This window comes from Mya arenaria, chromosome 9, assembly GCF_026914265.1.
Source record: "Mya arenaria isolate MELC-2E11 chromosome 9, ASM2691426v1".
NCBI classification, from domain to species: domain Eukaryota; kingdom Metazoa; phylum Mollusca; class Bivalvia; order Myida; family Myidae; genus Mya; species Mya arenaria.
In genome coordinates, this window is record NC_069130.1 from 54991563 (window position 1) to 55063651 (window position 72089).

The 72089-nt window shown below is 34.5% G+C and overlaps 3 protein-coding genes across 3 annotated transcripts; 1 reads left to right on the top strand and 2 right to left on the bottom strand.

Annotated features, from left to right (window-relative positions):
* Positions 1-21305: 21305 nt before the first annotated feature.
* LOC128202767 (endoglucanase E-4-like) lies at positions 21306-33970 on the bottom strand. The gene is made up of 13 exons (XM_052903903.1): positions 33864-33970; positions 33361-33546; positions 32568-32633; positions 31888-32035; positions 31128-31301; positions 29884-30068; positions 28878-29037; positions 25048-25159; positions 24670-24820; positions 24272-24416; positions 23493-23664; positions 22131-22321; positions 21306-21445 (listed from the first exon to the last, which is right to left on the bottom strand). The coding sequence occupies exons 1-13, from the start codon at positions 33864-33866 to the stop codon at positions 21396-21398; spliced, it is 1743 nt and encodes a 580-aa protein (XP_052759863.1). The 5' UTR covers positions 33867-33970; the 3' UTR covers positions 21306-21395.
* Positions 33971-35292: 1322 nt separating this feature from the next.
* On the top strand, positions 35293-48396 carry LOC128202759 (cytochrome P450 4F2-like). Its single transcript, XM_052903890.1, has 12 exons — positions 35293-35453; positions 36236-36334; positions 36844-36991; positions 37748-37929; positions 38688-38812; positions 39659-39721; positions 43097-43220; positions 44541-44673; positions 45216-45345; positions 45733-46011; positions 46650-46715; positions 47044-48396. The coding sequence occupies exons 1-12, from the start codon at positions 35343-35345 to the stop codon at positions 47147-47149; spliced, it is 1566 nt and encodes a 521-aa protein (XP_052759850.1). The 5' UTR covers positions 35293-35342; the 3' UTR covers positions 47150-48396.
* Positions 48397-65553: 17157 nt separating this feature from the next.
* LOC128203406 (coagulation factor XI-like) lies at positions 65554-71339 on the bottom strand. Its single transcript, XM_052904812.1, has 7 exons — positions 71279-71339; positions 71073-71129; positions 70194-70380; positions 69219-69505; positions 67666-67802; positions 66999-67056; positions 65554-65720 (listed from the first exon to the last, which is right to left on the bottom strand). Exons 2-7 carry the CDS (start codon positions 71122-71124, stop codon positions 65596-65598), a joined length of 846 nt encoding a protein of 281 aa, XP_052760772.1. The 5' UTR covers positions 71125-71129; positions 71279-71339; the 3' UTR covers positions 65554-65595.
* Positions 71340-72089: the final 750 nt, after the last annotated feature.

Here is a 72089-nt window from a genome sequence, read left to right on the forward strand (position 1 = left end):
AGATGGCAATTATTTCGACAAATATGAAGGAGATTACATACTCATTTCACTCTGCTGACGAACAGAAAACGTCAATAAGTACAAAAGGAAATAGGCACAACATGGACATATGAAACTCCTGTAATAAAATAGAAACAATCGGATTCATGGTAGAATATAACTATATTTTTTTAAGATTAAATGCAATTTGGAAAAAAAGGTTCTGTGAAATCACATAAACTATGGGTAAAGTCTGGGAACAACGAATGTGCACAAATACATCGATATGATGACATGATTTTGTGTTTTACGACTGCGTGTTTAGATCACATCCCGTCTCCAGCAAATACCATTTCCTCTTGCTCAGAATTGCATGAGCGCAAACCATTCGGTAGAGTGTTAAATACCATTTTTAATTACGTATGAAGGTATTTATTTGTTTATTGTTTTTGAATTATGCTGGGGGTTTTCTGTCACAGTGCTGGATATTTTAGTACTAGCATGGTAGGGAAGGTAGCGCATGTTGAGATGAGATGAAAAGTAATAAAGTTTATGTTTTATTAAGAGAATCCATGGTTTAAATGTAGTTTTGAAAATACATGTTTATTTTTTTTGGAAAATAGATTTTGTCTGGATTTGATTTTTCTATTCAGCATACACAAAACAATAAAAACACGAAATACTTGACAGTGATAGGGCCTCGGTCATTATCGCCTACAATGATGAATTGATATCACTTAATCTTTGAAAATACAAAACCTATAATTGTGTTATGTTCACCAAACTGAACAAAAGTGCTATGTATGTGTGATTAAAATATAATTAACTGGATTGAATTAAATATCATTTGCTTTTTAATGTATATTTATATTATAATGAGACAGTCAATTCTAAGCACACGGATCTACCTGTCCATTTCAAAAATGATAATCTATTATTAGCTTATTCACAGGTTCGTCCATTTCGCAACAGGGGTAAATGTTTGTTAAGAGTGCTTTTCAATTTTGATAGTTTATCATTTGATTTAGTTGAGAGACTTAGATACACGTTCACGCTATTTCGATAACAATATATATTTCTAAATACGCGTATGCAGTAAATCAATATCATATACATTTTCAGGAGCTTACTCCCCTCCGGGATTATCCCATTTTGGGGCTTTGTTTACCTTTTACATTAAGGAGAGTCCTTTGCTGTTATTTGAAGTGATAACTTTTATAAGTTATTCTTATTTTAAAGTGATAATTAAGATTTACTGCTGTGCTGAGTAAGGGTCTCTTAAGCACTGATTTGTTTATGGACATATCTTTAACGAATATTACTTAAAATACCATAACGTTTGATGTATATAGTTTGGTTAATATTTGATGCATCATGCAAAGTAATGAATATTATTTAGATACATATATTCAAAGCCAATTAGGCCATTAACTGTATTCACTGCTGTCCTATGCATTTGTAAGTAAATGATATTTTACAGCACTTTGTAACTTTCTAGAAACTCAAAAGAATAACAAGAACATCAACCTGACCAGAAGATCAGAATAAGTTGACAACTTTGCAAGGAACGGATAAACTAACCAAGGGACCAAAGGTTCAGAAGAGGATACCTTTACAAAAAGTAAAATACATCTATATCTGCAACAGCTTCCTGCTAAACAGTAATGATCTTCAAGATTTTCTACCTGAGTGTCTTATTGGAGATCATACGAGAAAGTCCTGTTGACACATTTGGTTATTTGTAGTATGTTCATATACGATAGCCTCAACATCCACACTTTCAAGGAGGTCAAAATATGTATGATCATGCGGAAATGCCCTGCTATTTAATCATGAAATGCACTCCATTGAATTTAGTTAGATTATATTTGCATATCTCTGATTTATTATCTTAATCACATGACATATATGTGTCTAAGTTGCATTACCTGCTCTCATATTTGTGTGTGTATATATTAACTCTTTCGATAAACAATATTCTTAATGAAAGATACTGACTGTGCGGAACTTTTACTAAAGTGGTTGTGTTTTCCCGGATTTTCTGGCTGGTTACGTTCTAATTCACAACCGCAATTTTTAGCATATAGTAAAAAAAATGGTAACGGTATAGTTCAAAGACTTACTTCTTGCGCTTACAATGCTTAAGTTCGAAGTTGCATATCCATTGTTCTAACTATATGTAGAATCTCATTTTGGAATTAGTAAATAGTTATGTTTCTTAGTTACTCCGTCTCTGGCGTCTCAGTTTTAACGCTTACAACAAATGTGGTTTAAATGGGATAGTTGATCTTATTGTGATTTAAAGTCCGCGCTTTTTAATAAAAAAAGCATGGCTCATTACACATAAGATAAAAAAGGTGTTTGTAATGCATTTCCCTTGGCCAAAAAATATAATAATCAGATAATCTAACAATTGTGGTGAGAAAAGTAGGGTTATTATTACTGCGTTTTGACCCGGGGTGTTCTTTTCGACTCGAGTGGGACTTTGCAGATTCGGATTTCACCAAACGCAAGAAGAATTAAATAAAAATCAGCCAAAATCCATGAGAGTCGAATACCGCATTCCGAATCAAAACGCAGTATAAGCATCACTTAAAGTATATACACTACTGGTGACCTCAACAATAGAGCACATAATATTTTTTCAGTTTTGACGTCATTTGAGCATCACGCAATGAAACGTTAATGAGATGACGTCAGCAGATACGTCTGTATTGCACTGGAGTGGAATACGGACTACTGTGTTCTGCGATATGTGTATGGATTTATGATGGGCTTACAATAAGTTTTAGTAATTTATATGTGGGAATACGCACATACTACAGGTATAAAATTAAACCAAAGTTCTATATTTGTATATTCATTTAATATTTTTTTTAATAAATCATCATACAGATATTGTGAAAACTACTTCTGATTAATGATCAATCAACCAATCAAACATGACTGCAGTGTACATATTTCCCTTCGTGGATATAGTGTAGTAGGTATACAGCTTACTCCAAACATGTAGCCACAATAAGCAGACTTATGTGGATTTTTTTATACTTATCTTCAATATATATATCAGGCATGTAGGTATCAAATACTTACTTTATAAAGGTTATGACACCAACATCGTTTACGGCTGATCTCAGATGTCGCCAAGTGTTTTTAAGCTTATTTTTGTCATCTTCGGAAAGTTCCAGCTTCGTTTCCTCAGTTATACGTTCACAGTCGTCAACAACGTCTTCATTTTCTTCATTGTACTGTTTAGTAGTTCTACTAGGGTAACAGTTAAGTTTGCTAGATAATAATCCCATGTTACTGCAATTGAGTCAACAAATTAAGAGTTTTTTATTAATTATTCCACATTTCACTATATGTCACAGTTAAACTGGTCACCACATCCCTTTAGAAATTTTGTTCTCATCACAAGTATTCGCATGTTCTAGAGAAAATTATATTTTTCTTTTAAATCATGTGAAATACGTTATCATACAATTACTACAAATACGAGACTTATACATAACATATATATATAAGCTTGACTCAGATATCAAAGATGCAAATACCATGTTTGGAAAATGGTCTCATCTATGAGATTTATGTGCTCGCATTGGCTGGAAGAGATCTTAGGATTCGATAAAAATGATTACATATTACTAATGTCATAAAGTCGCCTGTATTCACGACATCAATGCGAAGCCATCGTTTAAGGCATATTCATTAATGAAGTATACATCAATCGTATAGCAATACTTAAAAAGAATGATTTTGTAATCAAAACCTTTTTCATGTCACTACTAGAAACCATTAAATCTTGGTTTCCGATGGAAACCTTACTCTAAATGAATCATTGTAATACCAAATAACCGTCTCGACTAATTGACTCCGAATATTTTATAGGAAAGTCTATATTTAATTCGACAGAAATAATTGCCACACAAAAATGACAGTAAATTCTATTTACATTCAGTAGCAAACAGAATTGACAGCACTAGTTACGTTGTATGTACGGAAACAGTGCTAGAAAATCAATTATATGACCATGTGTCAATACACGTACATATAGGATAGTTATTCCTACATTCAACTGGTCTATGAGAAAAGTGTGGTTGTTATCAACTCGATATTTTTTCAATTTCTATATGGATGCCCTTAATATTGTTTGTACTCAGTAGTATTTAGTCGAACGTTAACAATATATTTTTAATGCGACAGCTGTAGTCAGCTGTACAGAAATAGCGAACGGTTTACAATTGAAACTGTACGTACACAATTAAAAAAACCGCGTTCGCAGTTATGCACGGTCATTGGAAACGATATAATGCCACTTAGTGAACACATGATTTAAACTATGTCTTATTTTGTCTTTATGCTCTGTAACGTCAGATTAAATGCTCTTATAAACTGTTCCGAATAAACCAAAAACTGTTACAGTAAATATATGGTATTGTGAAATCTATACTAGGATACGATATTATCGGAGCGTTTGAAACTGATTTGATTTGGGCATAATAGGCAATTTTTATGTTGCGCACAACCACCGCATTCAACCGGCACTGCGGGACCACCTGGAAGGTAAAAACACGGCCCCTTTCCCCGGCTATCCCCGGTTTACCCCCGGACCTGGGGGGTGGGGGTGGGGGTGTGGGGCGTGGTTACAATTGACTGGTGCATAATGTCTACTCGTTTCTACTTCAAGAGTATGACTTTAAGTTCTGAAATTGGTATGGAATGTTTAAGCATAATATGCAAGTTTATGGAGAGGTTTCCTTCAGCGTTCAACATCAGATTTAAAATGTTCGTAATGAATAACTTACGGCGAGGTTTTTATACACCCTTAACTACGTTGCCATGTGCAGGCTTTAAACCTGGATTCAAATAACCTTAAAAACTGATTGATATCGCTGTCCTCTTGTGCTAACCATGCATGTCTGAAAGCATGCTCATACAACTTGTTCTTGATCTGTGTTGCCCATGTCACTCTCCCTCAATCATCAAGTGATTTAAGCATATAATATCACATTTTGAGGTATTTATTATGTTTAACATTTTAATTTGTATTCAATACTTATCTCATCTTAACATATAACGAACTCATGCGAAGGATGTCTGGCCTATTCATTATGTGCAAACAAGTTTCTGTTGAGGCATGATGTACGTTTGCTTAAGAGGTAATGGAAGTTCACTATAAGCTCGCAATATTTGAATCCCCAAATCTGAAAATTATTAACATGATATTGTCTATACACAAGCAACAAATAATTTAAAGTCAACTGATTGATTAAGGTAGCATAACCTTTATTATTACTAGTAATGGCGATGAAAACAATACTTGGTCATGAAACGTTATTGACCATATTAACTAGCATTTTTTAACGGCAATATATGCTTACGTTGGTATTTAAATAACGTAAACATATTATGGTAAATCGGAACAAGAGAACGGGATCAACGTTAGCTGTAATACTGCAGTAACTCTACCAGTACTCTCCTGAATTTGTCTGACCACCTCTGACTTAGAATAGAGTTGTGCAAATCTAGTGTAGGACAGTAATTGTTTGGACCTATATTCGATTCATATGTCTCTGTCTGTCGTTATTAATGTAGATAATGTAGATAATGTAGATAAATCGAACACTATCTACATATAAATCGACAATTTCGTACATATTTTATTAATATGTCTCTGTCTGTCGTTGTCAATCGTAGATAAATCTCGAAAGTGTTCGTGTTGGCTCGAACATGGACCTCGAACGTAGTACCTAGATCCTAATGTATTAAATATATATTGCGCTGATATGTGGTTTGCTCTAATATTTTTAACCAAGCTATTTTTTCTTCTCTTCAAGTTTGACTATATATCATAATACACATAGGTCTTTTCTTCGACAAATCCACTAATTAAACCATTAGCATCAATAAACTTGAAACATTATATACAATGCATATGCCATTGGGCTACTTACTAGAAAGTGAAGTCGATTTGTTCAAAATCGTTGAGCCTGCCTAGATCAAAAGGGAAAACTGTTGCATGCTGCCGCTGCTATAATTTGTGAAATTGTCTACATTCAAAATATAAACAATGCTTTATGTAATAAAAATAGTACTCCCAAAACCGTTTTGACGTAGAAAGCTATTGCTGATTCTAATCGTGTTTACATTGTATTTGTCTTCGCATAAAGTCTTATATTGAAACGGCTGCAGACGGAATATGCGTAGCTGTTCAATAATTATCATGCGGATAATTTACAGCGCTATCTAATTGGGCCGCTTGCTAGTTATTGAACGTTGTCCCTGACGTGATGGTTCAGAACGGTCACGCCACCTGCAACTGTCGTGGTTGATATTATACATTTTATACAAGTTCTCATGTATAATCTCATTAACTCTGATCATGGGTGCCGTAACTTTTGCTTATTGGATCATTTTGAACTTCAAAGACATCATAAAAGGCTTGTCCGCGTGCAAAAAGAATAATAAATTGAATCGATTGTCTAAAATCAAAACTATGGAAACCGTGTCGATGTCGTTTAAAACTGAACTTCATAAGCATATAAAGTATATTCTCTCGGAGCACTTTTATTTCACATCCGAGACATATGTCACAGTTGAATACATGGCTTGTACTGGAATCATATAACAGTTGATTTAACAAACCGCTTTGTACAAGGCCATGCGTGTCTGCAGCAGTTTTGTAAAATATGTTTGCTCTCAAAATAGCATGATTTGAGGAATTTTATCGAGCATTTTGTTTTCATTTGTATTATTTTCGAATTCAATTGGCAAAAACGAAAACATTATTCTAAGCTGGGTTTTTTTAAACTTTAATTATTTTAGGTTTAATTTAGATTTGAGGGACGATATATTTTAATTTATTGAATTGAAATTCATTTTTGTTCCATTGGGCAGAAACCAGTTCTGTGTATTTTTGGGAGGCAATGAAAAAGAACCCCTTGTCTAAAACAGGCTCTTCATTATTAAAAACCTTGGAACCAAATCATAACGGATCTAAGCATGTATGTACGTCTAGCTACGTTTGCAAAAAAAAAAATCAGAAAAGGCGAGATAAAAATACAATACGTGGACGTGATATGCTTTATGTAAAATTATGGTATTCAAGATTCCAATTTAAAAAAGCAGTATTCCGGATTCCTTTTCAAAGGTTTGTTATCTGTTTTCCAGATTTCAGAAAGGATGAGATGACATACAAATAAATTTCATGTTTTAAAAAAAAAAAGATCCATTGATTGAATTACCTGTGTAGAGTTTTAAAACATTATGAAACAGCGTACTGTTTGTTTAAAATATAGAAAAAATCGAGTATCTTTATTCACCCGCGTACATTTAGCATGTCCTCGGAGTATGTGAAACTATTCGGCGGGATTCATTAATTAAAGACACACGATCAATCAATGCATCTAATTTATTTATTTTATTTATTCCCGGTCAACATACTGTCAGAACAGTTTAATGTGTTCGATTTGTTTCGTAGCTTTAAGGCAAATATTTGTTTTTATATTTCCTATATTGCAATATTAACTACAAAAAACACATACATCCAATGTATTTTCAATTGTCCTTGAAAATCAAAATACGGAACATGATACTGGGCGGTTGTTCATTTTCCATGATTCCCCCTGCTTGTGACTAATGGGCGTACGAAGCAGACTGACGTACGTGTGTGTAGTCCGTAATTGTAGGTTGCTGCTCGCCATAAGCCGTGAATCCCCTTAATGAAGAGCGCAAACCAGCTATTAACCTCTTAACAGAACGGACATATTTTCATCCAGTCAATTGCGCGTTGGCAACGTTGACATACATATCGTTAATATTGAACAATATGAAGTAAATATAGGAGTATTCTGTTTATTGTATTTTGCAAATATATGAGAAATCTCAAAGAACGCGTAAATGTGATATTATTTGTGTAACTGCTTTGTTTCATGCTTGGTAAATGGTTTAGTACTTCAAGTTAAATCCACCGTTTAAAATATTGTCATGTCTGTTATCGAAAAGTTTTATTATATTAAGTCTATTATATCAAAAGTTTCCAAACATTAGGATGTTTGAGTAAGAGCTTCAAGAATATGTCATTACATTCTCAGCGCAGTTTATGATTATGATATACCATGCACATTATTGATAAGATGTTTCAGTATATCTTTGTAATAACTCTCTAAACATATATCCTTTCGTTACATGAAACATAATTCAACATCAATAGACAGGTAGAAACGAAAGCGCTGTCAGGTCATTTCTCTACTTAATAATGACTTCTTCAACATACAGCCTCAAAATGGACATAAATTTGACACCTAATGAGTGTTTCTTCATAAGGAAAATTAAATAAGTAAATAAGTTATCATTTTTTTCGGTAATCTTAAAAGAATAAATTAATAAGAAGGAAGCGTCCAGAAATACCCATTTATCATAGGTCAATGATGCCCAGACGGTAAAAGATTGTAAAACATGTTATTTAAGAACAGGTAATATCGATATCAAAAAAGTTCGGCCATTAAATAAAAATGACCATATTGATTGTCTTGCGTTTAAATTTGCACAATTGTATACGGAAAACATATTAGCACGTTAGCAGTAAAATATCAAATTCTCCTACAGTTATCGAATTAGAACTACGTGCGTTTACAAGTTAATTATTACAACAGATAGCATACGTTTCTCCAAAAACTCGGGGATATATACCGGAGATAACGGGGGTAATGAGCCGTGTTTTTACCTGCCAGTTGGCCCCGCAGTGCCGAGTGAATGCGATGGGTTTTTTGCGCCGAAAACAGCGGGGAATGGGGGCATTTGGTGGGGATTTTACCAGCAGTTGGTCCCCGCAGAGCAAGGATTGGCTGGACCGAATTGCAAGGTCCCCGCTATTCCCAGGACCTCGAGGCCGTAGTTACAATTGACTGATGCATTTCAAAGAGAATCGGCGTTAGTTTTCAGTAACCATCTCAACGATATAGGGTTATTGACTTAGACTTCACGCTTTTTCTTTAATGTTGTCATTGACACGATGTTACGAAACAGTTTCGTCACATGCAACTGTCTTGATTGAAAAGATAATGTCGAACTAGTGTATAATCTCTTAGCGTGGAAGCAGCTGCTTTTGCTTAAAGGGTCATTTTTATCTTGAAAGACAGAATCAAAAATTGTATCTTCTTACTTGTAAATATCAAAGCTGACGTGAACGCATATTAGCGTTGGCGTTCAGAGAAACCGCATAACGATGTCGTTTAAAACAGATATTCATAAATGAACGGTATTTTCTATCCGTGCACTTTTATCTTACCTAGACATATACCATCAAGTCATAAATGGCTTGAACTGGAATCATTTAACATGACTGTTTAGCTGATTGAACAACACTCTCTCGTATCAGACCATGCGTTTCTTCAGCACTATGGTAAACTATGTTTTAATCATTTCGAGCTGGAACCAATTTAAGAGCGTGTTCGTGGACATTTATTAACAGTTCACTGCCTGTATAAAGGTCATCGTATAGTTATGTTGATTTTTGCATTGTTCCAATAAATTTTAATGACGGAGGCCAAATAATAATATGCTTTTGAAAAACTTAAAGATTTAGAATGTTCTGGCATACAACCTGAGAAATATTATAAACTTCATATCGGATCTTTGAAATAAACTAATAAACCTTTGTCGTAAATAATTAAACTAACACTTTTTTAATTGGACTAGCTAACAAGATTGCACGTGGTCAGATGATTTGCATACTGCCTTTTGTTCTCGACTTTATCATGATCAACTTCACTGTACCAAGCGGTATTTCTGAACTAAAAAAAAGTTTTCTTTGTTCGAAACGCTTTGTTATAAAACATGGAATACCATACAACAACAAATAAATGCGCCAGCATTTTCGAACAATCCATGAATATGTTTTATTGTGATTGCCCGACAAACCGCAATCACATGCTAATGCATAATGTTCAGCTCATGAGAAGTTCTCCGACCAATCGACGACCAACGTCAACTCTACAAATGGCAACTTATCACGTTTTTTAAATATTAAAATAAAATCTGATAATATTGAAAAGAAATAGCTAATTCTAAACAGTGTACACATGTTAAGATTGACATTGTGGCCACATCTTGGCCAAATATGTAGGATTACTGACCGTTCCAAGGCGGTATCTAACACTCCTTGATAAACATACCTAGTTGTTTATATATAGTATGTATGCACTGTGCTGTTTGTGGAGTTTTGTGCTGTTCTTCCATGTTTCTTGTTTGTGGTTTTATGTTCTATGTCTTTGGCGTTTACCCATTGCCATTAAACCGGGATAAACATAAACCGGGATAATGTTTTTTTACCTTTTAACTTTTTGCTACTGAGCTTGTTTCTGTAGCTTTTCGCATAAATATTGCTTCATTGGCTATAATTGATTCTATTTCCCGTCTCTTTGTTGTTGCTCAATTTGTAGTTGGCCTTGTTGGTGCGAGAGTCCGCGCAATTCTGATACACGACTAGGCTGAGTCTGAAGTGCATATACACCATAAAATACAAAACAAATCGCTATATGTTATGGTGTGGTATGCATGGACTTTCGGCTGCCATTTATAGCATTTAATCTAAATTTACTTTTGCTTTTTTTACAAGAATCATAATGCAATAGAAATGGGGATTTTCTAGAAAAGGAATATTGCAACGTAAGAATACAATAGCAGAGAATATGGTACTATAATACTACAATACTATATACTGAAAACGCTCTTCCTTTCCTGACACCCGACCATAACGAACCCCCACAAAGATGTACGTGCAATCAAGCTGAGGGCGTTTTATGCTATAATATGTATACTATATTCTATAAGAAATGTAATTCCAAATTCCAGCTAAAAATTAATCAATTTTGACGGTTTTCCAGTCTCCAGAAAGGATGGGGTGATATATATATAACGATATAAAGATTCGTTATCTCATACATTTTCAACCCATATTTGTTTTTTTGAAATTTTATGAGACAACTGATCTTGTATTTTAGAAAGTTAGCAATTCCAAGTCGTGTATACACCCACGTACATTTAGCATGTCTTCCTGACTACGTGAGGGCATGCGGCAGCATTATCTTTTTATTTATTATAGAAGCACGATACATCAAAGCATTTAATTGATCGTATTCTCGTGGGAAAAATATTTACAAGACAGTTTGATTTAGTCCATGACTTTAAGCTGAATCGGATAGGTAATTAACTCATTTATTTCCTTTATTGCAATTTAAACTACGGGGACAAACACGCGTAATGCATTTTCTTTTTTTCGGAAAAGCAAAATTAGAATCAGGATAGAAAAATGTTGTTCATATTCCATGATTCTCCCTGCTTATAACTAGTAGGCGTACTTGGCAGATTCACTTACGTTTATAGACTCACTGCTGGCCCCTATGGGATTACACAACATGTATATCAAGATATCAAAGCCCATTATATGATAGTAAATCTTTGCATTGAGCTACACATGTCTATTTTATGAAGAATATTTCTTGACTATGGCTAATATATTCAGAGTGGTTGCAACAATAGGCATGTTTTCATAATGTTGGTGACAATTTTGCGCTTATAAAAAGGAAATTCATTTAGGTAAATTCTAACGAGTGTGACACCTAGACGAAGTGTAATAATAGTTCGATATACGCGAATTTATAATGTGTTTAATTTCTTTCTCATTTTTTGAAGAAAGCATATACTTAATTAACTTAAATGTTCTCAGTTGCTTTAAAAGTAAATGGTGAAACGGATAGTGCGAGCAAATAGTGAATACATGTGCATTATATACAAAAAGTATCGGTAAAATAAACTGTCGTTTTAAATTAGAAACTCTTTAACGAGTATTGTAAATACTCCAAAATACAACTGAAACTTCTGGACAAAAGCCAAGTACCTAATATTTAACGATAACCTTGTTAAATCGTTTACACAATAGTATGCTCATTGTGAAAGCATTATTTATCAAGTTTTCAAATACTTCTCCAGTAAATCAGCAGTCTGATAGTAGTTAGTGATTGCAAAAATAGGTGAAAAGGTAGCTACAAACAGTGCCTAGCCCAGTAAGTGGGTAGTTAACACAATTTTACGTATACTATTTACGTAAACCTTTAAACAAATTGTTAGTATCAGGGTTAAATCATATCAACATGCAGCGTAAATCATACTCGACAAAGCCACCATACTACCCTACAGCACAATGGCAAGAACAACAGAGTCACCACTTTTATAAAAGAGCAAACATCCTTTTTAAGAATAGCCTGTAAGTGTTTTTACGAATTTAATATACACAACAGTTCTATTTTTATGTCCCGGAAAGTTTTAATGTGTTTATTTGCACAAAAGTGTAGTTGGAAAGCTACTAAATATCAAAATATCAACAAGTCCTAACTTGGAGAAATACTCCTGGCACTACAGTTAGCATAATATGTAGCGAAATTGTTGTTACACGGTACCACGTTCTCTGATTTCAGAAATATATTTTTTTTGCATCGAAGTGTAGATGAAAAGCTAGCAAATATCAAACTATGGACATGTCCAAACTCTTAGAAATACTATTGGCACTACAGTTAACACAATATTGAGTCGACGTCGTAGTCAAATTGTAGCAAAATTGTTCTTACACAGTACCACGTTCTCTGATTTTAGAAATATGGCCATTCAATAAAAAATACCAGATAACACATTAGTCATACACACATATGTACAAATAAACAAGAAATACACATACCCCTAGGAAGTGTCGACAGTTTATTTACTTTGAACCACCGATAAGTGGTACAGTTAGAGTTAAGTAGCCCTGTTCTAAAAATATTTAACCTTTACTTAAGGACTCATGATTTAAGGCCACATACACTTAACGAAAAACAAACAACGTCATAATACAATGAAGATAACATTGCATTAATTCCATTTATTAGAAAAAAGGACATAATACATATGTCACATATGGCAATAACCTGAATCCTTTAACAAATTTAGACAATTGGAAAAGCGATTTCGTTTCTGGTATTTTATTTTATAATTATACAAACAAAGTAACCCTGACCTCACACCCAAATAAACATAGTTTGGACAAGCATTTCGGACACTTTCCAATCAAGCAATTACATAAATAACAATACGGTCAGTCTCATATCTTTGTTTTATATAAATACACGCAACGGCGTTTGTAAAAAGGCTGTATTTATTAACGTGATTAAGTTTGGCTAACATGTTCAATATACAACATCTTAGTTGGCAAGGCTCTCCAGAATTTAAAAATCAGCGAATAGACCATAAACGTTGGCTTCTTCAAATATTTACGTTTAACTGACATCACGGGATTTATTTTTCCTTTAGAGATTGGTTTTCACAGATATATTAGGAGCTATCATATTGATATTTTTGTATGATAGCATCGTAAACAATGACAGCGGTCATAAACTCGTTTCTGAACACTCAATGGAAAATGCCTTACCGGTTCAAAAGGTAAAACTAGTTTAAAATGATTATTTACGCCAGTTTGCCAGCAAATAGGATTGCATTCGTCCCTTCAGTTGTCATACAATACATTAAACGCAAAGTTTAAGCTAAAAAATATTGCGTGTTTTAAAGAAAACCTACACTGAATTTAGCAGGTTTTGTTTTAACATCTTCTTGCCTCGATGGGACTATTTTAATGGATCATTTTGGGCGGTCGGCATCCAGTAATTTGAACATTTCTTTCTTGCCAAATATTTTTTAGTTCATTATCATAATATTTGGAACGAATTCGATATTAATCGATAACATTATGTGCCTGCGATCAATTTTGTTAAGATAGATAGCTATCATGCCGAAAAGTATCTATAAAACATTTAAAAAAAATATATTGTTATAATGGACAGAAAAGCGAAAAATATAACTGCCATCGCCAAAAGGTAATTGTGTCCACCTTAACCTGATGTGGATTTAATCTTGGCTGACAAGATTCTGTAAGACCAAGACTGACTGATAGTATTCATTTAAGTCAGTCAATTAGTAGCTCTTAGCTGGTTTGCTTGATTTAGGCCAAATGGCTTACAATTCTAGCTATGAAACGGACCATTGAAATATGCGAACACATGTTCAACAGTTTATTTTAATAATACAAAGTCAAATGTCGCATCATTACTAAATCTAAACCATAGGACTAAAGACGTTTCACAGGATATGTTTTAACGTCATCATTGCGTATTTATTACGAAAATGTTAACATATCATATTCTCTGAAAGAAATTGATAAATAGCGCGTGCTTAATGATACTAAATTATCTGTGAAAATCTAATCACAGTTTTTGTAAATTTGTGTCTGCAAATATTAGTTTGCTTGCGAAAGACCTCAATGTCGGTCAGCCTTGAAGCAAAGAAATATTCATGTTTTGTATATATCTGTACTTTTAACTCAAACCCGTTTTTACAACATACTGCTATACCTAGTGGAGCAACCGTTTTTTTATAACATCTAATACATATTTTAAGTGGTTATGTTCATTAAAATATGTTATTGCTATAATTTGAAAAGTACATCATACAAAAAACTTTGTTTAATTTAAACATATTTAAAAAACGATAATGTGACATGTAGCGTTCTATTTGTAACTCTCGTTGATACATTTTTACGCGACAAAAGCTTCTAGCAATATGCTTGTCTACTATTATATTGGAAAAGGGAGACATCGTTTCCTTTTATACACGTCAGAAATAAATACTTATTTCAGATTCCGGGAGAAAAAAAAAATGTCTGACATCATAAACGATCATTGGAAGGGCAGTTTTGATATATGCGTTCTAGAAAACCCAACAAGAAAGTTGTTAGTATGTATATGTATATATTCACATCAAACAGTAAAATTCCCTTTCCAATGTCCCTGCATTAAATAAATTCTTGTAACAGCTTGATGTCATAAAATTAAACCTGTACGCAAAATGTTCCTGGTATGGGTCTCGAAACACTGGTGCGATAACAAAGTACTTCTATTGTCAACTTATAATCGTTATCGTGATTTGCAATCCTCTGAATATGCTACTTGCATGTTATAACTTCAATTAACACTCAACGTATATTGTGAACTTTACCTTGCAGTTCAGGCATCAATTCTTATTTTCTGTCCTTATATAGTATAAACGGAGGTTTCTTGAAGAGGCTTATTTTTCTCGAAAATAATATTCACCCTCTTTTGATAAAACAAATATATGGAGGAATTATTGTTTGATAGTTCTCTTCGGTATTGTATCAAGCTTGGTCATGATGTAGTTATGTGGTGCTTTTGGAAAGGTTAAAGATAATGTTGGATTTGTCAGGCGTGTTTCCCTTCAGTTTACACTCCACATGTTGGAATATGCTTACTTACAACAATTATAAAATTTTATATATTACTATGGAACTTTAAACACCTATGGTGTATTCTATAAAAAACACAAGAAAACTGTTAGAATATGTATATTTTCAAAAGATACAATATCATAACTTTTCCACTGCCTCTGCATTGGAACAAATTGTGCAATAGCTGATAAAAGTACAATTGAGTTTCATATCATGGTATTCAACCTGTTCAAGAAGCGCTCCCGATATGGGTCTACAACACAAGGTGCGATAACACATTAGCTATCTTGTCAACTTGTTAACATGATCGTGTACTGTTATCCTCAGAGTACCTTTGAAAGAAGAGCACTGAATGCTATGAAATTTTAAAATTAGAAATAAAAAACTTCGAATTTACAACCAGAGTATGTTGTAGAACTGTTTGATGCATTTAAGGCATCGACACTTAATTGCCCCTGTGAAATATAGGGAACTATTAAATTAAAATAATTAGCACACATGCACCTTAGGTTTTATAATCGTTTAGTAGGGTTTAACTTTTCATGAGGTTAGGCTGCAGGATAAAGAGAGTTGCATTAATACCCATTGTATGTAACAGCATGATTAAATAAATATTAGTTTCAAGTACTTAACTCTAATAATTTGCAACAAACTAATAATATATACCAGATTCAGCTGACAGACTGTGTTGACGACAATATTAATTGGATATTGATTGTGAAATCGATATTAAACAGACTGTCATTGACAAGAATTGACACATGATATATAATTTCCTACGTTTGAGTAAAAAGGAAATTATTTCCCCTTGTTTATAATGGAATAACCCCCAGGTGGCGTTTGATAAGCACGAGAGGTTATAGAATGGTACAGTATTCAGGGAAATAATTTTTCGAAAAAGCATATACGCTGATAAGGGTCTGTACGCATAAATTGAGAATCGAAAAGGCTAAACATGATGGGCAGGAATCAGCGAGTATGTTGAACCTGAACTTCTTAGCAGATAGAAGATAAGCTCAGTTGCAATTCCTTTTGAAATGAAACATCTACAATGAATTAAGGAATACCATAGTTAGAAACACTATTGGGTGAATCAAATGGCCTATTAACTGTTACAATTATTCAGCAGGCAAAAATGCTACTTAACTTTTTAATTTTGCACGATGTATAGAAGAAAACCCTCCTTCTATCGACATATTACGTCTTAAATAGGATTCGATGTAAAATGTATATTCCCATAACTATTTTAACTATTACCTGTTATGATAAATAAGTAAATGTATTATTATTATTTTATTCAACTTCATTGCTCTTACATTAAACACATAACAGTTATATTGAATATGTGTTTATATTTTATGTGGCCGTTAGACCGTTTGAATTCACTCTGACTTCCTGTTAAATTCACAGAAATGAACTGAATATTCTTTTAAGATTGTAAAGATTTCAATTGGTCATTATACACTTTTACAAGAAATCCCATCGCTCATTTAATAATAAGTCTAATAAAATAAGGAGTATCGGAAACGAGTTCTTTAGAGCTCTGATCGATTTAAAGTGAAATAGTTTTATTTCCCCGCGACGATTTTGGGTAAACTATTTGTGTTATTTGGCGCTGTTTTGTTTTCCGTCCTTGCATTGAGACCTACTTAACGCAAAAATAATGTCGGGTCGTGTTAAGGTGCATACCTATTAGCTGACATTGTAGAATTAGAGCGATAATGCTAACCAATTGCTAACCATATAGATAAGGAAGGACATTCTTACTTGTTGAATGAGAGTAGAATAAGGAGTTATTTTATTTTCCATTTCGTACTATTAGTTTGTTAAAAACTAATTTTATAAAAACATTTTATATCAGTTGATAGTTTCTTTAAATTTTATATGAGCGTTTAGTTGCAAACCACAAGCAAACTGGCTTACTACCTTCAAGGTCGATCATTGTAGAATAAAGGAATGTTCTCAAGAGCTCAGCTCCTTTGATCATATTTATAGTCGACCTACAAATACTCTGATATTACAGCACATGGCGTTTCGTTACCCTTTAAGTAGCAAAACCATTCCTGATTTTAAAAATAACAACTGTTTATTCAAACAGTGCAATGCTCTGCAATACTGTGCATGGTAATGATATTCCTTTCAAAAAGCTACATTAACTCAGGAATAATCTAACGATAGTTTATTTAAAAACAATCTATAACATGTCGAACATTTAAATCAGTATAACACTAATCATTCTGCTGGTTTGCCTCGACCGAGTATCTTTTTAAAGAATATTCTTGCATAGTATGTTAATATTGACGAACAAGTTTGTATAGTTTAAGTAAAATAATGCTCTTTCCTGTTTTGTTCTTAGTCAATAAATGAGTCGAGATCATAAATAACCTATATGTGTACGTTTTTAGAAACTAAGACAAAATGATGCATACCGTTTTACTTGAGATCATTAAAGTTCTAATAATGCTCATGTTAGCATAAACTATTTAAACCTACGGTAATTGACGAAGAGAGCGTGTTTAAAGATCGTAAATTGTCTGCGAACATCAAGTCAACGTTTATGTACATGGATGTCTCTTACATTTTACACCGTTGCTAACGAGATAAATGTGGGTCACAAGTTGTCATGGTTTGAAGATGTGTAAAATTGGTCATCGTTTTTTATCTTGCAATTTAATAAATCGAGATTATAAATAACCTATATGTGGTCGGAATTAGAACGACAACATGATGCAAAACTTTGCACTGAATATCATAAATTGATATAAAAGTGTTCATGTAAGCATAACCTATTTAAACCTATGGAAATTGATGAAGGGTGTGTCTTAAGATCGTATATTCTCTGCAAACATCAAGTCAACGTTTATTGAATTGGATGTCTCGTGAGTTTGTTGAGGGTTGCTCAAGAGATGAATACCGGTCGTGGATTGTCAAGGTTTGAAGATGTTTAAATCTAGATTAAATTCAACAAATTACTGAAATCACTGTGATTGGCATTAAAGGCCTTGGCATGCACATACTATTTTTGAAATAAAATAATAGTAGACGTATGTATACAGTCATGTGACCCTCAAGACATACCACATGTAGAAGGAACAACGAGTAACCAACGAGAATGCAGCCGGACACCACAGGACAAAACTACTTTGAGGGCTACCGTGCCTTCCAAATACACGTCAAGAAAGGTAACAATAAAATTCTTTTTTGGAATTGATCAGACTGACCGATGACCATATAGGCCAAGGTTACAATAACCCCGTATTGGACATACATGTAGTTTGGTCAAAGCGTCTCCATGTGAAAAAAGTTCGTTATCAGAAAAAGAGTGCGAGTTATCAAATTTATATTTTATTCTTCAAATACGGTATTGCATGGCTCCTCTTATCCCTTTTTAATAAGCCCTAAATATCAATTGCCGGTCAACAATTTAACAAAGAACAATCTCTAGCGTGGTCAAATAAGAAAACCACATTCAAACACGAGTGAACTGCTTGCTATTCAAGGCCGAGTTACTTTTTTAAAGACATAACTTGTTGCTATTAGTAAAATAGTGCATGCCTATTATGTTGAACAAAACAAGATCAATTTATACACTAAATCTAAATTGAAATATAGTCTCACGGCAAAACCTGTTGCGCATATAAAATTCTTATAAAACGATATTTATACATCGATATAATGGAAACAACTGTATGCAAAACTTCAACCCCGTTAACAGACACACGGTTAAAGCCAAACACAGAGTACGAGTAAAGTACAACGAACAAACGACATAGACAAACCACAAAAGCCCTCCCTCTCAGTCTTTCTCCCCCCCCCCCTCTCTCTCTCTCTCTCTCTCTCTCTCCCCCCCCCTCTCTCTCTCTCTCCCTCTCTTTCTCCCTCTCTCTCTCTCTCTCTCTCTCTCTCTCTCCCCCCCTCTCTCTCTCTTGTTCCCCCCCTCTCTCTCTCTCTCTCTTATATATATATAGGCGTTGAACCCAACATTTATATATATTGATGTATATATATATATATATATATATATATATATATATATATATATATATATACATAACGGGGGTGGTGTGAGGATGAGTGTAGTCTAATTCGCCAGTAATGTTTTGTTTTACTGACCAGTCCAACGCGTTGATCCCAAAATTTATTGATATCAATAAATTTTGGGATCAACGCCTTGGACTTCAAACTTAGACATAAGTCCGGCCGCGACTGGATATTGACCATATAATGTAAAACATGTGCTTTCTGCAATTAGATTTGTGGAAGCATTTCGCAGTCAGGCTCAATGTTTGTCCCTACGGGAATGACCCAGACTGCAAATGATACCAAATCCTATTATATAAGAATAATTCGATGACAAATGTACTCGGCCATAAAAAGAAAAAGACCGAATTGATATTCTTTGAACGTATAGTGTAATGGCTAATATGTCCTTTGAGGTTTTTAATAGAACCATATAATATAATGTTATGCTCAATGGCATCCTGGAGTCATAACATTCTTGTTCTAGGAAATAGTTTCCTTTTTTTACATCAACATAGATGAGGGTCAAGTTGGCGCATGCAAACATTTCTATATAATTGTATGGCCATCATTTTGTTCAGTCAATCTTTTGACCTAAATGAATAGTTACTAAAACATATTTCAAGAGATATACACGCGTGTTCTTAATAAGATGAATACTTTGACATACATACTAGCTCGACTGTAGACACTAATATTTAAGTATGCCCGGCAATGTCATTTCAATACAGGTATTTATTGAATCTAACAGTGAACTTCATGCCCTTAATATTACAATTGCCGCACCCAAAACCTGAACCATATAACATATTTCCGTGATTAGAGAAACGTATGTGTATCAGAACAATAAGACTTATTTGAAATACATATTGCGAAACTTTTTATTACCAACAACATTATAACAACTAGTGAAATGTTAAGACATGTCTTTATTACATGATATCGTTTAGGTTTTCATCGAAAGAAAATTAAACGGTACATGTATAAGCATTTAAATAAAATAATGCACGTATAAGCATTTAAATCAAATAATGCACGTATAAGCATTTAAATCAAATAATGCATGTATAAGCATTTAAATAATAGGATGGAAAGATGAGAGATGCAGTGGGAACTGACTCTTGTTACTTGATTTAAATTCAAATATCTTTTGTACACTGAAGTTTGACAAAAATGCTAACGTTTTCGTTAAAGATGATACACTCTTATTCCCAAATAAAATTTACCACACCTAATAATATCGTTTTAATATTCAAAAAGGATGAATCAATGTTGAAAACAATAGTTCTTATGAAGGATACCGAATTCAACTTTGAAAGAAATGAGCATAAAACACGTTATTTCTACCATATGAGACTATAGTAGACCACCATAAATCTCAATAAAAATTCAGCAATCATTTAATATGCTAGCGTTTCTGCTATTAAATACACGATTACAATTTTGTTATCAGTAATTAATATGTTCCATAAATGCATTATTTAGTAGTAGTTAAAGGTTTATGAGTCGAAATTGATGTTTGTTATAAATGTGTACTGTATTGATTTTGAATAAGAGTATCATTTAAATAAATGTGTACATTGAGAAAACATAGTTAGCCCAAATAAACTCCACACATATGGCCTTTTAGGAAAAAATATCCTTTGCTATAATATACAATTTAAAGTGTTGACTGCAAATCTTAAGACTCACTCAATGTTCTTATTTATCATAGGGTATTTTATACCGAGGTTCTCAAAAGAGAGTTTATTTTGTATCGAAATGTTATATAATGGCATAACTTTCTTAAAATGTTACATGTATATACGTCTGTAATTACTGCACCAGTACATGTGTACATAATGATTATGCCACAATCATATCATAATTTGAACGCTAAATTGTAACGTCAATGACGACATAGTTTTATGATGTTTTTGCTTTTACACCTAATTGCTTTAACTTGATGAAGACTGAATGAAGTCGAAACGCGTTGAAGTAGAGGGAGTTGGTGTTCGTTTTTATTATCATTTTTACAATCATCTATGTGTTAAACATAACATGACAGCAGGGGAAATGGACGATTTTCCTAATTGCAGCTATTTGGGAACTGGTGCTGAACGGCTAAGTGTATCAATCCTGAAAAAGAGAGAACTAAATTAGGATAGAAACTATCATTGCCATTGTATCGGACTCATTTATGGTATCCAATACTTTATGAGGTACGTATCATGGATGTCTGGTTCCTACTTATTATGTTACTATAATTTGAAAAAGGTGTCATGTGTTTTATCAAGAATATGTAAAATGCATAACTGTTCCAATGTGTTTTTTTGCAAACAAATATTTTTGTTTTTCAAAGATTGCAATTTGATTATTTGAGTACTCTGACACAACTGTATCTGTATTTATATTTTGGTCATTTATTTGCCAAATTGGTAACCAGTAGGCAAAACTATTTTAAATAATACCGTTATTCCACGATATTATTAATTTATCATTTATAATTGCAAGGCATGAGCGTTTAACAATATTGCCATGGCAACATGAAATGGTAAGCTTAGTTGTTCATCTGATACCTTAATTTTAGATATAAAAAAAGAAGTTGCCTTCACCTCGAACTTTAAAATGCAACAATTTGAAGTGCATTCTGAATTTAGCTGTTCTCATACCGGTTAAAACAATATTAATACATATAATTTAAGTGATAAAAGCTTTGATATAATTTAAGACTAATTCAGGATACTACCATGATGTTAAGATGTATCGTAATTAAATGTGTACACGTAAAAAACAGGTTACGGCTGCTACGAAATATACTAACCGGCAATGCCAGACTGCCAAGCAGCATTGTAATCACAGGCCACCTCATTCTTCACGTAGTCCATCCTGTCATCTTTGTAGCTGTCGTCTGCCCCTGGTCCACCAACAAGTGCGCCGTACAAAACGTGGGGATTTGGGCCTGGGTTCTTTTGCTCGTCCCATCCACAAGGGGCTGGCATGCTTGGGCAAGAGCTGGGTTGGTAACAAGAAATATTTAAAGGTATTTGAGCCATTTGTTTAGTCTAAATCAATTTTTAAGAATGATTGTGAAACGAATTAGTAAGAATTAAATGCGCTAACCCATGCGCTTACAACTTCGCTTTAAAGGTCAAACATTGCGCCATGCAATTAATGATGCTACGTTTGGTAACCTTGTGTATAATTTGCATCTTTTTATAGAGATAGCATGTACAAATGTATACATGTTTCCTGCGTTGTAACTCAAACTAATGTTTTATTTGAGTGACTTCTAAATTAATTGTAAAAACGCTTTTCATCGGGATCGTCCAACATGCCAGCTGATATGAGAGCTGAAACTACTAATTAGGTTGACACACATATATATTCACGACATGGTAATATAAAGTATGTCAATAATAGCGTAAAACACATATTGTGCGTTTTACACATATTTTCGCACAAGTAAAATATAAATTTCAAATGTAGTAGATTGTTTCTCATAGACATAACATTAAGCAGTTGTTACTATGGCAGGAAACCCGTTTAACTTGTGAAACACCCTGACAAAATACTGTGAACATCCAATTACTATCAATATCAAGATCGTCAAAACAATATCCATTATAATAGCATACAAGGTCAAGACATACTACTTGCCATGCCATATTCTGATGCAAATCAACGTGTGCATTTTTGTCATGCTAATTCCATATCTCATATTCTTGTAACACCACGTCAAACGTCAACGAGATAGTCTAAAGGTTTATTCCACACTAAGTATAATTTATTAGCTATGATGTTTTTGCAAAAGGAACGACAATTGCGTTCAAAAATGAAGACGAGGGTATTGAAATGTCCATACTTTTTTCAAAGGAAGGTTTTCATGTAAATGCAGTCTTTACTCGGAGTGTCTTCTTCGTGTTTTACGAACCTTTATTTTATAGTTAAAACATACATTTTGAGTACACAAAAGATTATTCACGTCAAACAAATAGCACTACCTAGATACATGAAGCGTTCGGCTGCACGAGAAATGGCACAACAGCGAAGTGCTTTGAAGTCATAAAATATAAGTCTACATATAACTATGGTCGGACATTTAAGCATCTCGGTTTTTTGTAGACGACATTATAAGGTCTCACATAGATGAGGAATAATTGTCTCATACATATTCGCAGTTTACCTTGATCTATGATGTGGACGTTTAGGCGCGTTGTTACCGAAGCCTACGACATAGCTGCGGTTTGTTGGATTATCCCCTAAGGCGTAGTTTATCTGGCTGAGGGCCCAACATCGGTACTGTTGAGGATGGAGACCCGTATCCGCTGCCATTAGTGCGGCGGTCGCCATGTTAACTGAAAATAAAACAAAAATAAAGGATAGCCGAAGACGGCGCCTGGATAAAATGACCATGTCCGTTATTAAATCTGACCAACGTTTCTATGATGTTTTTTAATATAACGGCTTCATGCAACACACAAAATTGTTTTGACTGTCGTTTCAAGATTTTACAACATAAAGACGGCTGTTGCCAGACCAGGTGAAATGTCAAATAAATCACCGATTCACAGTTATGCATGCGGACGAGCATTCATATGAGGACGTGTGTTTGTGCTGTACCTTTAAAGCTACAATCTATATGATGTTTTTATATGTAAACTGTTTAACTATTCACGGAAACAAGAAAGGGTTCCTTTACATAGATTACGGGACGTTGAAAACATATGTTATTGATAAGGTTTTTTCCCCAAAATTTTAAACATTTATCCAGGGACCATTGTTCTTTGAATATTGTAAACATGTGTCCCCAATGAATCTACTCAACCTCCAAATAAAATCGATTTTTCTACCTTTATATCTAAGGGTTTACAATATTCTCGAAGTTAACCAATGAGCATCAAAACAATGAACTTATACAGTATGAAATTCACAGCGAGGAAAACACCCGTATACAGTACATACCAGTATATCTGAGAGCTCCCCATTGTAGCCTATAAGCCATTCCACCGGGTGTATAAGGGAGAGTACCGCCTGGCATCCAGTCAGTGAACGTCGCCTCAATATCGGTCTTGTATTCGTCCTTGTGGGTGAACTTGTACAGCAATATCTATATTTAAAGAGAAATATTAAATAAGTTGACCTAACGTAATTACAGAAATCACGCATCTAGCTAATTACGAACATGTCTATGATAGTACATTTGACTACATAATAGCGTCTGGTTTTGGAGGAAAGTAGTTTAACACCTACAAATGAATCGCGACATTTGACATAAACTGTTTCCATTAAATACACGCACTCTTTTTAACATTCATTAAGATCATTCTTGAGACCTTTCAGAATTTATGAAATGTACCAACATCAGTGTATGTTGTTTTATCGTCCCAGGAGTCTCCCCATGCAGCACCGGTAACTCTGTCCTGCTCAGCGTTCGTCAAGTATTTTGCCTCACCTGTCGCTTGATACAGCCACATGGCTGCCCAGGCCAGCTCATCTTGGTAACTATCGGATCTGGGTGATATGATTTAATGATATTCAATAACTTATAGAGGACGTTTTAAATTAAGTTTGTTTGTAAAGAGCGGCTTTATCTTGTAAATTTGACATTCTTATATATTTATTTTGTCTTGTGCGCCTGTTGTGAAGAGTGAAGCCTTCTTCTTTAATCCTTCATTTTGATTCAAACAATTATCATAACGATTGTGCTCTACAATGAGTGTCTAATATCCAGCTTTTACCTGTAATAGGCAGCAGCCTGGTTGACACTGTCGCTATATTTTCCCAGAAAGTTCTTGGCAAAGTCGTACAGTTGTCGGGAATGTGTCAACAAGGTATTTGCATAAGTCGCATCTGTAAGATAAACCAAACACGTTTTATCAAATTAAGCAGTATCCTTTGTTCCGTTATTTAAATTGAGCTTATCCGTTGACTATCAATATTCTCCATTAATTTTGCAAAATGTTATACAATTAAATTCTATAGCCACTATAAATTATATCTACTGAAGAAGAATGGTAGTAAGGTCGATATACAGCAAACAGAATACATAAACTATATGCGCAAATCTAGAAAATAGTACAAGATGAATTTACGTTATAACACGAACGGTCGAATAAAAAAATGAATTTATCTCAGGCTTCGATTTCACTTAAATGTTTTCTTTTTTCATTCATAAATTGTTTCAAATAATATTGCTTTTCTTTCCGAAATAGTGCGACTTTGACACATAATTTATTTTGAGGAATTACAAATTGTTGTATATCTTAGAATATAGTTTTTGTTTATTTGGAGAATTTTAAATTTCGTAGATAGAAATAGACAAAATGGAAGAAGGTAAACACATGGACCCATAGCTTTTAAGAAGTCAGAAGATTATAAGTATCTTCCATGGCCGAGAGTGTAAGATAGGTTCATTCCGACCCGAGCGTAGGGTGTTTTGCGGAAACGAGGTTTACCGAGTTTCCGCAAAACACCCTGCGCGAGGGTCGGGATGAACCTATCTTACACGAGCGGCTATGGTAGATCCTTTTTCTCCCACCTCAGTGAAACAAAATGAAGTAAAAATGTATTTTTTTGCCTGAACTCTTTTGCGCTTAGTGAAAATAATTGCGTACGGATATGCAATAATTCGTGGTTGTCATGGATATTCACGCAGTGATTCAGAGTATGTAAATGGTCTGATCGGTCTTTAAATAGTTCTAAGAAGAGTGAAGCATTATTTCTTGAAAGGTGCGTGAAAACTGTTTTCTGGTGACATTTGAAGCGAGAAATAATTAACGCGCGTTCTAAATATTGCCACCAGACAAGGTTTCCATGATGCGCTACAGACGACAGTCTTCAACAAGGGAGGTAATTACAATGTGGTGACCATTAAAAGAAGTTCCATACGGGCATTTTATCTTCGCCCGTGGGCAAGATAAGAATTTCTAGCATGGTTATATTAATGGATCTACTTATCTGAGGTGGGAGAAAATTTAGTCCTGACGTCATCCGTGTCATTATGATAAATGACGATAAATTTGGAATTTGTTTAATTTAGGAACATTTTACATATTACCAATCCCTGACATTGGTTATATTTATCATGCGGTAAATGTATATCACGACGGTCTTATTTCAAGGAAGGGGTATGATAATACGACACCTATTACACTTTGTAAAAGAAACAAAAACATATTGCAACTGCGGTTTGAATTATGAAGAAAATAGACTGCGTACTACAAATGACTATGTGAACAGTGCAGGTTGAATGGTGAACAGGGTGTAACTATAAAGTTTGTTAACAGTGGTTCTTATCCCAATTAATCGGACTGCCGGTAGGGCCATTGCCTGTGAATGTGTTAATCTGAAACGCGATACTCGATAGTATGATGATGAAATCGCGAAATCCCGAAATTACGATAGCAAAACAACGACAGTACGATGATGAAAACGCGAAAATACAATAACGAAAACGCTATAATATGACAGTGCGAAGACGACAATGCGACAACTATCGTGTTTAACCATCGTTTTGTCACGTTTTCACCATCGTAATGTCGTGATTTCAAGTTTTGGTTATCGGAGGAACGTACTGTCGCGTTTTCACAATAGCACTATCGTGTTTTCATCATCATACTGGCGTGTTTTCATCATCGTACTGTCGTGTCTTCATCATCGTTCTGTCGTTTTTACATCATCGTACTGTCATGTCTTAATCATCGTACTGTCGTGTTTACATCATCGTACTGTCGTGTTTACATAATCGTACTGTCATGTTTTCATCATCGTACTTTCATGTTTTCATCATCGTACTGCCGTGTCATCATCATCGTACTGCCGTGTTTTCATCATCGTACTGTCGTGTTTTCATCATCGAATTGTCGTGATTTCGTCATCGTACTGTCGTGTCTTCATCATCGTACTGTCGTGTCCAAGTCATCGTACTGTCGTGTCTTCATCATCGTACTGTTGCGTTTTCATCAGCGTACTGTCGTGTCTTCATCATCGTACTGCCGTGTCATCATCATCGTACAACCGTGTTTTCATTATCGTGCTGTCGTGTCTTCATCATCGTACTGTCGTGTCATCATCATCGTACTGCCGTGTCATCATCATCGTACTGCCGTGTTTTCATCATCGTACTGTCGTGTCATCATCATCGTACTGTCGTGTCTAAGTCATCGTACTGTCGTGTCTTTATCATCGTGCTGTCGCGTCATCATCATCATGCTGTCGTGTCTTCATCATCGTATTGTTGTGTCTAAGTCATCGTGCTGTCGCGTCTTCATCATCGTACTGCCGTGTCATCATCATCGTACTCTCGTGTCATCATCATCGTACTGCCGTGTTTTCATCATCGTGCTGTCGCGTCTTCATCATCGTACTGTCGTGTCTAAGTCATCATACTGTCGTGTTTTCATCATCGTGCTGTCGCGTCTTCATCATCGTACTGTCGTGTCTAAGTCATCTTACTGTCGTGTCTTCATCATCGTGCTGTCGCGTTTTCATCATAGTACTGCCGTGTTTTCATCATCGTTCTGTCGTGTCTAAGTCATCGTACTGTCGTGTCTTCATTATTGTGCTGTCGTGTCTTCATCATCGTACTGCCGTGTTTTCATCATCGTACTGTCGTGTCTTCATCATCTTACTGTCGCGTTTTCATCATCTTAGTGTCGCGTTTTCATCATTGTACTGTCGTGTCTTCATCATCGTACTGTCGTGTTTTCATAATCGTAGTGTCGCGTTTTCATCATCGTACTATTGCGTTTTTATCATCGTACTGTCGTGTTTTCATCATTGTACTATCGCGTTTTCATCATCTTACTATCGTGTTTTTATCATCGTACTGTCGTGTCTTCATCATCGTAGTGTCGCTTTTTCATCATCGTTCCATTGCGTATTCGTCGTCGTAATGTCGTGATTTAATAATCTTACTGTCGTGTTATCATCATCACCTTCTTGCGCGCATTCGCATTCTAGAGGAATTTCTCCTCACGTGACATTACTATGATGATAATGTAAAAGTACGATGACAATAACGCGACAGTACGATACTTCGATAACGAAAACGCGGTATCACGATATTAAAATTGTGAAGATAAGACTTTACGATGGTAAAAACATGATAGAATATAGCGCATAATCATCATCATATTGTCGTATTTTCGTAATCGTACTGTCGCATTTTCATCATCGTACTGTCGCATTTTCATCATCGTACTGTTGAGTTTTCGTTATCGTAGTTTCATGATTCAGCGTTTTCATCACGTACTATCAAGTATCGCGTTTCAGATCAACACATTTACAGGCGATGACCCTTACGGCATTCTGTGCTATAAAGTTGTGCATTGATGAAAATTTCACATAATATTCTAGTTATAATAATAAGAGCCACTTGAAAAATAATCTGCATTGCATTTCAGAAAGAGAACCTATGTAATTTGTGCCGATAAAATCGGTTAGTGGACCATAGTCTTCATATTGGCTTGTGCACGTATATTTTGAAATAAATAAATATATACACATAATTGAGGAAATAAATTAAATCAATTGAACAATAGGAAGTTTCAAATAATCATCAAATTACTTATGTGTTTAAAGACAAGGTATCCGGCTGCCATAGCCGCCGCCGTTTCGCCCGCTACATCACTTCCGGGTTTAGTTTCGGTGATTTTGAAGGCTGGTCGAGCCATAGTCATATCTTCAGGACGGCCCCAGAATCCGTGATCTGGGCCCCCGTCTCCGACCTTAATATAAAAAGCAAGGCCTTCAGAGGGGAGGGGATAGGCACAACCTATGAAAGCAACTAATAGGAAGATTTTAAACCCGAACAAATATGCTTAACTCGGATAAAAAGTATATCATTGTAAAGTATTCGTATTACTATGCGCACTTCAATATAATGTTTTGGCTCGTCTGTTTTCACCTTTTGTTTATTTTGGTGTAACTCGACGCATTTCATTTTTTTCAGTGATGCTAGTAATCCGATTTTTTTACTCTTAATTTCTCTTTTAATTGAGTAATAATCGTTTTCAAATAACTTGGCCGGTTTTTGGCTTGACATGTAATTATCTAGATTCTTTTTTGTAGCGCAGCTTATTCTAAGCTAAGGAATAACATAGTGTCGGTAATGAAAACTTGTTTATAAATTAAATATGTGAGCATATCATCATATATCTCACGTTTAAAAGCTAACAACGATGTCGTATATCATGTTGTTAACTTCAACCAAGTTCTGAACAATTGACCCAAAATTTAATATGAATAAAAAAATACAACAAATATGACAACAATATACTTTCCGGGCACTCAAAAGCAATGTGTTATGACGATCCGTGTCCTCAGCACATTGTAACAAATCAACAAAAATAGAGCTGCCTTCTGCCCAGCGACTTATAAATTAACCCCCTCAATAAACAAATTTGAATTTGATTTCAGTAAATGTATAGAGAGCTTTGCTAACAGTCTGAACACAACTGGACAATGATTGTGCTCGCATTCAAACAACATTTACGCTGAATATAAAGTCTTTTTACGTCTTTATATATAATGTTACATTATTGAAACGTGCACGTGTGATTTACTCAACTTACCTGTACATACAGCTCATGCGGCGCCACGTGACACTTCAGAAAGTAGTCCAGCGGCCATTTTATCGCATCAAGCACCTGCTGATGTTGCCCAGACAACGTGTACGCGTCCTTCCACTCAAGATAACCCCAAGCCAGCATTGTTGTTGTATAAGCCATGGGGAAGTTGAACTTTACATGGTCACCAGCTGGATTTATTGTAAACAATGTGAGTCGCAATGATAACAGGATTCCACTCACAAAAACAATTGTTCTGGTAGCTTTTCAATTCTATATTGTATTGTAAGCATTGTTCTATACTATATTTGAATTCAATACACTACTGTATTCGTTATTTATCAGATTCAAATTTCATGGTTTATGTTTAACTATATGAAATAAATACTGGTTAAACCAACAATTCAAATCATGAAACATACAAGTATATCGATCCTTTATGTAAACCACCATCCTCTCACTTAACATCTAAAGGCCAATGACTTAGACAAACGATTAACACATTGGTGCTCTATATAACCCCATTTTTCCGTGCCTTTTAACCACATATTTCTGCCGATCTCACCTTCCTCACTTGAAATACTCAAGCAAATAAAAACCTAAACCTTATATGTATGTTTAGGCTAGTTTACATCAGTACTACTCTCATGCAACCAGTATTCAGAAATCAATAAAAGGATGGCAAAGTTGTTTATTAAACTACAAACGTTTTAAGCCATGTGCGTGAAGACTTTCTTCGCTGTGTTTGCATGTAACCAACGTATAGGGGAAACAATTGCAACTACTTGAATCGCCATATTTACTCAGCGATAGCCCCTCTTTAGTAGGACCGCTATTATAGCACACGAAATTGATTGTGTTTCTTTACCATCATGGTAAGAGGATCAGAAACAGAAAGTCCCATATCTTAAGGTTTATAAATAAGTAATGATAAACTTCATTATATACTTGTTATTTCGGTCATGATATAAGCTTTATCAATCAAGTTTGTCATGCTAAATTTAGAACGATTAAAACGGGTGTTATTCTTTCGGCTTCAGATGTAAAAATTCTTCCAGCCAGATGACGCTTAACTATGAAATCGATTTGGCATTTTCAAAAATAATTTACACAGAAGCTTCCAAATAGAATCCGCATGACAATCCACTTCGACAGAAATTTACTTCCATAAAAGAGAATAAATGAGACATTAAAAGGGCAAGAACTTATCAATAAAGCCTATCTCAGTGACATACGAAAGTTTATTTTACCGTCATAGTATCCTCCGGTCAAATCTTCGCCATTACTCCCGGTATCGTTTAGGGCTGAATCGCCGCGCCAGGGTATGCGGTTATTAGACGGCAGTTTACCTGAACGCTGCGCCTCATAAAATAGTACCGACTTCACAAGAACTTCTTCGTAGTTGTATTTGGTCTGTTCTTGATCTATATAGATACAAAACAACCATGTTTTGGTAGTTATATGCAATTTTGTATATGGTATCACGATTACTTTTCAAGCAACATGCATGTAATTATATTTAAACGAAACAAGTGACAAGACGAATTATTTAATCACATATTTCTAGCGAAAACCTAAAGAATCATAAACAGTATTATCAGAACATTTGTGACTTTTGCCTTGTCACATAAGCTAATTGTTGATAAAATCCCCCTCGAACCCGTTTTTTTGTGTAAAAACAGGTACTTGGAAAGTACCCAACATGGCGATCGAATGTTTTCAAACTTACATTAACGGTAAAGTGTACAACTTATATTTTCAGCAATTAAATGGCAGGTTGGCAATCAGTAAGTATTACGCTTAATTATTTAGATTGTCGATTTTTGCGGGTGTTTAAAGGTACATCTACTGTAACTCATCAATCAAACACCCGTTGTGTCAGAATTTGCCAATATGTTATCATATGAATATGTATTCCACGTTGTATTGAAGTAATATTATACTGATTAAGAATAGCGGAGTGAATGTACTTTCATATCATCTAACAATTATGTAAAGAAGTGCTTTTACTGTTAGGAATAACAATCGGCGGGACCGTCTGCGTGTCTGAGGTGAGGTCGATAAACTCAGCTGTAGCGGACGGTGGGGTACTTCCGCTGAATTTTCCCATCATCCTAATCGTCAAGGTGCTTCCGGCGGCATGGTAACCCTTATCAACCTGATTTATAAAACGGTTAGATACTAGTAGGTAGTTTTGCTGGTAAAATCTTTTGCAGAATTGTAAAGGATAGCATTTGAAAGTCGGCTGTTAAGACAAACTAAATGTACATGTATAATGCAATAATTCCAATATCTCTCAATCAAAAACTTCCATAGGTGTTCCTTTATTCCGAAAACGGGCTCATCTGGGATGCCTTTGACGGATAGAGTAGCATCACGATCCGAATAGGAAGATAAACTTACCGCACTATGTTCATCATATCAACAAGACAAATATGCTATCTTTTACAATTACAACTTTATTTTATTTTCCGTCATTCGCTCAGTATTTTAATGATTTCCCTTACATGACGCTTATAAGTCGTAAGATGTTTGTAAAAATATGCCCAAAACTATTGTATGAGAGGGTATGCATTGAACGATTTATTTATTTTTTGCAAATAATTTCAGTAGATTAAAGCATCTTCATCATCGTGGCAATACTAAAGGTGATTTCTCAGTAATAAATGCTTTACAAAAAGAAGCATGACCTTGTTGAGGAGGATGTAGTCTAGACCACTGTCTCCGCCTTGCTGGACCCATGTGCCGTCCCATTCCTGTCAACATTCAAGATTGCATTGGTCAGTTTTGAGCACAACTATGCATACCACTTCTGAATAATGATGAGCTTATTGTTGTAAAGCAGTCAGTGTAATTTAATAGTATGCATTTTAAATAAACCTTTTTATTAGTTTAAAAAAAGAAAGAAGTTACATAAGTCTGATATATCATGGATGATAGATTAATGAAAGAAAATAAAAATAGTCCCTGCATATTATGCGTTTTATAGTTACCATTGCAACATTTAATATTTGTCCCAGGACTTTTCTCAATTTAAAGCTAACGCGACTGTTGATTTATGTCATACATTGCTGCCAATGTTGCCACATTTAATTTTATATAAGGATGACTCGCATTTCTTCTTGCGTTTACGCTATGTGAACGCAGTAGCGCTCGCCAGCAATGTCCATACCGCTTTTTGGTAATTTGCTCGCCTGCCCTACTGTGTTTATACAGCATAAACGCAATCATGCGAACAATACTTTTACAATTACAAATTAGCAGTTTCTTCTGTAATTGTGTAATTGTTCCTTAAAAAGTGTAACTGACAAGATTTTTTATATAAAAGAATAGCCGATATTTAAAACGTCGCATATAATTGGTCAAATGACGTCGCTGTAATCAAGTGGAAGAGCACTATTGAAAGATAAATAAAGACGACAAACTCCTTAACTCTCCCTCTCTCTATATATATCATTGTGTTTGTTTTAAAAAAGGTCTTACCTGTATGCCTGATACAGGGGTACTGAAATGTATTTTCAATTCCCATCCCAGCACATTCGACGTCAGGGGAACGGAAAACTGCCCCTCCCAGTTTGTATCCCAATGTTGTAGAAGGTTCATCGTCACCTGCGTTCCTCCATAACAACTCCCTTGCCAGGCAACCAACGTGCAAAGCATCAACCACAACTGTGTTAATTTAAAATGCACATTTGTTTGCAAATTGCGTTTTAATTGACCGTTTCTGTTAAAGATATTATTCACGTCTAATAGAAAACAAACATCCTATTATGTCTAAATGCAAACTGCTTTCATTTGTTTGACGATAGTTTGTCTAACATTCGTCTTGTCCTATGTTGTAACTTTCATTTAAAAGAAATTGTTCTTTGTTATCCTTTAAACGTATAAAGATTCTGTTGAAAATGCATTAACTAATTTCAATGAACAACTATCCGTATGGAAAGCCATTTGTTTGAAATGCACTATTTTCCAACTAAAACACCTACCATTCTGCAGAAAGAATAACTAACAGAGCGACTGTGAAATTGAATATAACATACAAATGGGCAAGTCTGGTTTTATAATAATGTGCAATCTAAATTGCATTGGCTGTGGCATCGTTACTGGCATTAGATCTTGACACTAGTCAACAGATAAGAATAGTACAAATCCAAATTAGGTTACTAAATATAGCTCTTCCAATTGCAGTCCTTTAAGTAACATTTCCGATTACTATGCTTATACAATATTTAACATCTACTGTATGCATGCTTTCAGGTAGTGTGTGCAGTCTCACAGACAAATTGTGCTAGCTCTCTTTTAGGATGTAAATGCTCAGAAAAAGTGTGTACATGTCCTCAAACTAATTATAACGAGTACGTTAATTATTAAACGTCCTTTTGAAAAATACAAACCAAATTTGCAAATAATTTCAACAGCAGCTTTTCCAATATTGACTTTAGGTTGTTTCCAATGAAATCGCAGATAGGCAATCATTCAGTATTAGGCTGAATCATTAACATTTCTACTTTTGCAGGTGTTTAAAGGTCCGCTTACTTCCACTCGCCGTTAATCACGCATTTTGCGTGCAGAATGTGTCAGTCAATAAGGTAGTACTCTAAGACAGTGAGATTATCTGAAGCAATATTCTAATGACTACGAAGGGCTCGTTCAAAACGCTCACGTCGCCCATTCGTATTTATTGAAATCATAATTCATGATATTGAACTAATACTTGATTTAGAGTACTACCTACTGTTGCAGCCAATTCAATTGTAGATAGATAAATAAGTACAAAGCTTAATAATTAGGAATTTTAAATTTCGGAGTTGTTTTAAGGTCCGCCTACTGCCACTTATCCGATACATACTTCCTGTGGCAGTTTTTGCTTTGACAATGTGTCAGCCAATAAGGTAGTATTCTAAGACAGTAGACGACCTGAAGTAATATTTTTATTATCAAGAAGGGCTCGTTATCTACGCCGACTCCGCCCATTCTTAACCGTTAAAATGTTACCTAATGACATCTAACTAGTACATATACACTGTTTAAAAGTAATATGTACGGGCCTTAACTTGCATCTGAACTATATAGGCTCAAACGTTTTTTTGTGTGTTAAGGTAAGTATGTACGTATGAGCTTCATCTTATAAGTATGTGTACTTAAGTATATATAAGACAATAATCAATAAAAATCAACATTGTTGTTTAACCGGATCAAGTATTAATATTGATTAAACTATTGCAAATTATTATTAAAATAATACTCGAGTGTGTCTGATAAATAGTACAAATACTAATAATAATGATTTATCAAGACGGAGTTTATCTATGACCCTTAAGCGGTGATATCACTACCAGTATTTCGAATACGGTCACATTGTTTGACTTGTTATTTAAAATTGATAACATTTCAACGTATACATATATGCGTGAATATGTTTGAAATATCGTAAAATAATACAGTAGAAGACGTCTAAGCCAGCAATGTTTGGAGATATGGAAGTGTTATCTTTTGTTTCTGGTCTAGGAAGGACGCCTGTGTCAACTCTAATATGGACTTTACTTGTACTGATTGTCACATTTGTGCTATATAAGGTGAACATGTACGATTGACTTACTATTTACCATAATTTATAAAATAACAACAAACCAGTTTAAAAGAAAATATTACAACCGAACTTATTGACCGAGTTTAATACATTGCCTGTTTATAACCAGTAATGTAAAATCGTCATCTCGGCTCAAGTAGTATTGCTAATGATTGTAGAGGCATAAACACTGGTTTTAATATTTCTTGTTTATTAATTTTAGGAGTTCCGACCAATAAATAATCTTCTCTGGCGGCGCTAGGAATCTAAATGTTAAATTTTGATATCTAAAGACACCACACATTTGTTGAATGATTTATGACTTATTTGTTTACTGATTACTATCTATGCAAATTCAATAACCGAAAGTACATCAAGCATAGTGTTACTCTAGTTTGTATATTTGCTTTACTAACTCACTCACTCATTCGCTAACTCACTTGCTCAGTAGCACACTCGATCACTTGATTACTCACTGGCTCACTCGCTCACTTACTCGCTCACTCGCTCGCTCTCTCACTCACCAACTAATATTAATTTGATAAATACTTGCGCTAAACACATTGAATATCGTTTTTAACAACACGCTATCATAGATATATATTTGAATTATTGTGATATTGATGATCACTGTTTATTTTAAATTGAAACACCAGCCTTACTACTATGGGAACGTTATTGTTTCAAGTATATCATATAAGAACTATAAAATATAACGTTCATGCCAAACAGAGACTGCACAATGTATTATTAACAGTAGTATTAAAATGTATTTTGATCCGCTTCCAGGCAGTACAAATTACGTTACACGTTCGTCGTCTAAAACGCGTGTTTAAGGATGTACCTGGACCGAAGGATATACATTGGTTCCATGGCAGCCTCCATCTGGTAAGTTAGTTTGCCTTTCAATGATTTACATGTATGTTTAGAATTGCAAACCAATTATATAGATCGCTTAATCAAAGTATGCCTAGAACATACAAAAAATGTGTTTTTAAGAAGTGTTCAAACAACGTTCTAATATGCACCGCAAAGTTTAGTTAATGAACTGTAGATAATTGTATGAAACTGTGGGAAGTTGCCCGTAGGTTCACTTTTTTACAACATAGTTTACAATTAATTTATTTTTCGCAGTTATTTCGCAATTTGGGCGATACCGGTTCTAACCCGGTCTCCGTCTCGATTTTTGCTTTACTTTTTTGGATCTTATGGTTTCAATCATGATATCAAAGAGTAAAACATTTTATTAAATGATTGTCCCAAGATTCGTTACAGGAAAAACTTTTTTTGGTGCCAATCTGGTGAATAGTCCCTTTAAAAGATGCCTGACATGTAATGCTTTTGTATATATGATACTGAGTGTTAAAGCACGTGTACAACACTTTTTGCATTGACAGTTTCCAAAGGCACCAGCAGAGCGTATCCGGTTCATGCTAAGTTTGGGTGCTATGTTTAAACGGTACTTCTGCCTGTGGATAGGGCCTGCTAGGGTAACTTTGGTGGTCAACCATCCAGACACCATAAAGGCTGTCATGAAAACCTCTGGTGAAGAATTTGTCAAAATTTAACTTTAATTTAATCGTACACATTTGCATACGGTATTAGCATTGAATTGTCTTATTGATTGCGTTTCATTCTTTCACTATGTTGCCATCCTTTTGTATGCAGATGTCACGGACCTATAAACCATGGATTGGCAACTGCCTGATATCGGTGAAACGATACAAATAATAATTTACCCTCAATCCTTAGGGCGCGCTCGGAAAATTCCGCCGAATCTCCGATCGGTGATTAACGGCGATCTTCGGTTATTTCCGCCAGCCTTGCCGATAATTATTTTTAACACCGATCGATATGTCGCATGTAATATGTTTGTAGTTTGTCGTAATTGTATTTTCTCTAATTATCGAAGCATTTATCAGGACCTAATATGCTTCTGATTAAATTTATATTTAGTTTTAATTAATGTTTTCCAACATGTATATATTCGGCCGATGTCGGACGTCTCGAAAACGACTACACGGTAAGATCTCGAAATGAAATCGCGCTGCACGCGTGCGTTTGAGCACTTAACACGGACGAGAGTTGCCAATCCATGGTTTATAGGTCCGTGGCAGATATATACGCATAAATTTGAAAATAAATGAGATATTTTGTAACTCCTTTTCAGTTGTGTTTCGTTGGAATATAATTACAATTTATAATATTTGTCCAATTGTCTAATTGTCCTCACCTATTTGTTGAGGAAGCATCCCTCTCAAGGTTTTAAACACATATGCCTCAATATGATTACTTCTCCAGAGCCGAAGCCCACAGGATTCAGCGGCATGTATCGTTTTGGCATCCCTTGGTTGGGTGAAGGGCTTCTTATCTCCGACGGTGAACGATGGGCCAGAAATCGACGGCTTTTAACACCAGCCTTTCATTTTGACATTCTTAAACCGTACGTGAATGTGTACAACGAAGCGGCAGAAAAACTGATGGTAGGTTATAGGATTTCCAATTTAAAGTTATTTCCCTTGCATTAATACAATATCTTAAACCGAGAGAGCTCAATGTGTTCCAATATCGTGAATATGCGAACCTGTTTGAATGTGTTTCATGTAATAATTTATGTACTGTGATACGGCCTCTCCTGAAAATGGACTCGGTAGACACAACTTGTGCTGTGAGGTTTCATTTTCTTTCAATTTCTATATTATTACCTAATTGCATGTGTAACAGTCCGCTGTAGGCGGCGGATGGTCGTTCATAGTATAACATTCCGTTATAGACTGAAGTACGTTCATACTACGTATGTTACTTGGTTGGTAATATGCAAATTAGCAAAGCCCGGGCTCCGTGTAGATTGAGATTTTACTGTACATAAAGACCAGTGGACCCCTTAAGGGTCGAGCACGCTTTTCTCTGAAGAGATATGTTGGTGTTTGTTAACGTTACATATGTAAGCCCTAACTTATTTTATCTAAACACGTTTTGAAGAAAAAAATAGTTTTTTTTAATGTATCTAAAATTTGCAAACTAAACACCTTTAATGCTAATATCTATATCAGGCAATTGTATCACATATTTAAATTTAGAATATTGATAAATGGTTTTCGCATATTTGAAATAAGCTATAATAGGGCCACCCAAAATAGGTTTTTTGATTTAGTTTATGATAGGCGGAAAACATGTTCAACGCATGTTCAAGTCAAAATCATGCATTAATTAAAAGATATCATGTTTTAATTGTTTACAGAACAACCTTGAGGTATTTGCTCAACAGAAGAAACAATTTGAAGTTTTTTCCCACGTGAGCCGTTGCACTCTTGACATCATCCTGCGATGCGCCTTCTCGTACGAAACCGATTGCCAGGCTCCTGGGTAAGACTTTTCCTGAAATGAACGTGATTCCAATTATCGCGGAAAGTGCAGAAAGTAGTGTACGTATTTATGACAAAAATGTAACATCATCACCACGACTAAAGGTTTTAGAGTTTACTCATCAAAACAGACACAGGGGCGTCAAGACTGTGAGAAAAATAAGTGTAAAATGCATTATATTTCCTGTCGCCGCTATTAAAAACGATCGTATTCTAATTTGCCATTATTTCTATAATACAATAAAAACTTCAGAGAAAGACCCAGAAGTCAAATATTAAAATATATCAACTTTTAGGCAAATAAATGGTTACCTTTTTTAAGTGAACTGCATTATATTCTCTGTGACCGTACTGTAAACGATCGCATTCCGTTTGGTTCAATATCAATAATTCACTTAAAGTTACAGGGGCAACGGATTCAATCTAAATATATCAAGTTTAGCCCAAAACTCATAACTCTAACGGTGTATCTACCAAAAAGGTCGCATATTTGACTGTTGTTATGGCACAATATCTTTTTGTGTTATACGACCTTTAGATGTGTACCATGAAAACATGTCAGCGAAACATGTGGGAAAGTGTTACACATATTTTTAAATAAATGATTTACTGGAGCTACAGAACTCATTTACCATTAGTAAAAATGTTTAGAGGGACAGTGTTAAGGAGGGCCCTAAATACCGTGAACGAGAATCACAAAACGAACGAACACCATAAACGAACCACACATGCAGCAACATAGCTTTATCTGAAACGTTTTTCTGGAAACGAACGAATAAATACGCCTTATTTAAGTATAACGAATGAATTAATTGTATAATTCTTCTTGTTTACTTTGCTATTCCAGCAAGTCCCACCCTTACCTTAAAGCAGTGAGTGAGCTTTCTGATATCTGGTGGCAAAGAGAAAAGTAAGTCAACATGATTAAGTTATTATCTTAACGAGTTCCTAAATTCATTATCAAACTTGACACTACTATACCTTATGGCATAACAAGATTCATTTTGATGCACAACATCAAAAACACAACGAATGCTTTTGAAACATTCCAGTTATTAAGAGGTGTAATAATAAAAACTGAGCTGGTATTTTTAAGACATCTTAGGTAATTTCTTAACTTAAATCGGTTTCCCTAAATGTTCGTGGTCAAAATAATAAACACATATGTGTAATACTTAACATTAAGGAAACCACAATATTTTAGGTATAATTAAGATAATATATCATACGACCAGTGATAAGCTTTACCTTAGAAAATGACTTAGTAATGAAGTGAAGAAATGACTTCAGATACAAGATTTTGTATTTTGATGTGGATTCTTTTTCGTAATCAGTTTTTTACTATTTTATGTTCATAAAAGTCGTTTTTATCAAACTATTATATTATTATTATTATACCAGATTTGTTGAGCGCCCTTTTCATAAAAAAATACGTTCAAGGGCGCTTTACAATTAAACATGTGACATATCGCAGATATGCGGAAATCACAAAAATGACATATTTTAACATATTAAACCAATTCAAGTGAAACTCAAATGTTGTAAAAACACACACACACATAAAGTGTCTTAAAATGCTATTTGCAATAAAACAAGCATAAAAAAGTAAAATAAAAATAAGAAATCAACATGAAACCAAATATATATATATATATATAGTTACTGTAGTTCTGTATCGTAAAAATAAGTAGGGATAAAAACAGTCACAGTTGTTATCTATACGTTGTAGGAAGTTTTGAAAAGATGTGTTTTGAGAGCTCTTTTGAATGAATTAAGTGATGATTCTTTTCTGAGACTGTTCGGGAGAGAATTCCATAGTTTTGCCGCAGCAACTTTGAAACTCCTATCACCGTAAGAGACCATTCGACATTTCTGTGGCACAAGGGTGGTTGCTGCACTTGCTGATCTCAGGTTTCTAGTTGGCACGTAAACCTCTACTAAGTCGCTCATGTAAACCAGCGACTGACCATGCAAGGTCTTGAAAGTTTGAATTATAATTTTATATTTAATTCTATCTTGTATTTGAAGCCAGTGAAGATCTTTAAGGATTGGTGTTATGTGTTCAAAAACGGCTTGTTTTCGTAATGATACGTGCAGCTGTGTTTTGAACAGTTTGCAGTTTGTTCGTTGTTGATTTCGGCACGCCATACAAGAGAGCATTGCAATAATCTAACCGTGATGTCACAAGCGAGTTTTTGAGAGTCTTGGTGGCATTAGCAGTCAAATATAGCCGAATGTGACCAATCTGTCGTATCTGACCATAGCATGTTCGAGTCACCGAATTAACATGTTCGTCCATGTGCATGTTTGAATCAAGCGTAACACCAAGGTTTCGAACAGTTTTTTTTATGGTTTGATGCTCGAATCGCCAATTTCCAGTTCTAGATTTTCAACAAGTTTGGAGTGTTTTTGACTTGAAAAAAGAATTAATTCAGTTTTGTCTGCATTCAATTTTAACATGTTTGAATTCATCCATGATATGATTTCTTTTAGGCATTGTTCAACTCGCGTGATTGTGACTACCTTTGATGCTTGGTCAGGTGGTTTAAACGATAGATAGAGTTGGGAGTCATCTGCATAAAAATGGTGGTTTAGACGATGGTTTTTACAGATAGATCCGACCGGCTTAGTGTACATCGTGTAGAATTTTGGTCCCAGTACCGATCCTTGAGGAGCACTGAATTTCATAAGCTTTTTACAATATTAAAGGTGGCTGGTTCATTTTGATCACGTGACTCTCCATGGTACAACATCGAAACCTATTACAAACTGACTTCTAATTTCTGCTTGACGTCAGTAATTGTTATGCGTTGGAAAATAATTGGTGCTTTATGGTTTTATAGGATGTTAATGAGGTTTTCTTTGAAAAAAAACCCATTGATTTCCTTGCGCTGCCTAATTCAAATGCTTTTTAGCGATGTGAACCGTGTATCTTTTCTGTTATTACTGTTATTTTATAATTAGTAGCATCTGTCAGAAAATGTTCACAAAACATATTGAAATTAGCATTAGTCAGATGCAAGGGTTTGTTTGAGCAAAGCATATGTTTTGATTTACTGTATTCATATAGACACTTTCACTTGGAAGTGTTAGCTGTTAATTACACTTAAAGACATCCAAGATCATTTAAATACAAAATGTAATATCAAAATACAAGATACAAGCATTTTTTTAAGTCGGATATATGATGATAAGAGACGTTAGCTAAATGCTCTGTTTACCGACAATTACGACGGAAATTTATCGTGAATCACATTAAAACATTTAACTCGAAATCGGCCAAATTTCACCTTTATAACCAGTTTAGAAAAAAAAATCAATTTCAATGCTGTCTATAATAAAAAATTTATATTTTTATAAATATTTAGTACTAGTGCATAAAGTTTATACAGAACTTCCCTTCTGACAAAGAACTTGGTATTTCGTATGGAGTTCAACTTTACAAAATATGCATCATTTTGCATTTTTCTGTCAGTTTCAGCATACATTTCGTTATCAATTGTTCATCATTCATTAGTATTTTATCAGGTTCAACGACTGTGATTCTGCATTTAATAGGGGAAAAACATGACGTATTTGAAATGCAATTTCCACCAAATCATTAGTTTTATTCTTATAAAAAATTGAAACGGTTGATTAAGAGGGTCTTTTTTAGAGCGGTATTAAGATTTTTTTATCAGAATGGGGAACAACTTTTTAGCTCTTCATTATAGCTATCTAAGGTAAAGACCTCTGTCGGAAATTTAACTGAAAAGATGCACTCATAATCCAAAATAGATAAAGTTATGACTTTTTTGTTTGCTGTAATATTTCTTTCGGTACAATCGGATATATCAAATTATTAAAACGGGTTTCAATTATATTTAAGCTAAAATCGTGCGCATATCGTTCGTATGACGGGGGTTTTACTATTTGATTATTGTGTCAGTATACAGTTTTTATTGCATTAATAATTGCTACATACATTTGCAAAGGATTTTTTTATTATTATGAAAGAGAAATGCTCGAAATATACGTGATATCGTAGCTTCAAGCTACATTGTATTACACAGTAGACTGTTATGGAATTCATGCTTGAACTATTACTGCGATACAAACACATATTTTCTAGTCACCATTTAGACATGTTTTTCATTTGAATTCGGCAAACGCATTGGCAAAATACAAAAACAAAGATTGGAAACAACTTTCATTATCATCATTCTGGTACAAACAAGTCGAAACAGGATTTTCCCTGACAGTAAATCAAAGCCAAGCATAATTACTGTTTATTTTTTATTTACAGAAAGCTGCTCCTGTATCCTGACTTTATCTTTTACATGACATCCATGGGTCGGAAGTTTAAAAAACACTGTGATTATGTACACACAGTCGCCGAAGAAGTCATACAAAAGCGAAAAGCCGCATTGGTAAGGGATATGATTACAAATCTGATTTGTCTGGAAATGTCAGATGTTAATTGCGTTCACGTGGGGTTTCGATAATTATTGAGTGGCGCTTGTTGAGGAGTGGCATTGGTGTTGAACAAATACAAATATGATTTGTCACTAGTCACTCTTATACAAACTCAAGTCACTATGAAGGAAATGAGACATTCCGTTTCAAAGTGGTAAAGATACACTCTAGATAACCTTTCACCTGATATGAGGAACATTAGCTTTGTTTTTTTTCTGTTTCCTTAACTACCGTGTAATTGGTCATATTTAGAGAAAGTACGAACTTATTTGTAAACATATTTCCATTTTATTTCCCATAGAAAAAAATACAGCAAACCTGAGAAGCTCTCTAATTTGTTGGTTTGTCTTGCATACGCTTTAATGAGCTTGTTATGTTCAGAAAATAAGTTTCATTGTATATCGGTCGATTCTGGGTTGGCATTTTATCTCAATTGAACGGTGTTTTCCCAACTCTTAGAGGTTCCCTTTGTTCTTTTAACCTGTGTACATAGCAATTATGCAATGTAGAAATTTAATTACCTTGAAATACTTATTGCAAAGTTTGAAAACTCTTAAATAGAGTATAAGTATCTTCCATGGCCGAGAGTGTAAGATAGGTTCATTCCGACCAGAGCGTTGTGTGTTTTGCGGACACGAGGTTTATCGAGGATCGGGATGAACCTATCTTTCATGAGCGGCAATGGTAGATGCTTTTTCTCCCACCCAAGTTAAACAAAATTGAGTAAAACTGTATTTTTTTGCTGGATCTCTTTTGTGCTTAGTGAAAATAATTGCGTATAATTCGCTATAATTCGTTGTGTTCATGGATATGCGCGCAGTGGTTAATAGTCAAATCGGTCTTTAAATAGTTCTAAGAAGAGTGAAACATTATTTCTTAAAAGATGCGTAAAAAACTGTTTATTGTGACATTTGAAGCGAGAAATAATTAATTAGCGTACTAAATATTGCCACAAGACAAGGTTTTCATGATGATACAGACGACAGTCTTCAACAATATAACGATGTGGCAACCATTAAAAAGGGGTTCAATGCGGGCATTTTATCTTCGCCCGTTGCAAGATAAGAATTTCTAGCATGGTTAAAATATTATATCTACTTATCTGAGGTGGGAGAATAATATTTTTAACAAGCCCACGTCTAATTGGTTATAAAACTGGTTGAAGTAATTTTAGAGAAACATAGTATTTAACTAGATATATCATTTCAGCTAGTCATATAGTTAAAAAATATCCATTATATTACGTTAAAACATTATTCGTAACCCTTATTTAGGCCAACTCCAATACTGCTGTTGATAGAAAGTACATGGACTTCTTAGATATTCTTTTGACGGCTCGTGACGAACATGGCAATGGAATGTCAGTGCGAGACATTCGGAACGAGGTGGACACATTCATGTTTGAAGGTAGAAGGAAGTTCAATCTTGAGTTTGACATATTCACGATTGAAAAAAAGCTTGTATATCTTCAATTGATGGAGTGTTTTTTTTTTCAATTTAAAACAATGCAAGGATTAGTATCAGTTATTTATCGGTTATTAAATCTAATACCCAAACAATACCAAGAATCTTATGAAAATTCAACATGTTACTTAATTATGACTGTCTCCGGTTGCATAATGGTATCTTATCAACTATTTTATAGGCAATTATTAATTACAAAACAAACCTTTTCCTCTTTAATGTCGCGAAACGCTACGTGAACTCTCTGTTATTAAGAAGTATTATGAGCCTGGAAATTAAGCTGTAGTTATTTTGAAATTGAACTCTTTTTTTCAAAGCTGTTTAGGAAAATGTGTACCATTTGTCATTTAGCGATTTCACACATATGTGATTTTATTTCCCATTTGCCTGCCGTTTCTGAAGGAAAATACCGGACATGTTACTCAAGTCTCAAATAGAGAAGGGTAAATGCATGATTGCGTGATACATTATTCTTGTTGATATAGGGCACGATACCACAGCCAGTGCAATATCCTGGACACTTTATGCCTTGGCAAAACATCAAGAGTATCAGAATCGTGCACAAGCTGAAATTGACGCCATCTTGGATGGGCGTGACACTGACATTATTACATGGTTTTGTATTTATATAATATAATATGTTGTATTACTATGAACATTGATGACATAGAAGCAAGTCTTGTTTCTCACTTGTTGCTTACAGTGAAGAAAAATATATATCAAATATGTTTTTACTGTTATGCTTGCAGAAGTGTTAAGTCACTAGCTTTCTTACAGAAGCATATGTCAGAAATGTCATAACAACTTTCAGATAGTCGGAAAATTTTCTAAAACATCAGAATAAGCATCAAACGTTTATATTTTTAAGAAAAGAGACAGAAAAAGGTACATTGAGGCTTGCTTAAGTAGCAGGCCTATGTATTTCAAGACCATGAAAAACACCTATTAAATGCAATTACAAACATTCACTTGGTTATTACATTTCGATCTGTTTATTTATAGGAAAGATTTCCAAAGCCTTGAATTCCTTTCGATGTGCTTGAAAGAAAGCCTTCGAAACTACAGTCCAGTTCCTTTCATTCAAAGAGAATTTACACGTGACTTCGAACTAGATGGGAGAAAATTTCCAGCGGGGACCCCTGTTGCTTTGCACATATATGGCGTCCATCATAATAGGGACATTTGGGATCATCCAATGGTTTATAATCCAGAGAGGTTCTCGAGGGAAAATGTGGCAAAAATGAATTCGTACCAATTTGTACCCTTTTCAGCAGGTCCAAGGTAACGTATTTTCCAATTTGGTAATGTATTTTCCCTTTTGCTCAATTTGACAACTAATATAAAACACTAGGCGCACAGAAACAGAACCCGTCCAGTATACAATTACATTTCGGTGGAATGTCTTATTTATAACTTTATACGATTTGTTTTCTTCATTACTGCATTGTATCTTTTATTTTTTAATATGGGATAAATATGCGGTGAGGTACTCGCATACTGGCACATTCCCCGTAGTGTGAGTTTGATACACCTGTCCATATGCTGGTATTCATAGGAGAAAATAGTCATTGAAATGTAAAAGTAGAAGTCTTTTCATCTCATTTTGAAAGGAACTTTATAGATACTCTGTTTCAGTGAACAATAACAGCATTAAAACAAACTTTATGTTACACTTAACTCAATAAATTAAGGCAAACGGTAGATAATTCTGTTTTCATAGGATTAGGATGGATGTGTAGACAAAAGTACAAGTACAATACTACGTGTTCGAGTATTGGCAAGAAAAAAAACACAACAGCTGTAGAATGAAACCGTCATACTAAGAATCTTGAATATCTGCAATTATAAAATATTGTTCATACAATAAAATTTGAAAGTGTAAATATATCGATCTTATACTAATTCACCTTCATTTACAGAAATTGCATCGGACAGCATTTTGCATTGAATGAAGAAAAGGTTGTAATTGCTCGACTGCTACGAAGGTAGGATGACACTGACTCACCTACAGTCATTTTGACTGATATAAGAAAAAAAAGAAGATCTTGTTATATATTCTCATATATAAAAATATATATAAATACTCCTACATACCTTTTTGAAAATAGTCATGTATTCAATTTAGTATTTAGATGTTTATGTTTGACATGAGTTTTGTGCTATTGTTTCATGTGTCAGGTTTGTGATTGTTTGGGTTCTATGTCCTTGGCGTTTATTATGTGCCATTAAACGGGGTTTATTTTTAAATTTTGGACTACTAGTTGTTTCTGCAGTTTTTCATATGGTTATTGATACGTCGAACATTACTTCCAGGTACAATTTCTACCTGGACCCTAGCCAAGTGGTACAAAAGAAGGTGGCGGCAGTTTTAAAGACGGAAACTGGCATCATGATGTTCTGTGAACGCAGACAACATTAATGATATATTTTGCTTTGTTCCCCCTTGAATGCCAATAAACAATAAACATGATAAAAGCTACCTGTGCACGTAGTACTACGGCTGAAAGTTTGCATCTCGATGTATTTTGTGGCGGCGTTGTTATTTATTCGTGATTTCATTCGTCAATGTGTTGCCGAAATGGATCTTTTAAGTAAGCTTATCTCATCAAATGAAGCAGATATAATGAGTTTAAATATCATTATTGTCCTTTCAACAGAACTTTCCTCATGTTTTGTACAGGAAATGTGATCTATTGTCTTCACAAATATTTTTTTATATATTTTGCGCGGCTATACTGGCAATACTGCAATACACAAGAAGCGAAGATAGCCAAAACAATTGAATATACAAGCGTTATGACTATATAAATATTGATCATTCCACACTGGACCAATAATTTGAATTATTTATTAAGTATTATAACCTTGGGACTTCTAAACCATAGTGCTAGGATACTGTCAAAATGCAGACATGAATGGTGTGGATGTTATTGAAAAACATGTTTTCTTTGTCTGCTAAAACACCTGTGTTCTCTTTCCGGAAAAGCCAAGTGCAGTGTTTACCAACGTCTGTCATATCACATCAGGCAGTGGTTAACAATGTCTTATATTTGAACGAACCTCGACTGTGATCTTTATCGTCAAATAGAGCAAACCATCTGATAGTTGGCAGTGTATACCAAACTCTGTCGTAGCACATCAGGCAGTGGTTAACTTTGTCTTATCTTTAAATGACCTTGGACTGTGATCTTAGTCGCCCAAACTAGCACATCATCTGATAAGTTCATCTTGCAGAGGTTAAACTAGTTGTCTAACTGTTTGTTCATTCATCATGTTGAGCGATATGTTATAATATTGTAAGCACCAAACTAGACACCAATTGTTGTGGTAAATACAAATACATGGGGTATTGTATTGTCTGTGGCATGGATACCCTAGCTCAAAGTCATTATATACAGACAAGTGTTTCATACCCTAATTTACCGTCTAAAATAGTGCATGTAATCCTTTATTAAATCCGTATTACACAGTGGCCTTACTAGATTGCGCATATAACTACCACTAAACAGTACTAGCAAGATTGTTTTTCAATTTCAGCTGAGTAATGTAAATTCGTGAATTCATTTAATATGTGAGCATGAATGTTGTGTTTCGACACATGAAGTTCAATATGCAATTGAGCAATTTCACACACAACTTGCCATAGCAATACATTAAAACATATTATGTTCTCTGCTGATATTCATAACTAGCCCCAAAATATGCCGCTAAAACGCTAAAATCGTTCTTTCTTGTTAAATCATTATCAAAGCAATATCACTTTATCTGCAATAGTATCACAATTAACCGCAACAATTGTTTTTTAAATTTCAAGGTCGTTAATTAATTAACACCTGGCCACAATTTCTCGAAACTTCTTAAGTCCCTTATAACAGGATTAAGCTAATTCCACTCTAGATCTTTTTTTCAATCTTGAATAGGAATTCATTTTATGGTTATCACAAAATACCATATTGCATTTACCAAAATCACATTTGAGAATGTGTTTTGACTGTTTGAAATCAGCTCCTAAAGCCTGTTAAGCTTAAAACGTTTCGAGAAATTGGGGCTAGATATGTAAGGAAATTTAAGCAAATCAAACATTTCAATTGTTTTGTAGTGTTTGTTGTTAGGTTAACATAAGTGTTATCTGACGAAATAATACACAAACGACATTAAATTGAGACACAATACTGAAGTGCACTATCAAAAGTTACCAGTACATTCCACATGCATAGGTTTTCAAATGTTGTATTTCTTATTAGCTTTTAACATCTCATTCAGAGGTAAAACTATTCAAGCTTTCCTTGAATAAATTCTTAACTGTGAGGGGACGATGAAGTCTAAATGTAAATGTAATTTGCACAACATAATAAGTTTATTATAACAAATTGTAGCTGTTGATTTAGAGGCTTGTCTCAAGAGCGGTTTTTAATTCGGTTATAACAGCTATTTGTAAAGGAAACCAAATCAGAGTCTTTTTATTTCTTCATTATAGCTCTCTTTGCAAAAAATTGGTGTCAGGAAATATGATTAAAAAGATGTAGTCTTTATCCAAGGGAGTGTAATGTTGATATGTGAGTTTTACGTGAGTTCACGTGACGTTTCGATAAGTTTACAATAGGGTTAACGGCTCTTAAGATGCGTTTGGTAGAAATCAATACATAACATCTGTGGTGGCATCGTTGGATGAAGTGGAGTGTTTGATCTGCTTCTAGTGGTTTTAATCTGGTAAAAGGGAAAGAGGGTCAATGATAGTCTTAGAACGCCCATTTATAGCATATGGAATAAAGATTCTAATTCACGCTTAAACTAGTTCGCATCTTGTTAATCACAGGCAAACTGCCGAAGAGACAGCTCCGATTAATACGTATTTATATGTTGTTAAATCGTTACTACGCCTTCATTTACAACGGATCTTCAATACAGGAACTTACCATTCTGTACACCGTTAAATTGTTAAATGAAGATAAAAAGTTCTCGCGTTTTGTTTGCATTTCTTTTATGTTTTAACGGATATATGTATTAAATACATCTTTTTTTAATTACTTTAGCAATACAAGACGATTTCAGTATAAATTACCAAGCTCTTTGTTATTTGGTGTGGCCGTGAATGTATATAGGGTATGCATATGATAACAAATATGAATTATATTCCAAATGCTTTCCATGATCTTGCTATGGTAGTGGTTTACTGGCGACTACAGTGACTCTGTGTCTCTTTTTTTACTTAGTAAGTTTAGCGCTTTATATAAGAAAAATAAGCAAATGAAATGAAAAGAGCTTTATTTCATTGGGTTATTATAATAACGATTAAGCATAATACTTTTTTCTTTAGATAGGATATATGTTTCGGATGGACGTTTAAAAAGATCCGTTAGGATGATTGATGACGAATTAAAGTAGACGAGTAAATTGGAGAGAGTTCCGTTTTCTTACGTAGTGATACGCGGTTATAATGACAGAAACCGACAAACAGTAGCTTCAAAGCGTAATGTGTCTTATGCACTTCAGCTATTCAAGGGAGTGGTATGGTGATTTCGTGACGCCTTTTATTACAAAGTCATTATAGTTTTGTAAATTAACTGGGACAAACATACTGTAAAAAACGGTATTTTACGGCAATAACTACTGAATGAGTATTCGTTTATATATCTGGTATTTTCAGTTCATTTGAAGACATCAATGATGAAATAAAATGTAAAGTTTAAATGGAAAAAAGTATAAGTTGATTACATGTAGCATTATTCCGTTCAATACGTTGAAAAGTTATCCCCCGCCAGATTAGGCAAAGTAAATGGCATGGACATCATGTGTTGGCGAAACATTCCACCAGCAGCATACTTTACGGTGTCAACATGATTGACTCTTTTGCACAGTCGATATAAGATATGAGTTTAACATTTGCAACTGTTTGAAATCTTGGCTAATATTCTGATTTTGATTCATGCATGGTGGAACGAATATATTGCCTCTATTTTTTCCCCGAAGATTGTCACTAAGACTCGACATAATGACCTAGTGTTTGACCCTATGTGATACACTTTTAGAGTCTACCAGAATGCATCAAAGGGAAAATTACGATAAAAGTTTGAAACAATAATATGATTTCATCAAGGAAAATATTCTTATAAAGTTTCATTAATATAGGACCAGAAACATTGCACCTAAATTGTCCAAGACATTTTTCGAAGATGTGACCTAGTGACCAAATCTGTACACTCCTTTGACCAGCTTTTAAAATGGCGTGAAATCTCAGCAAGGTTAAAACTCCAAATGTGTATATATTTCGACTAATCATTTACATGATATTGTGTCAGACAAAAATATAAGATTTGACCAAGTGACCTTTTTTACTAAGTGTGACCCAGTTTTAAATCAGCAAAATACTTCATCAAGGGGAAACATTCCGATTAAGTTTATTTGTTTTAGTTGACCAAATATAACACCTCTAGTATATTTCGAATATTACACTAAGGTATGTCCTATGTGACCCTCCTGTACAAGCGGTCGTAGTTTCAACAAGGGGGACATTCTGCCAAAGTTTGAAAATTATTTTACCAGTGCCTACTTAGATATGGTTTTGGAGAGAAACAACCGGACGGACGGACGGACTGACAACGCCATTGGTTCGGTGGTGATAGCAATCAAAACAAAAAAGCGTTACCTATAAAGAAACGCGTGACAAAAGTAACGACTTTATATGTAGAGAAAGCAGATCCTTTATCCTGACATGGTCTTATACATGACTTCCCTGGGTGTGAAGTAGCTGAAGAGTAAAAGCAAAGCGAAGCGCCGCATTTGGAAGGGATACGAATACAAATCGGATTTGCCTGGGAATGGCATATGTTAATTGCGTTCACGTGACGTTTCGATAATTACTTAATGTCGCTTGTTAAGGAAAGTAATTGGTGTTTAGCAAATGCAAATACGCTTTGGCTAGGAACATTCGTGATAATTAAAGTCGAAGTAATGGATATTCCAGTCACTTAAAACGAAATTGAGCCAGAAACATTAGCTTCGTTTGTTTCTTTTTTCTTGATTACCGTATTATATACAATTTTTCCAAGCCAAATAACCGTAATTATAGACACTTGTACCTAATTCGTATACAAATTTCCATTTCTTCGCATGTTGTAAAAACATATAAACAACATAATAAGCATTATTTTTGTTTGATTATTCTTCCTTTCACTTTAATAATAGTATTTGTTCAGAAGTTATTGCTATGGAATCACTGAAATATTGGCTCACAACATATCTAAGCTTTAAGTGTCTTGTTCTGAGTATGTATTTAACAAACCATGTATCAAAGGCATTTCATGTCAAATCTGATTTTAAAAGAAATGCTATTATCTCGGAATACATCGCAAACTCTTGTGTGGCCGGGTTTTAATAAAACACCAAATTTTATGTCATAACCGGGCAAATGAGAGGAGGCCTCAAAAAGAAAATATGGTAGTTATGATGCAGTTGTTGAACGATAGCTCAAGAAAACGGAAATTACCAAAATCAAATTACATGATGTTAGCAAGCAAATTCTTTCAAACTGTTATATGTTGATAAATTGATTTGAAATGCCTTAATGCCAGGTCCGACACTGCTGTTTAATGAAAAACAAACTGAATTTTCTCCACATCTGATAAATAGGGCCACAGCCACTGCAAAATGTTTGAAATGAGGAGGACACATAACTTGTTGAACGTAAGATAGCGCTAACTGTAGTGCTTAAAATTGTCGAGTTTGCGAATTGATTATAGTTATGAGTTTATTCTAATTTCTTAAAGTTTGATTGTGACGAAATTTGGGTCCGTTACCTTAGGAGAAGCCTGTACTGATGGCCACGTGAAAGTGAACACCTAACGAATACAACTAGATAACTCTCATCCGCGTTTTGTTTTAAATTTGCAACGTTTGACATTCACATAATCTGGACCAAAATAATAAAAAGGGAAAAGTAAGCGGAACTTTTAGTTTCTTAAATATTAACCCAATAAACTTAGACAAAAAATGACCTCAAAGAAACTTATATAAATTTTGTTTTAGTAACAGAAATACCAATATGCATTATTTATGTTACTGTGCAAAAGATCGACGTTGTAATCGATGTGTTCTTCAAAGTTTGACAAAGTTTAAAAAAATAAAATTCTAATTTGAATTTGCATAGCAATAACAAAGTTACTATTTGGCTATATTGATCGTGAGCTTCATTTGTTTCAAATTTTAACAATGAAGAATAGCTCTTGATTTTGTTAAATGGTTAGCAGCCATTTTAGCAACAAGGCCTCCATTCAGTAATTTAATCCATTATACACGTTGCCTCTTAACTTATTACATTTTAATGCAGTTATTTTTTTCCTTCCAAACCATCGATAAAGAATTGTGTATATACATTAAGTGGAAAATCGACCCGAACAAACACTAGGTCTCTGGTAGCTCCATTTAAGCTTCATGAGTTTGAATCCCATCAGTAGAACATAAAACTCCTAAAAAGTGCATTATCCTGGAGGATGTACGCGTTCAAAACAATCCAGAGTATCAAAACGATTTTTGCATGCTCAATCTAAAACCATCTTTGAATGACTTGACCATGACATTTTGACATAGTTGACGATTTAAAATTGATTTAAGAGGCTTCTTTTCAAAAGAAATTCAGAGAAAAGAATATGATTTGGTGATACTCTTAGTAGAAAAATCACTAATATATGCGTATGTGTTGAATTTGTTGTAATTCCTTACTTTTTATGTCTCATGTTATTGGATAGTCATAGTCAGGTGACACTAGTTGTCTTTGGTATAAGCGTTACGCCATGACTTAAATGTGTAGATATCAAACAAATAAATATCTGTATTAAAGTTAACTCATATAACAGTTAACTGTATTTTTATACACAAGAACGCCATTGAATTGTTTGCAAACTTATCGTCAGTTCGTCGTTGAAATTGTATCCGAGACCAACGTGCGCTGAAGTTTCATTTAAAATTGATAGCGGGTTAAATTACAAAACGGTTGAACGTATCAAAATGATTAAAGCTGCACTCTCACAGATTAACCATTTTTACAACTTTTTTTTATTTTTTTGTCTTGAAAGGGGCAATTTTTTGCGTAGATATCAGCAAACCAATGATATAAAATTGCTGACAAAAATCAGATCGTAGATTTTCATATTTCCGTTCGAAAATTCAAGTTTTATGGCTTAAACTAACGGTTTTAAGAAAAATGCATAAACCATAAATTGTTGAACTGAAATATAAAAATCTGCGATCTTTTTTTGTCAGCAGTCTTATATATAACTGGTTTCTCATGGATTTTCGCAAAAATTAGCTCGTTCCAAGACAAAAAATAAAAACGTTGTCAAAACGTTCAATCTGTGAGAGTGCAGCTTTAAGGCGATGAAATATAATTTTAATTAAACTGATAAATCTCTATTAATCACCGGAAATTAAATAATGAAATTATGTAATTGGTCGAATGTCACACGTAATTCAGTAAAGAAAATAAATCACTGATCTAATTAAAACATTTGAACTTTGCATGTTTCCCTTCATTAGTGGGTAGTTATTTAGTGCTTAAGTTAGATTATCTGAAAATAGCAACAACTTAATATGCTGTATGTATCATTAATAACTCAAAACTCTTCGCATATTATGTGCTTTTGGTATCAATAACATTCAGTACTAACTGTAAGATTAGGAGCGTCTTGACATTTTGCAGTTTATTGATGTATAATTTATTCAGTGAATATACGCACACATCTTAGTAGCCACGCTTTTTTGTTTCAATGTGTAAATCTAACAATGAATGGTTGCATTAGTTGTTTTATAAAGTATACTTTCGTTATTTATTTTTGTCAGCCTCACATTGATTTGCATTTTTCGACCTGAGCCCTAGTCACATGGTGCAAAATATTGTTGTGCATCAATGTGTTCTTTAAAGAAAGACAGGAGAAACTTAACAGTTAGTATGCTTTCCATTTTGCATACACATATACAAGGGCAAATAAACCTGATGATAACATAAGCAAAACACAAACATTGACATCCAGTAATTTTATTGTTGAATGTAACGTATTCGGTTCTGAGGACGTAATATATATAAGACTTCAGGATAAAATAAGCGGATATTTATAACTCTAAGATTAAGACATTCCCGGGTCCAAAATAAAGATACACGTGTAAACTTACTTGTGCGTGGGAACAATAATCATGTTCATCAGCTAACATCAATCGTAACAGATTTCTTTTGGTGGCTTTCAAGAAATGCGTCATACATTTATTATGAATTCAGCTTAAATTCATTTTACACCATTGCAATGATATTTATGTATAATTCGTCGTGAAACTCGATGGTCGTATTAAACAACAATGATCATTACTAGCCTGTCATAAAACTGTATGATTATCATATTTGAGGAAAGCAGCCTAAATAAAATTGATTTGTAAAGAACGATGCAAATGAGTAACAGGCACAGAGTTGTAGACATCTTGATCAACTGTTCCAATGAATTGGTATCAGGAATATAGGATAATTTAATTGTTTCTCTAGTGAGACAATCCTATTGAATTAAAAACACTACAGAAGCCTTGCATTGGTTCGAAAACAAACACTATTCTAGTCCTGTGTATTCAAGTATGTATAGATGTATGTGGCAAAATATCGATTAAAGGAAAACCAAATGTAAGGTATTTTAACTTGTAATTTCAGTTTCACGTTTAAAGCTTCATTGTTGCATAACAGCATGAAGTTCGGAGAACCATTAAATGTCATTATGCGGTAATTATGTTCTATCGTTGTTTGGATCGAACGACACAGCAACCAAGAGTTGTCGTTTGTGGCTCAGAAAATTCAACTTAATCAGGCCCTGTTTGTACTACTTCGATACGGGCGGCACCAAGTCACTCAACTCGTGCTTCCGCAATGGCAGCTTCGCATGTTACTCCATATTATGTTTGATAGCGTATTAATTCATTGTTTGTTGCAAATATTTAACCGTTTCTAAACCGATTATGTTTTTCACTGTAGCCTTTTTATCTCTTTGATCAGCGATGAACATTCATTAAATTCGATCGATAACTCTCATTTCACTACTTTGTTAAACTTTCTACAAATAAATTGAGTAACTCGAAAGTATTAAGAAACGGTTACAACAGGAGCATTTCACATGCACCCAATACAACAGTTTTGAGTGATTTGAGGTCGTCGCAAGATAGTATGTACTACGTTAGTTTTTTGACAGTCTTGCGACTGTCTTGCGAAAAATATATTGTCGTAGGTATCAGAATAAAACTTTTAGCCTTTAGTCTTACGGCTGTCGTACGAATGTCTCACGATTCTTGTAACATAATTTTGTTCCTAGAGGGATATATGCTCGGTCGAATAAACGCATGGAAAAAAAACTGTATATCGTCGCTGAGGGAAGATGTCAATCGAGCATGAGTGACTACGCTGATGAGGTCTCTGGCGGAACCCCAGCACGAAGATAACATAGTGTAGCTTGCCTTGATCGGGGACTTAGAGCAGAGCAGGAACCGGTGAAACCCGAACGTTTTTGGGTTCGGCAACGGATTGAGCGAAGCATGATGGCTGTATTGTATTCAGATGCAAGAGTTGCAGATGAAGCCTTGCATTTTAGGGAGCTGTTGTTAGGCGTCGCCCTTCTCATCATCATGGGCAAACTGCGAGGCTGCCGCACCCCTATTGGTCCTAGGCTGAACTTAGTCATTATCCGCGTTTTATGACCACAGGAAGCTGTTATTACAGCCGGGCGTACTCATTTTGTGTCCCCAGAACAACATCCCATAGTTCCTCGTGTGGGACGACGCGTTCCAGCTCAAAACAATTTGCAAAGGAGTGAATAAAATAAAGTGACAAATGTCAAATGTCATGTTTCGGGAAGAATTTCTATGTCCCGACTGAAATGTCTCGAAAGCAAATGACAGGCAACAGACCTGACATCGTAATATAGAAGTTTCATTGAAAAAGTCACATACATTAGATCACATATCAAAAATATATCTAGATATCTTTCCTAAAAATGATGCTGTTCGATTGGTGGCGGTCACATGTTAAAGTTTTTGTATGCTGTTGAGTAAAACTAGTACAAATATCCCTAATGGAGATCAAGATCGTTCAATCGAACTATTTAAACCGTATATAAGTTGACATTTTAACAATTATTTTTAATTGCAATCCATACACGTCAACAAATGCATGACTGGTACCCAAATACCGCTGATGATATTGAAATAAATTAAAATCAACTTCTGATAAATGACAGTATTAAAGGCATCCTCAGGATAATATTAGGTCATTACAAACACTAAGTGAATTAGTCTAATTAACAGCAGAACATCATGGGAATGCTAGAATGACAACATAACAAAACTACTGCTGATATATTTGTTTTTAAAACTCGTATACAGCTTACCAATTATTCTCGCGTTTCCTGTTATCTATGGTCGACTAGTCATAACCCTAATAATTGAATCAGTAATAAATATTCTAGCCATTGTCAAGAATGTAATATCCATAAATCAAATTTCGTAAAAAAAATCGCATTACACGTTTTAACCAGAAAAAAACATTGGAAGACGTCATACAATATTATTCGTCTCTGAGAAAGCCTTAAAAAGAAGATGAATTGATTTGATACAAAATACCGCCACGCTTGGTAAATAACCGTCATATTAAATAAAACAGAAAAGTTCGTATGCTAATAAACAAACAGAAAATATCCATGATTTATAGGGAAACTGTCATAAAAAGTTTGTTTGTTATGCGCGATGGCATTTCTCTATCAGGCTAGAATATCGCTTAAATGCCTTGGTATATCAATAGTTCATAGAAATTATGATCGATTTAATTCAAAAGAATGACAGCGGAAGGGTAGGCATTTCCCATTAATCTAGATATATCTGGAAGACTTCTGTTTGAACACCAATATCACGAAAATACGGAAGTCATTTCTCAAACTCAAGCTCACCTTTTTTTCCACATTACAGCATTCCCTGATGCATAATGTAAAAATATCATTTCTGATAATCAGATAATTCTCTCTGATAATAAGTTAAAACATCGAAAATCTGCAATAAGTCTTCACTGTATGTCGGGTGAGTTTGAGATTGTGATTTGATTGAATTATGTTCGTAATATTTGGACCCAGTTCAAGTAAACCTAGTGTTCAATATTCACAGCGTAAACGAACTTTAAGGGAACACTTGATGCTTAAAGATGCACTCTTTCTCTTATATAAGATGTACCAAAAATAAAACAATTGTTATTATTTACCGAAAGGGATGTTTAAAAAACAAACAAACAAACAATGTTTCTTGTGGAGTAAACCGTGTTTACATTTAAATGAAAGGTGCAGAAAACACGATACTTCTACCTTGTGATACGACAGTTGGTCAGTGTTTATCTTTAAGGACACTCCAGTCACATTAGCATTTGTGCGTTTTCAGCTATTAAACACACGATTACAATCTTGTTATCAGTAATCAATAGTTTCTATAAATGCATTATTTAGTAAGTAGTTAAAGGTTTATAACTAAACATTTATGTTTGTAATATGCGAATGCATTGATACTAAATACCACTGTCACTTTAAAGTATGTCGTTGCTACCACACTCGAAGAGCCTCATATATATTGTATTATTCGATCCTAGACTTTGACCAACTATCTAGTTATATACGTGTAATGATTAATTATGATTTTTTATACAAAGGTAGATTGGTTATGTTATGGGTTAAGGAAATGTGACGACTTTTAAACTGGGCTTGTCCCTGAAGTTTACATAGTAGTGCTGTACATTTCTTGTGGAATGGTCATTTTTCGTTCAATGTTGTCTTCATTAAAAACACAGAAACTCAAACCAAAGGCAAAATAAAACACAAACAATGAGTTTCCTTTATGTGCATATATCAGACATGATAAAAAGATGTTGATTTTGGATCTGTATCATTTGTGAGATTTTGTTTTATTTCCGCAAAAAGTATACTGATTGAAAAATGTATAACTATTTACTTAATATATAGTATTCTATAAAACACATAAACAACGGCCAAGAGAAGTTCTAAGGACATTCTCTGTTTTAATTAAACATCTAACATCATCAATAAACACACTAAAACTAATTTGTTAGCCATTCAAGGCGACATGAAGCTGACGGAATAGATTGATTTAACATTGGACACTGGCAGCCGATGTAAATAAGTTGCAAATTGAATTAACTTGAGAAAAAAAGCGTTGCTAATGAATAAACATCCAACCGTCTTTTACATAGAAATGCTGTCACGGATAAGCTTATATTTAAGAGTGGTATTGAAAATGTCTTTGAGCCATCTAACACTAAATCTTTGTCCTGAAATATTTTATTTGATGATTCTTTATGTTGACGACAAATGGAACACATAAACATGATTTCCTCTGAAACCTATCGTGATATATTAACTATGGTCAACATTTTTAGACTGTACATGCTCATATATATGGCAATACAATACAAGAGATGGCCTGAATGGGATGTTATAAGTAAAACAATTAATCACAACACCGACCGTATAAAATGTTTTTCATCGTAAGGGTTTTAAGTGTTTCGCAAACGTTTCTACTTATCCATAAATATAGCGTTACACATCGCAAATTGATTGGCATATCAATTCAATTCAAACAAATTGAATTGTGTTGTATTCAATTAGGAATCATGTTACCTGAAATAACATCATTACCTTTAAGGTTAATAGAGTATTATTGTCGTGACAAAAGTGATATTGAATTATAGGCTGCACTTTAAAATGGATCTCAAATTACGGAAAGAAAACATTCATCTTAAAGTGAATATTTGTAAGATGTCAATACAATTTCAGAGAACAAATGAACTGATTGAAGTTGCTTTGCCGACACAATATAAATCATGTTTGTAATTCGTAGATTTTTGGCAATATATGTTCTGGTGACGGTCAGGGACTGCCCTGCGACGATGTGCTGTTTTATGGCTTGACTTCGCAGTAACCTCTGTGCAGTTTAATGAGAAATGTAAAGCCCGAGGGGGGCTTACCCTTGTTAATAAAGAAAAGTTAAAGCCAATGAGAGCATTTAGCTTTCAAAAAAGTCATGACGAATTACACAGCCAAGAGAAGGTCAGTCTTTTTGAGCCTTAGTTACAATGGTTCATCCCAAAGAGCTACTCAGAGCCTCGACATAGGCTATCATCCCTTCCGTTAGTAGTCAGAGCCGCTTGATTGGTGTTTATACAGGTTATAAACACAAGCGAATATAACAATGTATATTGAAATAAAGTTTCATATGCCATTCGCTTTATTAAATAGAGTAGATATTTTCTCAATAGTATGGACCTGATCTTTTCAAAGAGCTTAGGCATGCAAATGTCATTGCAATTGCATACAATGCTAAACAGTTAGCGCAAAAGAAAGTTGCGTCCCTTTGATCACAATATCATATTGTATAATATCTACAATAACCTCATGTACTTGAGGAAGTTTGCATCATGTCTGGTTCCTGTTTTATCGTTCCTTATGATAAAAATAAAATATAAATGAACGAACTTTGGCTTGCATAAAATATAATGATAGTTGTCTTGCGTATCGCTCAGTCTGTGACAATATGTGCTAAAAAGATAAATGTTCTTTTTGTATTGTCAAAATCAGAGGCAAACTCATATGTGAGTATCCATGTTGGCATCTGAGGTCATCTTTTTAAATAATCAGGCAGATAGACGGGCCATTTTGTAGCGCTTATGTGTATTTTTAAAGGATTAAATACAATGTTTATAAACATATGATATAAACATATATTTTTCATTTTGAAGTGTCTATATTAATAATATCTGTCATGTGTTCCCGTTCCGGATAGAAAAATCCGACCCAAGGGCACCTGCATTGCCAGGTAACGAGGCGTGCCCGAGGGTCGGACTTTTCTATCCTGAACGGACACACATGATATATTTTTTTCTAGCATACATAAGTGATATTTCTTGTGAAGAAAATACATAAAAACGCATTTTTGTTCATATCACCAAAAAGCGCGTGCGATAATGTTTACTGACGTCATGACGGGCAGTAATTTGTATTCACTGCATACGTCAATAACTTCTTTCGACATCACGCCTTTTAAGAGTTTTTTTTTTAAAGTATATTTTTGTAAAGTTAATGTTAATGAGACTCATCTATTTAAATCTCATAATAATGATTACATAAAGTGTAATATAAAAGAAATCCGGTGTGCTAGAAAACCAGGCGACGTATGTGTGGCGAAGAATAATTAAACAACTACTCTACGACACATTGATAACAGAACAACTTTTAATTTTAACATTTTTATTTTACCACTTTTTCTTTTTCCACAAGCAGTTTACACTTTTAACAATTACTCCGTTTTAATACTCCGTTATAACTTTCAATAACACATTTCATGTTAATACACCTTTCACTTTTTAGCTCTCCAATAATATAACATTCAGCCTATTTATACTAAGCTAAGTTCCCGCCAATATGGCTTAGAACAAAGAAAGCATAAAAAGCATGAAACACGTGGCATACCTTATGTAAGTATTTTCCCGCCAATATCTGAACGGAGCATGCTTACATAAAGTTATTTGCCGCCAAAAGTAACGGAGAATGAAACAGTTTACTGACAAAGGAGTTTAAAGACTTATGTATCAATATCAACCAATCAAATGTTGACACATATGTAATCCAAGGCTAATCGTGCTTGCACGTGTTAGACTTAGAGCACTTATGCAATAACTTTGAGGCCCTGGAAGGGATATTAACAAATGAATAATGTTATTTGTATAATGCAAGATGTCAGCTATTACAAATAAGATTTCAATATAATGATAATATTTGTAGTAAATATAACTACTACAACAGTCTTTAAAACTCGTACATATATTTCAACAATTATCATATTCCAAAATCGTGAAGTTTCACGACAGTATGGGTTTCTTCGTGTTGGCCAATGGTCAATGGATATTTACTGACACATTAGATTTAAAAAGAAGAAAACCTGCTAGAAAATAATGTCCTCAACCTACTTCCTTGGAACAAAACTGCAAATGATATTTGTATTTTGGACATAAGGAGGAACTATCACAAACACACAAACTGCTGATTGAATAAAAGTACTCATATGGGTATCTCAAAACGTTCTTCCTTTAAATGCAATGCTTCTTGAGTATTTATTTGCTAAATAACAATCGGCATTAACATATGCGTGGTTCTCAAACACCCCCATGTCAAAAACATTGCATGCATCTGCATTTTTCCTTATCTGGAAAAGCTGGTTGTTGTCTGCAACTTAATATCTTGTTTATCACAAAACTGCCTAAAGGATATATATGCTTAAGTTGGAGTACTTTTTTTGTTTGGATGCGTATTTTATATTCAAGAAATGTGAGATCTCCGGAGATCAATTAAATGAAAACAAAATAAATACGTCTACGACATTGACAACGGACGTTTTGCAAATGGATCCAGGGTTCCTAATTGCAGTTGAAAGCATTAAAATGTCAATGTCAAGCCTGAAAGAGTTTTGGGACAAATGCCAACACACTGAGCACTCTCATTTGAGGACATGGCATGTTATTTTAATGTGTCTGTTGTGTTTGAAAAACTACGTTCAATTTACATACCAGCCCTTTAGCAATATGTTGTTATTGTAGCAACTTGTAGCGTAATGGGTCTAAAGGTCATCAAAGCCGCACAACAAGAAGCAATATAGACGAGGTAGTCAAAGTGTATTTTATATCGATGACACGATCGTAAGTCCATCTCCTGTGTTTCCATTCCGAAGACATGATCACAAGTCCTTCTCCAATACTTCTCACTAACAATGAAAACCCAGATGTCGCTTGCTATGGTAATTGATTTCATAAGGATAACTTACAATTAATTGCCTTAGTTACTTTATATTTTATAACAATTTAAATTTATCCTTTTGACGGTTCAACCTTTGTAATGCGTGCATGTTTTATATGTTTACACATTTGATACAATATATTTACCGTCTGTGAACTATGCCTTTAAAGAAACTGATTACTTAATTGCTCTGAATAGCTTCTTCTCAAATATTCTTTCTTAAGGAATAGTCAGAACTTACAGCACGGCCTTCACATTTATTTAAACAAACTATTCACCTGTCATCCACTATACAATATATGAATTAGAGTGGAAAGTTTATATAACGTGACACGGTTAAGTATTCTAAGGAAAGCCATCAGGATAAGAAAAAATCGATTGAGAAACCTTAACTTCAGATGCAACCAATACGGGTACGGGAAAACCTTTACTTAAGATGTGACAAGTGCTGGTACGAGGAAACCTTTACTTTAGATGAAACCAATACATTTCGGGAAAACTTTTACTTCAGGTGCAACCAATACGGATACCAGAAAACCTTAAAGATGAACTCTTACCCCTTAATAAGACTTACCACCATTTATAATGCTGTATAAAAATATTCCAAAAAGGATGAAAAAAATGTCGAAAACAAAAGTTCTCATGAAGGATACCGAGTTTAATTCAAAATAAATAAGTATAAAACACAATGTTTCTACCTCATGAGACGATAGAAGATGGCAGTAAATCTTTTAGCATTTACCAATCATTTAATAATTTTGATCTTTCTGGTATCAAATACACGTTATAATCTTGTTATCAGTGATTAATATTTTCCATAAGTGCATTACATGTATTAAGTAACTAGATAAAGGTTTTTCCGTCAAATATTGATGTTTGTTATGCATGTGTATGTACTAATTTTGAATAAGAGTGCGACTTTAACTTCAGATGCAACCAATACGGGTACGGACGGGAAAACGTTAACTTCATATGTAATAATACGGGTACGTAAAAGCCCTTGCTTCAAATGCAACCAATACGGGTACGTAAAAGCCTTTACTTCAGATGCAACCAATACGAGTACGTAAAAGCCTTTACTTCAGATGCAACCAATACGGGTACGTAAAAGCCTTTACTTCAGATGCAACCAATACGAGTACGTAAAAGCCTTTACTTCAGATGCAACCAATACGAGTACGTAAAAGCGTTTACTTCAGATGCAACCAATACGGGTACGAAAAAGCCTTTACCTCAGATGCAACCAATACGGGTACGAAAAAAGCCTTTACTTCAGATGCAACTAATACGGGTACGAAAAAGCCTTTACTTCAGATGCAACCAATACGGGTACGAAAAAAGCCTTTACTTCAGATGCAACAAATACGGGTACGAAAAACCTTTACTTCAGATGCAACAAATACGGGTACGAAAAAGCCTTTACTTCAGATGCAACCAATACGGGTACGAAAAAGCCTTTACTTCAGATGCAACCAATACGGGTACGTAAAAGCCTTTACTTCAGATGCAACCAATACGGGTACGAAAAAGCCTTTACCTCAGATGCAACCAATACGGGTACGAAAAAGCCTTTACTTCAGATGCAACCAATACGGGTACGAAAAAGCCTTTACTTCAGATGCAACTAATACGGGTACGAAAAAGCCTTTACCTCAGATGCAACCAATACGGGTACGAAAAAGCCTTTACCTCAGATGCAACCAATACGGGTACGAAAAAGCCTTTACTTCAGATGCAACTAATACGGGTACGAAAAAGCCTTTACTTCAGATGCAACCAATACGGGTACGAAAAAGCTTTTACTTCAGATGCAACCAATACGGGTACGAAAAAGCTTTTACTTCAGATGCAACCAATACGGGTACGAAAAAGCCTTTACTTCAGATGCAACAAATACGAGTACGTAAAAGCCTTTACTTCAGATGCAACCAATACGGGTACGAAAAAGCCTTTACCTCAGATGCAACCAATACGAGTACGTAAAAGCCTTTACTTCAGATGCAACCAATACGGGTACGTAAAAGCCTTTACTTCAGATGCAACCATGCGAGTACGTAAAAGCCTTTACTTCAGATGCAACCAATACGGGTACGGAAAAGCCTTTACTTCAGATGCAACCAATACGGGTACGAAAAAGCTTTTACTTCAGATGCAACCAATACGGGTACGAAAAAGCCTTTACTTCAGATGCAACCAATACGGGTACGAAAAAGCCTTTACTTCAGATGCAACAAATACGAGTACGTAAAAGCCTTTACTTCAGATGCAACCAATACGGGTACGAAAAAGCCTTTACTTCAGATGCAACCAATACGAGTACGTAAAAGCCTTTACTTCAGATGCAACCAATACGGGTACGAAAAAGCCTTTACTTCAGATGCAACCAATACGAGTACGTAAAAGCCTTTACTTCAGATGCAACCAATACGGGTACGAAAAAGCCTTTACCTCAGATGCAACCAATACGGGTACGAAAAAATCTTTACTTCAGATGCAACTAATACGGGTACGAAAAAGCCTTTACTTCAGATGCAACAAATACGGGTACGAAAAAGCCTTTACTTCAGATGCAACAAATACGGGTACGAAAAAACCTTTACTTCAGATGCAACCAATACGGGTACGAAAAAGCCTTGACTTCAGATGCAACAAATACGGGTACGAAAAAGCCTTTACTTCAGATGCAACCAATACGGGTACGAAAAAACCTTTACTTCAGATGCAACAAATACGGGTAAGAAAAAATCTTTACTTCAGATGCAACTAATACGGGTACAAAAAAACCTTAACCTATAGATGCAATAGAAAATCTTTACTTCAGATACAACCAATATGGGTACAGGAAAACCCTTGCCTTTAGATGCAACCAGTGCGGGTACGGGAAATTCTTTACTTCAGATGCAACCAGTATGTATGTACTATTTAATAATAACCGGGAACTAAACTTTATCAACAAACAAACACCTTTAAAAATACAGTTTTATTTGTAAGACTTCAAATATACACCCTAGTACTGGTACGGGTATCCAGCAGTCTGCATCTGGGTCTTTATCCAGCTGATGTATTTTGAGACATCCTCGAATACCCCAGGCTCATCAGCTGCTGTGCAGTCACCTCCGGAAGAAGCGATACCTGAAATAGGAAATTATCAATAATCGCATTGCAAGCATCAGGTAAAGCCGTTAAACTTTTTATTCATATATTTGTTTGACCTCTTCTTCTTGCAGACGAGAATGTGTTGTTGTTTTCAAATAGCCCAAGCCAATCGGCAACTAAAATATTACGGTGGGAAAAATCAATACCTGATAAGAAAAGATAAAATTATGGCCGTGAAAAACTTTGCTACTAGCATTGGGAAAATATATATTATTGGAACCGACCCGGGCTTATCACCTGCCATCAGTGAAAAATAACTAAAAATAAATATGCCTAGGGATTTTAGTTAAATATGCCTAGGGAGAGAGTCGGAACCGGTTCGCACCATGAAAGCTTTTTGCACCAATACATCGGCTCATAAATTCATTTGAAGTTATTGCTAGAAGTGTACGTGTACATTAAGGATATACGACTCAACTCAGCTCAACTTTATTCAGTACATAAAGGCCTCCGGCCCAAAATATATACGTTTAACGTGAGTGTTATACACATATGGCTTCCTAAATGAGCTTTCGTAAACTGCTCATGACTGAATGTGGTTTGAAGGTATTTGCATATGCCGATATCAATGGAAACTACTTAAAAGCAAGATATTTTAATGGATGAAATGTATCCTTGCGCTGGTGTATTTATTGCCCTCACGATCAAAGAGGGACACTCCAAATCATTCAATGACTACCTTTAATTGACTTCTTGGTTTGTTTTGTTTTGTTTCCAATATATTATTGACTGCCCAAACGAATTATACATATTGTTCTAAATAATTCGTTGGACGTCAACACAAAAAATAAAGACATGCGGTTGGGGCGCAAGCAACATTTGGTGTAACGGTTGTTTCAGGATATGTGCTCGCGACGACATAAATATGGGAAACGGAGAAATGATACTTTGATAAGCTGCTTGCCGTAGAATGCAATGGGCTGAGATGTGTATTTAATAAATATTTATTTCCCAAATTTGACAATAAAGATCACAAATCAAACCAGATTAACTAAAATTCGCAACCTAGAATAAGCTATCTAGTTCAATCTTGTTTCACTAGACGCTGGGCCAACCGGTACTCGTAGTAATAGGGACTTCGTAATGAACTTTACGGCTAACTCCATTTTTTAATATCGGATAGGTGAGCCTTTTGGTACATGTACATATGATGTTTTGCAACCTCTTTAATGACCGTCTAAAGCTTACATTAAGCTTACCGAGCACCATTGTAAAGTTAACGTTGAGCTTACCAAGCACCATTGTAAAGCTTACCTTGAGCGTACCAAGCACCATTGGTGTCTTGACATACAAGAGGGCTTCCGATGTCATCCTATAACACAATCAATGATTTAAAAGTATATGACATGTTCCAATAAAACAGGCTTTACGCAACAAACAGAATGAGTTATAACATATCGAACTAGTATAAATTATGCTAATGGATTTCATAGAAGGTAAAACTTGCATTAATCGATCCGTTATATTAATAGACTATATAAATGTTTCCTTGTCTTGCACGCAAAACTCATGCCATGCAATTGTTTGGGTACTGGACTTCGCACTGTACATTTTATTGTTCTATAAGGTTACAATGTTTTGACATGCTACTAGCCCTGGGGCTAATAAATTTGGCCGACTAATTGCAGTAGTTTCTAACATTATAACAACTTTGTTTCTGCAATCAGGGCCCAGATTCCTAAACAGACTCAACAGTGATTACAGACTCTTGTCTGAAACAACAAATTGAAATTACAATGTACTTTTCCTTCTATCACTCGACACTTCTGCGAATATTGACGCATATGTTTCAATATAATATTATTTAAATGATTCCTTCTGTTCAAAACAATGATTTTCCGAAACTAAGTCTGGACTGAGATTTGAGATCATTCGTTTACATGGGCCATCTCTTTCATCTTTATTAACAATGTGTTCCTACCCCACACCAATCCTTTCCGCCGTTCTCATATCCGGCACACAGCTCTGTTCCAACAATGAAGTCTTGGAAATGTGTTTGACAGTCGTGGTCAGCTATGATCGGGAGGTCTACTTGGAAAAGCACTTCGTCGTTGACGTCTACAAATAAGATAACACTGTACATCACTAAAGTCCTCACGTGACTTGTCCATGTTAAATTCTCCTATACATTACATTGGTCAACCTGTTATGTTACCATTCGATATAACGCCTTTCACCGGGTAATATGATTATGTTACCCTCTCGCGGCTCTAAAAATAGACGCTTGGAAGTTCCAAGATTTTGAGTCGACAAACGCTATTAAACAGGCGATAGTCAAGCGCCTCAATATGTGTAGACGAGATCATCTTCCACTTGATTTTGTTTTTTATAAAAAAATGACTAAGCATAAATGTTTAAGTATTTTGTTCTATTTGATCTAAAAACTAATGTTGGTTTTATTCTACAAAATAATAATAATAATAATAATAATAATAACAATAATAATAACAATAATAATAATAATAATAATAATAATAATAATAATAATAATAATAATAATAATAATAATAATAATAATAATAATAATAAACAAACACAAGTGAAAGGGATTATCATGAAAATAATTATTTTCGTTAACTAGTTTTAAAACTCATCAAAAAGCATTTTACACAAACTATACGAAAAAAAGTATAGTGAGCTTATCTCAGTGATATTAAGAGGGTGTTAGCCTGTTCGAGAAATCGGGATCTGATCGATTCTTAAAGATACTCAAATATTATTCCCCTTCAAAACTTTATCCATAATCAGTTTGCATGCAACATTTAGGACATTTGTTAAATGTTTATAGTTGTAAGTAACAATTCATTTGAGTTTGCATAATCTTTAAATATGTCGTAACAAAGACCACTAACGCCAAACAATGTAAAACAAAAGAAAAGCCTTCTCTGTAACGGTGTTCAATCACTTAAATATTTATACGTGTTGATACACATTCATATAGTGTTTGAGCTTTGAACACGAATGAGCTTAAAGGAAAGCCTACACTATTACATAGACAGTGGCTCTTATAATATACTGAAGCACATTTAAATATTGCTTAAACAAACGCGAACTAAGACAATCCTATATGATAGTGTAGTTCAAACACGAGATAGTGGTTACAATAATATATTGTAACACATTTACATCAGACTTGAACAGACACGACTGACCTTAATAAAAGACACAGTGTGTAATCTGTCCCAGATAAACCGTATAACCTGAACTGATTCAGATAGTACATGAGTCAAAAGAAAACTTACATCGTGGTTACAATTCCCCTATTTAGACACATTATTCGTATAACTTCGGAATCAGATTTGTATAACAAATAGGTCCAGCCTCTACAAGTTGTAAGGGGAAAAACGCAACTGATACTTATTTGACCAACTAATATAATTAGGACCATTAATAAGTTTCCAACTGCCAATGTGTTAAAAAGACCATTTTTAGTATCATCTTTGGAAGAAAACCCCTTATGTGACTAATTCGTACTTCCGGTGTCTCCCCATCCAGCCAAATAACACGTTTGTCCGGCGTTATAGCTGTGACCTGGTCCGGGCAGACAAACGGGGCTGGTATGGTCATTGTATACGATGTCCTGGTCGGTGTAGATGAGACATATATCATTGGCGAGAGTCGTAGGGTCGTAGTTTTCGTGGATGGAGACTGATTTGATGGTGAAGTTTCTCTCCAATGGGGCTACTGTGTTGATGTTGTGAGAACCAGTGTACACTGTCCACATGGAAAGGTCAGTGGATGCCAAGAAGTTATAGTTTACACTAAAATGGAAAAAGGTTTAGTTCAACTTCAAAACCAGGCTGTGTCATTTCTTATACGAAATATCTAAAATTAATTTAGAATCAATTAAAGAAACACATGAAAATGTAAAAAAATAATATCTAAGATTCATGTTGGAAATAAGTAACTCGTTTTAACTACACAGAGTGCAAACAAAACACTTAACCTGAATTTTTTTTCTTATGTATATATATAAGTTTCATGTTTATTTAATGTAGGGTGATCACGTCTTTGCCCAAATTGCTCATACATGTATATAGACTGATTCGTCAGTAGATATACAACTAACAATAGCTGAACATTACTTAAGCTTTAGGTAGGTGAATATAAACATATGGACTTCAGTAAGGTGACATCTAAGATAAGTTATGACCTTTAATATCATAAATATGACGACAATGCTAGACACTTAAAGGCACAGTTATATCGAATGTAGAACGTAGTGTAATCAATAGAATCAATCAATTTTAAAATATGAACAAATTTCACGTTAAAAATGTTTTATTATTTCATAGTCGTTACTCGATATATTTCAACCGTACAATTTCCAACTGTATTAAAACAAACAAATTCCCAACTTCAATGTACTGCTATTACGTAATATTTCCTGCTAAGCTGAAGTAAAGATATAAAGCAATAACACACAGATTAATGAAAACTATCACAAACCCCTTGAACATTTGAGCTGAAGTCATGATGGTTCTCGGTCCTAGAATGGCACCTGCACCACTGATGTAGCCCTGGTCGTCACTAAAGAGGACCATCCAAGGCCAAGAGCCCTGGACCGCTGCTGTTCCCCCAACGATACGCTTTGTCGACAGGGTCGGTTTCACGGTTGGTACACCACATGGCACCGCTGGTAATTTAATAATTTATTAAAATACCGTTACGCTGGATAAGGGGGGGGGGGGGGTGGTACTTATATTGTGATATTGTGTAATCCTCCTTATGCATATATAACTTCATATTTTATTTCATTCCTGCATTCTCATCATACTAAACAATACATATTCAGTTTGAACATTAAGTTTAGTTGTATTGATCATATTTAATGAAACCTCATTCAATTAATACATTTTATACAACGGTATAGGAAATAACCAAAACTGAGCTTGCGTTAAAAATGTGACCCATATCAGTTATCGTCGACAGAAGAATACGCGATGATACACAGCAAATACCCAATAGCATTTAGGATTTGAAATACAGATTGTTGCTGAAATACTCAATCTCACTACAATGCTGAACTTTTCATAAAACGGTATTTTACTGTAGGAAATGTGTTTCCGTTTTTTATTTTATGTCCTTTTTTCACGAACAGTTAAAACGCTCATCTGTAAAGTAGAATACGTTTTAGTTTGTAACCCATTGTGATGAATTTTGGTACAATTACAAATAAACCATGCGGTTATACAAGCAATATTCAAAACGAAGACTGGCGTTTTTATTACAAAATCATAAAGCTCCCTTTGTTACAGGTAATAAGAATACCTTACTGTCCAAATTGTCAACGAATCTAGATAATATCAATTGAAACTTATACTTTACTTTGCGCAGATGCCACGCCGATGACTGCTATTAGTACTGCGACCCTAATCATGTTTCCTGTAACGTGGTGATATAAATGGTTAATTCACAAGAAGCAGCAAATTAAGGCAGAACATTTACTACTCCTAATTCTTTAAACTGGCTTTATTAGCACTCTGAACGAACAAAGGCGAACATAAAAACGACTTTATGGCTAACAAGCCTACCTATCTGAATTGCAGCCTGGGAACGAACTGAAAATGCCACTCGCCGAGGTCTTATATTAGGGCATTTAGAGGTCACTTGTGATAGCGCCTTTCGAAATCAGACACTGTAGTCGTGGTTTTCAGATGATAAGACTTGCGATAAGTTTTTACTGCCGTTGCTTTGCTTATTCACTTTAGTGTCTTTATTAAAGAGATTGTTTAATTACATTAATAAATTACAAAGAGAGAGGTTAGAATATTAATTATGTTGCATTGCTGCACTTATAGCTACAAATTCTCCCAAATCTGCACTTTCTGCACTTGATCGTCCAGCTCTTATCTTTGATTAGTACATTTGAAATAGACTGTAATTTAGAACATCTTATATGCATAAAAATAATATGAACAATTAAAATTTACATTGAAAAGTTTATTGCAAGCATTTACATAAAATGACGTAATTCCTTTAAACATACTGTCCGACAAGAGTTATGAACAAAATATATATTATATATATATACATATATTGTCCAAAATAAGAACAATGAACAAGTTTTCATTTCAATTGTAGATAAGCATTTGCAGACCTAATCTCCGACACAGATTTCAGACAAGGGCCCTGCATTGTGTATAATGTTGCATTATATTAATAGGACATACAACGGCCCTAAGAATATGTAGGCTATTGACATGCTGTTGATATCAACACTGTTCAAACACATTCAAAATTGTTATTAAATTTCAAAAATACTTAAAATACAAATCACTGCAAAAACTGTTCGGTATATAAGTAGATGTTGTTTCTGAAATTTTAAATAAAGGTACCAATCAA

Coding starts and splice junctions, on each gene's coding strand:
- LOC128202767 (XM_052903903.1), bottom strand. Junction 24,821..25,047: donor CAGGCTGCTGCCTATTACAG/GTAAAAGCTGGA, acceptor CATATCACCCAG/ATCCGATAGTTACCAAGATG. Junction 21,446..22,130: donor TTGGCAGTCTGGCATTGCCG/GTTAGTATATTT, acceptor TCTCTTTTTCAG/GATTGATACACTTAGCCGTT.
- LOC128203406 (XM_052904812.1), bottom strand. CDS start 71,124: ATGATTAGGGTCGCAGTACTAATAGCAGTCATCGGCGTGGCATCTGCG. Junction 70,381..71,072: donor CGGCGTGGCATCTGCGCAAA/GTAAAGTATAAG, acceptor TTAAATTACCAG/CGGTGCCATGTGGTGTACCA. Junction 69,506..70,193: donor TCAGCTCAAATGTTCAAGGG/GTTTGTGATAGT, acceptor TTTCCATTTTAG/TGTAAACTATAACTTCTTGG.
- LOC128202759 (XM_052903890.1), top strand. CDS start 35,343: ATGTTTGGAGATATGGAAGTGTTATCTTTTGTTTCTGGTCTAGGAAGG. Junction 39,722..43,096: donor ATCTGGTGGCAAAGAGAAAA/GTAAGTCAACAT, acceptor TTTTATTTACAG/AAAGCTGCTCCTGTATCCTG. Junction 45,346..45,732: donor GACACTGACATTATTACATG/GTTTTGTATTTA, acceptor GTTTATTTATAG/GAAAGATTTCCAAAGCCTTG.